The sequence below is a fragment of the Lactuca serriola genome, chromosome 1, assembly GCF_051521515.1.
Source record: "Lactuca serriola cultivar US96UC23 chromosome 1, Lser_US96UC23_V15, whole genome shotgun sequence".
Classification (NCBI taxonomy): Eukaryota; Viridiplantae; Streptophyta; class Magnoliopsida; order Asterales; family Asteraceae; genus Lactuca; species Lactuca serriola.
Genome location: NC_136408.1, coordinates 43,589,375 through 43,661,463, shown reverse-complemented (window position 1 = coordinate 43,661,463; position 72,089 = coordinate 43,589,375). Strand labels below are relative to the sequence as shown.

The following is a 72,089-nucleotide window of genomic DNA, read 5'->3' as shown; positions in this document are numbered from 1 at the left end:
GAAGTTGATTGGACAGCACTACGACTTGTAGAAGTAGTATTCTTTGGTAGATCTGGAAGATATTCAGAAAAACCGGGCTCCTCGCGAGCAGGGCTTCGGCTCGGGAATAACACTCCTCGGGATCCTCGGGACTTCAGACTTGCTTCGGGGGCTCGGGAATGATATCGGGGCTTCGGGATAGAATTGGCACGCAAAATGATGCAAAACTTAGAGAGAAAGGAAGAAAATTAACAAGGGAAGTGGCTGATCTCGGGTTCTATTTATAGGCTGCTGGGTCTGGGATTACGTTGGGCGTAATTTCCAAGTACGCTAGGCGTAATTTGGTTACGCTGGGCGTACTTCGACGTCACTGCATGCGTCATTTGGTGGCACTCGAGTATTGGTCAGACAACTTGCACTCCTCTGAGTACGCTGGGCGTACTCAAATTACGCTCGGCGTAATTTGACTCGCCAAACTTCTAAATTGCGTAACTTTCGCATACGAGCTCCGTTTTCGACGTTCTTTATATCCACACATAGGTCAGACCATACTCTACAACTTTCATTTAGACTCCGTCGGCTAGTTTTGACTTTATTTTTGTTATTTATTTTCAGTAGGCCGGGACATAAAAACTTTGTTAGAAATTCATAACTTCTTCATCCGACGTCCGTTTTCGCCTATCTTTTTATCGTTTCACTACAATTGACGAGATCTTCGATTCCCGTTTAGATTGTTTCGGCTAAAAACCGCTCGATCTCAAATCGAGTATTCGGGCTGCATACTGCTAAACTGAAACTTAGAAAAATTATAACTTCCTTATACGAAGTCAGATTTGGACGTTCTTTTTATGCACGCTCACGGTTTAACGAACTCTACAACTTTCGTTTGGATCACTAAGGCTAAATATCGCTCTAACGTAAATTCACTTTTTACGTCATTCAACGTCGTGCCGGTTCTGTCGCGAAACTTCGACATGTCATAACTTCTTCGTTATAACTCGGATTTCGACGTTCTTTATATGTACGGAATCCTTGTAACATGTACTATAACTTAGTTAAGATTATTCATTCTAAATAATCTTCCATCAGAAACTCATTTTTGACGCTTATCGTCTCTAAATTGACTAGCCCTGATCTATGGGCGTTACATCATCTCTTTGTTTGTAGCTTATCATCCATTCGTCCATCCGTTGCGATTCATAAATGCTGCATCAACTGCTTGTGAATCAAAAATGGGAAGTCATTCATCTTCTTAGGGGGGGGGGGGGCATTCGTTAAAACTGAAGAATTTAAAATTTCAATCTTACTCTCAAGGGGAGCACGAGCTGTAGGATTCATTGAATATTATTTTTGACATCATCAGATAGGGAGAGATTGTAAGGTCACACCTTATGATCTGATGAGTCAAACACTCTACACTCTATCTGTCAGCGTTAGCGTCTACATCACCATCAACATCAGTAAAAAAATATATGTAATCTTTTGTATAATAGGTAATGATACAAATAAGTATTGAATAGATAAAAGATCCGTTTTGTGACAACCTCGTTTTCTTGGTGAAAGACAATTTGGAGAATTCCTTGTGTTCTTTTGTAACAGCCCAAAAATATCGATAAAAAAAATTTCATTTTTAATTAAGAGTTACAGTCATAATTTGTCACCAAAATCCATTACAAATAAACACGTCAAATTATTAGAGTAACAACATCAATAACTGCAGAAAATAGTGGAGAATGAATGTTGCGCCATCAAGCCGGGCCCTACCCTTTAGTACCGGAAGTACCTGAAACCACAATACAAACTATAAGCGAAAGCTTGGTGAGTTTCCCAAATACCACATAACATACAATTGCAAAATACCACACAACATATATATAATTTGTTTGATTAGTGTCTAAGTCCATAACTACTTTTGGTATGTACTTGACCCGGTTATAGCATGGTCCTTTTGGGTTGCCTTCACACTGGTGACTAGACAGGATGACTGTTAAGGAGAGAGGTTGATTAGTGTTACGAATAATAAATTGGGGTATAAATATGATTTGTTAATATACTATATCAATAATATATTAATTGAGACTTTGGGCCATTGGATCACCTTTATTAAGGCTTGGCTGAAAATCCTAGTAGGATCTAGGAGTTTTTGTCCAAGGGCTTAAGGAAAGGAGTCCATGGGTTTTCTTAGGCCCTAAGCTAAAGGATTAGGATTTCCACCTTGAAACCCGAGTTGACTTCAACTACAAATAGGACCCCGAGGCACTCTAAATCGACACCCCTTGGAGAAACCCTAGCAAAGCCAATTTTGTGAGCTTATTACCCTCCCTTCTCTCTCTCTCTCTCTCATATTCATCTTGTCACTTAAGTGTGTTTGTGAGCCATTAGAGTTACTACACTTGTGGTACTTGCTTTCAAAAACTAAGGAGATTCAAGAAACAAGTTGTTATTACTACATAACAACAAAAGGTATGTATTCTATTCTTTTATGTGAATTTCAAAAATTATAGAAGCATGCTAGGTTTCTTTTTGTGTTCATAAAGTTGTATGTCTAATAGTCAAAACATAGATCCAATTAGGGTTGCATGCAGGATTGTTTGTATAAAACCCATTAGTGGTATCAAAGCTTTTGGTTTTGTTTTCAATTGGATTTGATACAAGAGTATGAATATAACAAATTAGGGGTTATGGCAAATAAACCCTAAGGGCTTGATTTTCAAAATTAGGGTTCCTAAACCCTAGTTTTCAAAATTTTGTTAGGGTTTCCCAAACCCTTTCCTTAGGCCCTAAGATTTCGATTTTAGGGTTGTCTAACCCTAGGGTTTTCGAAATTGCCTCCTCCCCAAGATTAGATTCCTAAATTTGAGGGATTTGGATAATGTCATATCTTATAATTATCCCTTTAATTGTTTAAAATGGTAATTAAAGATTTTTTGAATTATCCCATCACAAATTTTTGAATTTTAGGGGATAAAGGGATTAGGTTAAATTAATTGTTTAATTTAATAGATAATCCTCCAATATTTAATAATTCAAATTAATTGTTTAATTTTGGGATAATTATTAAATCAAATTTTTAATATTTAAAAATCTAAAATTAAAGGTTTTAATTTTCGAAAATTTTAAATTTGATTAAAACCCTAGTATTTTGAAATGTTTAAAATACACCCTTATACTATTATAATATTATGAGATTAAAAATTATATATATGTATAAGATCAAGCTAGTCTTACCGTTAGTAGGTCCCATTCACGAAGCCGACCTATAAGGCGGTATAAGGTTATGGCCTATAAAATGGTCGTTTAATGGGTGTCCACTCTTACCCACCGCTTCCTTGATTGGTGGAGGGTCGTTAGCCGAACGGATAGGATAGGAGAACTAATTTCTCATTAAAAGTATAATGATTAATAAAGTAACTAAATGTTTTTATAAAATTCTCAATCTTAGTTACTTTAGGCAAAATGTGAATTTGATGCTATTCCATGAAATTATACTTTGTACCCTTGCCGAGACGTTAGTGGAGCGTGTGTGGTTAACCGGCACACTAATTTGGGTCTTAGCAAAGGTGGCAAAGGCTGACTCAATGTTTGTCATAGATCAATGGAGCGTGTGTGGCAAACCGGCACTTTGATTAGGTGACTGTAATATTGAGGACACCATGTACATTTGCATGGTTATTCACACCCTGTTTGTGATCCTCGATATCCCAGTCACAAACTTTAGCGGCAAATCGAGATTTAAACATGCCAATGAAAAGTTCAATGAATCTCAAGGATCTAGGAGTTTCAATAAATTTAAAACTTAATTGGTTTTGTTTTTTCATGGTGGAAATTAGTGAATCGTCATTCACTTACCTTCAAATTGTTTGTTGTTTAGATTACGACATCCCTCTTCTAAATTGCAAATAATGTTGTTGGATCCTAGCCCTAATTTCTAATTTGAGTGTTTAATTGGGGATTCTTATCTAATCAAACTTTGTCCCTTTTATTTTTCAGTTGTCAAACTGAAACAACAATGCTTCAAGTTCAAACACCACCAGCTCATTCTCACTCATGAATTTGTGTGGGAGGGTGATCTTCGACGGAAACAATATTAACGATTGGATCTGCAAGATTAGGATGGCCACCTGCTACGAGGACAAGGAGTATGTCCTCGACAAGGAGCTGAAAGAGGTGGATGTGAACACTGCTACTCCTGAGGAGATTGTTGCCTTTGAGGCCCATGAACGTGATTCCACGAAAGTCTATTGCATCATGCTAGCAACCATGACAACTGAACTCCAAAAGTCCTATGAGGACTTTTATCCCTACGAAATGCATTGGGACTTGGTTGAAAGGTACCACCAAAGTGCAAGGCAAGAGAGTGTGACATCCCTAATTTTCACAGCCAGAAAAGACCGATTTGTTTATGCTTTGTTTTAAAATTAGAGTTATCGTTTAAAGAAAACTACTGCGGAATTTGTTCCCAAAACAAAATGTGATAAGAATTTATCAAAGCATTTCTTTAAAGAAATGTATTTTCATTAAATAACAAAATCTCGGGATGTCATGTTCCGATACAGACCAAAAGCATAAACAGTATAAAATAGATCTTAAAACAGTTATTTATAACTACTAATCTATAGTCCAAAATCTCTCGTCAGGTCCACCAACTTATACTCTTGTGTCATTACCTGTAATGCAAAGAAAACTAAGTGGGTTAGGCTTAGGATCCTGGTGAGCATATAGGGTTTTCAACCCACAATAATATAATTATTATATTTAATCATCAAACAATCAACCCCATTACCCATACCCATTATCTTCTTTATTTCTTAAGGATTTACCGTAAGAATCAACTATCCTTTATTCATTCGTTCCTAAGGATTGACCTAAGGAATTGGCGCAAAGTCCATTGCTACCAGAGGTTCCTATAACAAACACTAAATCTATAGCTGCCAAGGTTCATCTATACAGTACTAAATCCATAGCTACCAAGGTTCATCTATACAGTACTAAATCCATAGCTACCAAGGTTCATCTACAATGTACTAAATCCATAGCTACCATCGTATTATTATAAGGCACTAAATCTATAGCTGCCAGGGTTTTAAGAGTACACCGGTGAACATCAAGTCAACAACACCTACAAGTTGCGAGTTTGCTAGTGTTCCACAGGACTGTCTAGAATAGTCTGTGGTTGTCATCCCTACTCTGATGAATGACGGGGGCCATCGTTTAGGTAAAGATTTCACTCATTTTTCACCTCTCACCCTCACCTCATGATCTATATCATCTCTCGTCTCATCCTTAAACCCATCTTTCATCACACACCATCTATTTCATCTACCCATGTTCTACCCAACATATTTGTAGATATAAATTACATACACAGTTTAAATCATTTAAAAATTTGTATAAAACATTCATTCAACAACCATATCAAGTAAACAAACAGCGTATAAACACATAGCACATATTTCATAGCAAATACTTCATATCTATGCGGTAGAAGAAAGTAACTACACACTCACATGATTAGACGATGCTCAGACAGCACTACGACTCTTCGAGTAGAAGTTCTTCTATGAAACCGGGATATCTTCACACACCGGGCTTCTCGTGGGCAGAGGTTCGGCTTGCGGGTGAAAGGCGGTGCTAAAGTGCAGACGAATAGCCAGCTCATCATGAAACTTCTTACAGAACCTGGAAGTGAACCGCACATCCCTGTCGGAAATCACTGAGACTGGCACCCCGTGCCGCGCCACTACCTCCCTGATATAGATGCCGACAAACTTTTCGGCTGAAATGTTCTCCTGAATTGGAATAAAATGGGAGCTCTTGGTCAATCGATCAACGATGACCCAAATCAAATCCACTCCTCGCGCGGTCCTGGGAAGCTTCGTGATAAAATCCATAGTGATGTCCTCCCATTTCCACAATGGAATATCCAACTGTTGGGTCTTGCCATGTGGCCTCTGATGCTCGGCCTTGACCTTCTTGCAGGTTAGGCGTCTCTCAACAAACCAAGCTACGACCCTCTTCATGCAGGGCCACCAATAATCAAGACGAAGATCCCTGTACATCTTCGTCACCCTAGGATGAATAGAAAACCTGGATTTGTGCATCTCCTCCATTAATACCTGGCGCACACCCCCATGATATGGGACCCACACTCTACGGTGTAGCGTCAACAATCAACAGCTGTCATAATCAAAGGAGGAAACATGTCCCACAATACGCTCACTCTTACGGTGTTCCTCCTTCATGGCCTCCTGCTGGGCCGCCCGAATCCACTCCAACGGCGGAGTCACAACCGTCATCCTTATACAGATATCCCTGATTGGCGCTGCCTTGTGGCTAAGCGCGTCGGCCACAACATTGGCCTTCCCCGGGTGGTAGAGGATCTCGCAATCATAATCCTTCACCACATCAAGCCACCGACGCTGCCTCATATTCAGATTCGGCTGATCCATAAGGTACCTCAGGCTCTTGTGGTCCATGTAAATGGTACAACGAACCCCATAGAGGTAATTACATCAAATCTTGAGGGCGAAAACAACATCCCCCAGCTCCAAATCATGCGTCGTATTGTTCGCCTCATGAGGCTTCAGCTGCCTCGAAGCGTAAGCGATAACATGCCCTCTTTGCATCAATACCGTGCCCAAACCCAAGATTGACACATCGCAATACACTACAAAATCATCCATGCCCTCTAGCAGGGCTAAGATTGGTGCGTCGCACAATCTCTGTCTCAACGTCTCAAATGCGACCTGCTACTCAGACCCCTAGGGGAAGATCACGGATTTCCTCGTCAGTCGGGTCAAGGGCACGACTATCTTGGAGAAGTCCTGAATGAATCTCCGATAATAGCCTGCCATTCCCAGAAGGCTCTGAATCTCAAATGGAGACCTCGGAACCTCCCACCTCATCACGGCCTCCACCTTGGTCGGGTCAACCGAAATCTTATTCTGGTTGACAAGGTGCCCAAGAAAATGCACCTCGCGCAACCAGAACTTGCACTTAGAGAACTTAGCATACAATCTCTCCCTCCTCAAAGTATCCAGAACCTCCTGCAAGTGCTCCTCATGCTGCTCCTGCGTGTTGGAATAAACCAAGATGTCGTCAACAAAAACGATCACAGACCTATCCAACACCGGCCTACACACGCGGTTCATGAGATCCATGAACGCGACAAGAGCATTGGTGAGCCCAAAAGGCATTACCACAAACTCATAGTGACCATATCGCGTCTGAAAAGTAGTCTTCTGCACATCCTCTTCTGTGACTCTCATTTGATGATAACCCGAATGCAAATCAATCTTGGAGAACCAATATGCTCCCTGAAGCTAGTCAAAGAGATCATCAATCTTCGGGAGTAGGTAACGGTTCTTCACTGTTACCTTATTCAGCTCCCGGTAATCTATACACATCCGATGCGATCCGTCCTTATTTTTCACGAATAAAATCTGGGCACCCCAGGGTGAACTGCTCGGTTTAATGAATCCATTATTTAACAGCTCAGGAGGAGCCAGTCGATACGGTGCCTTGCTATCGGAGCCGCACCAGGGACTAGGTCGAGCCTGAACTCTACCTGCCGCTCTGGAGGTATTCCAGGCAACTCCTCTGGAAATACATCCGCGAACTCTCGTACCACTGGTACATCACTCACCGTCGCCTTACCCGCCTCCTAGGTATCCAAGACATAGGCAACATTGTTGTGTTTTGAGCATTCTAACACTCCTAAGTGTATATGCAACCCTAAATACCTTGGATCTATGTTTTCTCTATTATACATGTAAATATGAATATTCCAAGGTATTACCCTATCTAGCATACAATCTTTTGATAGTTGGGTAATATAACAAGTTAGAATACATACCTCTTGATGTAGCTTGACTCCATTAAGCTCGAGAGCCTAGTGCCCCAAGTGTGACACCTCAAATGGTTCACACAACATCATCAATACTTAGAATAACCATGAAAAGAAGACACTCATGCTCAAATCGGCTAGCCCTCATATATGTATCACTAGTGCCAATTTCTTGAGCTAAAGGGGTCCTTATATAGTGTGCACATTAGGGTTACACCATGTAACCCATGACTTTACCCATTCCTTATGCTCCATGGCTTTTAATCTCCATGGAGTATCCATGGGTCACCACATGGGTTAAACCCAACATAAGGAATCATGGATCATAAGCCCATATATATAAGAATGAATGATTTACACAATCAATCCCCATATATTTTATTAGTCTCTTTTGATCACCAAATTAAGTTCAAATTAAGTCTTGATCAATACTAATTAAATAACATGATTTCATATTAATATATTAGAACTTATAATATATTAATATGTCACAAATGTCTTCTTCTCATAAAAGGTTTATCCAAATGTTCCGATGTCATGCAACCCAAATGGACCATGCCGAGTCGGGTCAAGTACATACCAATTATAGTTATGGACTTAGACACTAATCCAACAGACATACCCTGTGCACCCCTGCTGGAGATAGCGCCTAGGTCTCGCTGCTGAACATAAAGTTGGTCCATGATGTGGCTTCTCGACCTGAATTACCAGCTCTCCCCCACTTGGAGCCCTAATCCGCACCAACTGATGCACGCAATCGATCACCGCCCATTCCCCCGCAATGGTATGGGAACCAAATCTACCAAGTAGCGTTCTTCATACAACCTCAAAACACAATCTCTGAAAACCTCTGACGCCCGCACTGATCGGTCGTTTGCAATCTCAACCTCTAGGGGGCACTCTAACATGCCCGAAGACTTAGGAAGCTTCTTGCTAAGTGCAAGAGAAACAAATGACCGGGTAGCTCCCGAATCAAACAACACCTGGACCGGAATACCGTTCACATGGAACGATCCTAAGCAAAACATATAGCATAACACATCAAGAACACGAGGAAATATAATAAAAGCAAGAGAGAAGAAACCTATCCCTTCACCACATCGACTGCGGCGCGTTCCTCCTCGGTTGTCAGCTGAAAATCTCGACTCTTCACCACTGGAGCCTCTGACTTGACCTTCCGGCCATCCGTAACTCGTGTTGTCGCTGGAGTCGACGCCACCACTGGCGCTGCTGCTGTTGTCAATCTAGGACAGCTGGCCTTTTTATGGTCCCTCTGATTGCAATGGAAGCAAATCAGGTCCGATATCTAAACTGTGGGGGCGAGGGCAGTACAATCCCTGCCAAAATGCCCCGTCTTTCCGCACTTGTAGCAGCCTGACGATCCCTCTCTACAAGCTCCCTCATGCGGCCTGCCGCATTTCCTACAGCGGCTCTGGCCTGGCTGGCCCTTCGACCTAGCGTTGGATCCATTGGGTTTCTTCCCCGAAACCCTAATACTCTGCTTTGTCTCTGCCTTCCTCTTCCTGAGGTGCTCTAAATCAATCTCTCTCTCCCTCGCCTTGACAATCATGGACTCCAGGGTCGGGCAGACTGAATAGCTGACATGCTCCCGAATGTTATCCCTCAACATATCATGATAGCGGGTCTTCCGCATCTCCTCATCCCCTGCATACTGAGGTACCAACAAGGCCCTCTCCCGGAACTTGGCAGTGATCTCCGCCACTGACTCCGTGGTCTGTCTCATATCAAGAAAATCCTTGGCCAGCTGCTGAAGCTCCACAGCTGGCGTAAACTCAGCCTTGAACCTGGTCACAAAGTCTGACCAAGTCATAGCCTTGATGGCTGGGGCTCCCAGTGAGTCACCGACTGACTCCCACCAATCCCTAGCTCTATCCCTCAAACATCCTGCAGCAAAGCAGACCTTCGACCCCTCCGGGCAGAAGCTTGTCAACTTAGCAGACTCAATGTCTGCGATCCATCTCTTGGCAGCAATGGGGTCCTTCACCCCGTGAAAGTCTGGCGCACCACTCCCCTAAAGTCCTTGAAGGACAGTGTGAGCGTACCCGACTGGTTGGATGCTAAGTCACTACTGAATGTCCGGAGGCAATCCTCCATCAGCTCGATAATCCCCTCCTTGATCGACCCAAAAATGACCGGGGTCGCCTCAAGGATACCTCTCGTGATCTCAGACGCAATGAACTCGCGTAGCCCGTCATCAATCTGCTCGGATCCCACACCTAAGCCTAACCATGATCCTGACCCAGATCATGCTCCATGTCGCGTAATCGCCATACTGAATACAAACATAATGATGTCAGGGTCATACATACTCTCGAGAGATCTCACACACTCTCCAAGTTTCCTGGTTCTGTCTCAGCCCTCATTGGTTCGAGTACGGATCCTCTGGTTCCAGTAGTACGGGACCATACTACCTTCCACATATATCCATACTTTCCTCAAGAATTGCATTGACTTCACCAAATCCTTTTCTACTAATACAACTTTCCAGATAATCTCATCCTAGGCTTGTTCTAGGGCACTCTCTGACCTACTCTCCACCATCAGCTGCACAAGGAGTCCCTACCGTCTTTCCTTAACTAGCTTGCAGATACTATTACATATCCGTTCACTAGTTAGTTAAAGCTAGTCGGAACCCTTATAGAACAAAGCAAGTAGCATCCGTGCATTGAGTATCCAACACCAGGCATAACCTAATCAGGTTACCATACTGCTGACTAACCAGCCCTAGCATATTGCTCAATAAACTCATACAACAGGCATATAAGGCATCCTCCATAGATCCTTAGCCCTAATCTAGCATGCAGTTCTCAGAATCATATAACAGGCATACAAGACATCTTCCTAGATCCTTATCCCTAATCTAGTATACAGTTCTCATAATCATATCATATAACATAACGTATCAAGTATGGGTATTTTGGGGAAAACTTACTTGAGCTCGACCGGTCGCATGCATCACACACCTCGTTCTTTCCCAAAATTCTTTAACTTAGATCTTAGAAAACTATTTTCTTGTGAAAATCCTTCAAGCCCTCGATTTGAGTCCAAACACCCCCAAAGGTGTGTGTCTGATTCCCTCAAACCAAGGCTCTGATACCAACTTGTAACATCCCAAATTTCGAGTGCAAAAATTTCTTTTGTAAATAAGTAATTTATAAATTGTTTATTGAAAACATTGCCAATATCATATCAATCCATAAATCATAATGAACATGTCTTAAATCAAAACATCGAACAGTAATATAAATCAGAGTACAATCCCATAAAACTCATTGCGAAAATCATGTGTGTGTGATGCGCTGTTACGCCGCTGGCTCCTTCCCCTTGGATGAAGAGGTACCTGAAACCAAAACTGAAAATGTAAGCACAAAGCTTAGTGAGTTCCCCCATCATACCATATACTATACAATCATACATGTTGTCAGGCAATTCTGGGGTGCCCGACCTGCCCATGTCAAGCCATTCTGGGCTGTTGACTACCCGTGTCAAGCCATTCTGGGGTGCTGACTACCCATGTTAGGCCATTCCGGGGTGCCTGCCTACCCTCCGGTCAATCTCACCCAGTCACGAGGACCATTTAACCCTTACTACTATCACATAATAACATATCATAATTATACTGTCAGACATATATGGGGTGTCCGACCTACCCTTCGGTCCTAACAACCGATCAGGGGACTATTCCCCTCCTAATACCACTATCACATAGAACATAACATACTGGCACATAGAACACATCAAGTAATAGCAAACCAGACAATTATCACAGAGACAATCATCTCAACTGTAATCAACTACTAGAGGGTCGGTCTTGGTGCCTTAGACCCACTTCTACTGGAAGGTAACTCACCTCAATGTCGCGTAGTGTCTGCACTATGCCCGGCGTGAAAATCGACTTTCCTCGACTCCTCAATCCATACACGACAACTCTTTCTAAGTAATAAATTCGTACTCACAACCCTCACAAGGGGTCAACCCAAGTCCTGGTTAAAGTCAACCTACAGTTGACTTGACTCGCCGAGTTGGTCTACCAACTCGTCGAGTCCCTACTCCTTTAAAATGATCCAAACCCCGAATCCACTCGTCGAGTCTAGCAACAACTCGATGGGTCCTCTTGCAACCATAAAATCGGGACCATATTCAACCGACTCGCCAAGTTCCCCTTGAACTCATCGAGTTCATCTCCCTCATAAGAATGTGTTCAGCCTATGACTCGTCGAGTTGTATGGACAACTCGTCGAGTCCATCTTCATGGTCTGGGAGATTGCCTTGGACTCGCCGAGTTTGTTCATACACTCGTTGAGTCCCATGATTTCCAGGTCTATAATCACATCCATCTTTGTTGATTCCCCCTTCTAGACTCAACCGGATTCCTTCGAAACAAAAGGTTGGGGAACCAACGCTAGACTCGTCGAGTCCCAAGAACGAACCGCCGAGTCTCCTAAAGTCCATGTCCATAAACTCGATTTCTGTTGAGCTCATCTCATCCAAAGGGTAGATCTGACCTCATAGGGTCGATATAACACGTAAAGTTACAAACTTTACGTCCATGCATGGGTCTTTAAACTCAAAAGGACCAAAAATGAGACCTACAAGATGCATGGGGCTCTCATGGTCATAGAGTTGGCACCTTTATGCCATGAGAACCTTCCAAAGTCCAAGATCTGAAGCCATATCTCCACATTACACCCCACAACCCGAAAATGGCTTAGAAATGCCCTAAAGATACCAAATCCAATCCCTAAAGTTGATTAAACACATGGAAAGCCAAGATTGAAGCTTTTTACCTTAAATGAGCTGAAAATGGAACATAATATCTAGATCTTCTAGCTTCAACTTTAAACCCCAAGCTCCTTTCTTCTTCTCAAGGTTCACAACTACCAAAAATGCACAAAATGGCTTAAGAGCACTCAAACAAGGCTAGGGTTTCAGTTTAAGGTCTTCTGGAAGTGTGAGGGACGATGGAGGCCGATATGGCAGTAGATAAGTCTTTTAAATAGGGTGCAAACCCTCAAATTTAGGGTTTTACTCGGACAACTCCTACTCGCCGAGTCGGTCTCCCGACTCGTCGAGTAGGTCGCTTAAAATCTGCGCGCAAAGCCGAGTCTACTTGACGAGTTGGACCTTCAACTCGCCGAGTCCCATGGTAAAATACAATAATACTTGGAATTAAATACGTACCAGGAACCGGGTGTTACAAAACCACCATTTAAAATCCAAAAACCCAAAAACCTTCATTTTCACCTTGCTGCTTCATCTACTTTCCCAGAAGATTCACTTGAAACTTTGTGTATTCCAAAGCTTCATTGAGTTTTTGAACATCTATCTAAAAGTTGAATTTGTCAAAAAGGTTGATTCTTGCTTCCCAAATATTAACCTTTGGATTTTATGCAACCAATGAATACAATATTATGCAAAGATAATTGTTGGTTGCAAAGTTTAATGTGTGTGGGAAAATTGTTGAAACCATTTTTTGATTATGCTCCAGATATATCTCTTGAACACACAAGAAACCATCAGTTTTCACTTTTTTGATAAATTCAAAAATATCCTTACCATTTTCAAGATTGTTTAAGCCAACATCTAATGGAGCAAAAGAAACCAATGAGTTGGCAAAGGTTTTCTCGACATCATAACCGAAAAAAAATTATGATTTTGTCAAATACCTCCACATAGAAACTAGTTATGTTGATGAAGTCAACATGGTCAATGATTCCTCCATGGTAATCTCTTTCTGGATAGTACAAGAAACTACCTTCATGGTTTATCTTCATTGAGAAGTATTTTTTGTTTTCAGATCCTGAATGAGTATGAAAAAAAAATTAGATAAGTAGTAATATCATAAGATAGTAAAAACAAGAAACATACCATATAGTTTGTATAGATCAAGATAAGTTGATGAGTTGTGAACTTCCCAATTAAATGTTTCAGAAGCCATCAATGGAAATTATATGTGTCTTTACGTTTATGATGATTGCAGAAGATGTGAAGGAGGAATATATATCGGTAGTAGTTTTAGGTATTAAAGGTGGTAATTAATTGTCTATCATCATTTGCATCGATAAGTATGTTTGCCTAGTTTGGCGGTTATAGGCTATTAGATAATCATATAAACTATACAACCTATATGATAATGTTTATCCTTTATTAATTTGTAATTTTTAAATATTGTTGGTTTAAAAAAACGAATCTGTATTTTATAGGAATTTTTATATTGATATATACAAAAACAATTATTTTTTATTTTGATGATGTAAAGGGATGATAGGAATTTTAAAATGAATATAATTGTGTTAATTAATTGTAATTAATTCTTTGTGACTATTTGCATTATCTCTAACCGTTTTTACATTATATTTGAAATATACATTAATATTTCTTTTTTTTATTTTTTTATTTTTTTATTTTTTTTTTCAAAAAAGAAATATCTAATATTCTTGAAATAGTTTTTTTGTAGGTAGTATAAAATTAATAAATATATATTGCAGATTAAAGAATATATTTTTTTATTTTAAAAATATTTTTTTTTCAAAAAGTAAATATGCAATATTAATGAAAAATGTAATGTTTGAAGTAATAAATTTAATAAATATATATTGCATTCTTTTAAATGGATGAGAGTTAATGTTTTTAAGTAAAGTGATTGTTTTTATTATTATTATTATTATTATTATTATTATTATTATTATTATATATATATATATATATATATATATATATATATATATATATATATATATATTATGAAAATTGTTTCTTATGAATAGTGAACTTTCACAATTTTTGTCTATTTTAGTCCCAAGACTTTATGTTGTTTTTGTGGCAAAATTGGTCCATATACTTTGGCAACTTTGGTCTTCATTTTTTAGCCATTTTGACACTTTTGGTCCTTGTAATCGTTATTTTTACATTTTTTAGGAACCTTTTAATATTTAAAGTTTGGCCACAAAACTTGTATATATATTATGGAAATTGTTTCTTATGAATAGTGAACTTCCACAATTTTTGTCTATTTTAGTCCCTGGACTTTATGTTGTTTTGTGGCAAAATTGGTCCCTGTACTTTGGCAACTTTGGTCCTCATTTTTTAGCCATTTTGACACTTTCGGTCCTTGTAATCGTTATTTTTACATTTTTTAGGAACATTTTAATATTTAAAGTTTGGCCACAAAACTTTAACGGTTTGACAACTTTGATCCCTTTTCTATTTACGAACCGGAAATTGTTTCTTATGAATAGTGAACTTCCACAATTTTTGTCTATTTTAGTCCCTGGATTTTATGTTGTTTTTGTGGCAAAATTGGTCCCTGTACTTTGGCAACTTTGGTCCTCATTTTTTAGCCATTTTGACACTTTTGGTCATTGTAATCGTTATGTTTACATTTTTTAGGAACCTTTTAATATTTAAAGTTTGGCCACAAAACTTTAACGATTTGACAACTTTGATCCCTTTTCTATTTAGGAACCTTTTAATATTTAAAGTTTTGCCACAAAACTTTAACGGTTTGACAACTTTGGTCCTCATTTTTTAGCCATTTTGACACTTTTGGTCCTTGTTGTAACGACCAAAAATTTCAACAAATTTAAACTTTTCGAAAACAACCCGATTCCATAAAAGTTATTACAAAAAAGTTTTCAATATAATTTATTTTAAGTATTCCCAGAATCTCATCACAACATAAACACGAGAAGCGGTACGATCACACCTTCGCCTTGCCACGGTCTCCTGAAGAACCTGAAAAACATAAAACCACAACTGTAAGCCCGAAAGATTAGTGAGATATCCCCAAAATACCAACCACATATACCATACACGCATAACATGCCATAACATATCCGATCACAGAATAGCCATGCACTTCGGGTCTACTGTGTGACTGGTCCGCCGCACCGGCCAACAGTCCACCTGGTCCACCCTCTAAGTCTTGTAATAAACCTCGAGTCTGCACTGTGATTGGTCCGCCCGCACCAGGCCTTCAATCCACCTGGTCCACTCTCCGAATCTATCCACATACATCGAGTCTGCAGTGTGATTGGTCCGCCCGCACCGGGCCTTCAATCCACCTGGTCCACTCTCTGAGTCTACAGTATGACTGGTCCGCCCGCACCGGGCCTTCAGTCGGCCTGGTCCACTCTCCGAGCCTCGACACGTCTGGTCCGCCCTCTTGGGGCCTACAGCCTATCCGGACCGCTCGCTGGGCCTTCGGGACAACCGGTCTGTCCTGGGTATCTTGGCCTACAGCACAAAGCAGGACCCGCCTCAACCCAACTCCAGTCCAAACAACCATGTGCATATAACATACAATCATATAACAATTCACAGTCAACAAACCGATCAAACAGATCACATAACATATCATCATTCTAACCAGGATACCGACCTAACCGGTCACTAGCATAGCATCACCCTACATCTCAGGATACCGATCTCAACCAGGTCTTTAACATATACCATCCTAGCTACCAGGATGCAAACATATCAAAGCAATAACATAACAACAAATACCCGGATCTCAATCCGATAAGGGCCGGCCTTGGTGCCTTAGACCCTGTTGATATAGTGAGGATAACTCACCTCGAAACTGCCGACTGAACAGATAACCCAAGCCGCTCCGATCACTGATACGATCTCCACCACTAGACAACCACCAAGGCACTAAACTCAAAACAATATCCAACAATTACCAAAATGCCCCTAGAAACCACTAGTCAACCCTTGGTCAAAGTCAACCCCTGACTTACTCTACTCGCCGAGTCAACCCGATGACTCGCCGAGTCCCCATGTTCAGAAATTCCCCAATCCGTGACTCAATTCGCCGAGTCACCCCGAGACTCGCCGAGTTCAACAACTCTGAGTCCACTCACACACAACTCACCGAGTCATCCCCTTGACTCACCGATTCACGGCTCAACCAGAAAAGATTGGGACTCTTCGACAAGACTCGCCGAGTCCAAGAACAGACTCGTCGAGTCTAAGGCTATCTTCAACCTACTCGCCGAGTTGTTCTTCCAACTCGTCGAGTTCCAGGCCATCTTCATCCAACTCGCCGAGTTGTTCTTCCAACTCTTCGAGTCCCAACCTATCTTCAAGCAACTCGCCGAGTACCACCGGGTCTGAATCCATACAGAGGCTTTCCAAGCCATGCAGATGATCCAAACCATAGATCTACCCTTCCTAAGGCCATCCATCACGTAAAGTGGCAAACTTTACGTGAATCCAAGGAGATCTAGGCACTTTACACTCTAGGGCTAGGGTTTGGGACAAAACAGCTCCTTCAAACACTCATCAACAGGGACTTTTATGCATTCAAGCCTTTCTCCATTCCAGATCTGAGGTAGTAACCTCAGATCTAACCTCTAACTCCAATACACCAAAAGACATGATCTTTAACACCCCCAAAAATGATGAATCTAGACAATAGCAGCTCAAACAATGAAATAATACCTCAAAAGGAAGCTCCAAGAGAAGATTAATCTGGATCCTTGCAAAGCTCTTTGATCCAAGTCTCTTCTCCTTCAAGATTTCTTCAACAACCACTTCTCCAAGCTCCAATTCACTCAACAATGGGATTTCTTCACGAAATTAGGGTTTCTGGAACTCAAGGAATGATAAGGAGGCTGGGGAGAAGACATAATGTTCTTTATATAGGGCTCAACTTCCGGATTTAGGGTTTTCTCCACTCAGCACCAACTCGCCGAGTCCACCCATGCTACTCGCCGAGTTGGTCACTTAACACGTGACTAGAGTCGCGAACCTACTCGCCGAGTCCACTCATGGACTCGCCGAGTCGCTCTTTCCCATTTTACTCTTTTATCCCTTCAACTTTACTCTTGCTATTCCGGGATGTTACAATTCTCCCCCACTTACATTAGGCTTCGTCCTCGAAGCCTGCGACAATTCAACTCTAGAACCACTCCCGCAATGCACCACTTGGCATTAACCAGGCCAGGCTCCTTAACGCACAACCATCGAAACCAGAACTCACTTTCTCCTTTCTTGCGGTGTCCTAACCACCATCTCAATCCGGCCACCAGCTTTACCCTCTGATAACTCCACTTAACAACTGAGTACTACTCATGATGCAATACTGCTCCAAATCACAACCATCACTCGACCCATAAGAGCTAGAAAATAACCATGCACCACCGGATTCCCGATCCGAGTCCAACTCTAACCATTCTGCTGACAGAAAGACACATTCTTCAGAGCAACTCCCATGAGTTATTTTAGCCATTTTGACACTTTTGGTCCTTGTAATCGTTATTTTTACATTTTTTAGGAACCTTTTAATATTTAAAGTTTGGCCACAAAACTTGTATATATATTATGGAAATTGTTTCTTATGAATAGTGAACTTCCACAATTTTTGTCTATTTTAGTCCCTGGACTTTATGTTGTTTTGTGGCAAAATTGGTCCCTGTACTTTGGCAACTTTGGTCCTCATTTTTTAGCCATTTTGACACTTTCGGTCCTTGTAATCGTTATTTTTACATTTTTTAGGAACATTTTAATATTTAAAGTTTGGCCACAAAACTTTAACGGTTTGACAACTTTGATCCCTTTTCTATTTACGAACCGGAAATTGTTTCTTATGAATAGTGAACTTCCACAATTTTTGTCTATTTTAGTCCCTGGATTTTATGTTGTTTTTGTGGCAAAATTGGTCCCTGTACTTTGGCAACTTTGGTCCTCATTTTTTAGCCATTTTGACACTTTTGGTCATTGTAATCGTTATGTTTACATTTTTTAGGAACCTTTTAATATTTAAAGTTTGGCCACAAAACTTTAACGATTTGACAACTTTGATCCCTTTTCTATTTAGGAACCTTTTAATATTTAAAGTTTTGCCACAAAACTTTAACGGTTTGACAACTTTGGTCCTCATTTTTTAGCCATTTTGACACTTTTGGTCCTTGTTGTAACGACCAAAAATTTCAACAAATTTAAACTTTTCGAAAACAACCCGATTCCATAAAAGTTATTACAAAAAAGTTTTCAATATAATTTATTTTAAGTATTCCCAGAATCTCATCACAACATAAACACGAGAAGCGGTACGATCACACCTTCGCCTTGCCACGGTCTCCTGAAGAACCTGAAAAACATAAAACCACAACTGTAAGCCCGAAAGATTAGTGAGATATCCCCAAAATACCAACCACATATACCATACACGCATAACATGCCATAACATATCCGATCACAGAATAGCCATGCACTTCGGGTCTACTGTGTGACTGGTCCGCCGCACCGGCCAACAGTCCACCTGGTCCACCCTCTAAGTCTTGTAATAAACCTCGAGTCTGCACTGTGATTGGTCCGCCCGCACCAGGCCTTCAATCCACCTGGTCCACTCACACACAACTCACCGAGTCATCCCCTTGACTCACCGATTCACGGCTCAACCAGAAAAGATTGGGACTCTTCGACAAGACTCGCCGAGTCCAAGAACAGACTCGTCAAGTCTAAGGCTATCTTCAACCTACTCGCTGAGTTGTTCTTCCAACTCGTCGAGTTCTAGGCCATCTTCATCCAACTCGCCGAGTTGTTCTTCCAACTCGTCGAGTCCCAGACTATCTTCAAGCAACTCGCCGAGTCCACCCATGTGACACGCCGATTTCCACCAGGTCTGAATCCATACAGAGGCTTTCCAAGCCATGCAGATGATCCAAACCATAGATCTACCCTTCCTAAGGCCATCCATCACGTAAAGTGGCAAACTTTATGTAACGTCTGTGTTTCTGGGCTTGCCATTTTTAGCAATGTAATAGTCTAGGTTAACCTTTGTAACCCGTTTTGAAATAATAAGAGTGTATTATTTGAGTATTATGTGTTTTGTGCTTAATTGCTTAATTATGTGGTTTGATTAATTAAGAATAAAAATAAGCGTCAAAATTAAAGTGTAAAATAAACTTGATATCTTTGGTTAATGTTGTAGTAGTTGAAACGAGGTTTCCGAATATATATATATATATATATATATATATATATATATATATATATATATATATATATATATATATATATATATATAGAGAGAGAGAGAGAGAGAGAGAGAACGCACAAATCTGACTTCGTATGAGGAAGTTATGATTTATCGAAGTTTCGGCTTAGCGGTATGCAGCCCGAAATACTCGATTTGAGATCAAGCGGTTTTTAGCCGAAGCAATCTAAACGAGATTCGAAGATCTCGTTGTTGTATCGAAGCGATAAAAAGTTAGGCAAGAACGGACGTCAAACGAAGAAGTTATGAATTTATAACGAAGTTTTTCTGTCCCGGCCTATTAAAAATAAATAATAAAAATAAATTAAAATTAGCCGACAGAGTCTAAACGAAAGTTGTAGAGCGTAGTCTCACCTTCGCGTGGATATAAAGAACGTCGAAAACGGAGTTCGTATGAAGAAGATATGAATTTCCGAAGTTTATTAAATAATTTGTATTTAAATTTAATTGGAAAATCCGGCATTATCCGAAGAGGATTCATCGGACTCATCTGAAGTACGCCCCGCGTACTCGTGTATGCCCCGCGTACACCGAGGAATGTCGACACTCGCACTCGAGCACTTCGGATACGTAAGCAATGACGTTTCGGAGCAGTACTCCCCGCGTACTCCGAGGCTCCAGCCTCCTATAAATAGGATGCGAGGGCAGCCGAGTTCTTTTGCTCTTTTCTCTCTTCTCTCTCCCGTTTTGCATCGATTTGCGTGCCAGAAATACCCCGAAGCAAGTCCCGAGATCCCGAAGATCCCGAGAAGTGCGATTCCCGAGCCGAAGCTCTGCCCGCGAGAAGTTCGATTTTTGTGAGGATCTTCCAGATCTGCTGAGGATTACTACTTCTGCAAGTCGTAGTGCTGTCCGATCATCTTCTGATCAAGTGAGTGTATACTACCTTTCATAAACACGATAATAATACAAGTATGGTGTGAGTGTATTAAGTATATTGTTGTTTATAGGTGTGAGTGTGTGGTCACTTTCTTCTAACGCATAATTATAAAGTATTTTATACGAAATACGTGTTATGTGTATATTTTGTGTTATATGTGTGAATGTATATTCACTCTCTTCTGTCACAACTGGAAATTTTGTGTCATGTAATCTATACACTCAAGTTAATGTGAATAAAAAACTTAAGAGCATGTGTGATACCTACTATTATGACATCAAAAACTTCAATCAAATACATCATACAAGTGCTACAAATAGTCATCAAACAATTGGAAACCCTAGAAGTTCTTGTTTAGGTCCATTTTTGGACTAGGACTTCCTTATTGGACCCAAATGGACCAATAAGCTTCCAATTTGACTATCATGGGCATAGAACCCTAATTGGGCTCTATTTGGACCCACATTAACTTATTTCAACATTTTGGGCCATTTTAGGCCTAGAATGAAATGAATTAAAAGCTTTGATCCATGAATAACCTAAACTAGTCCAACAAAAATGTGAAAATCCTACCACATTCTTTTAGGTTGAAACACACCCAAACAAACTTTAATATTGGGCTTAGGGGCAAAAAGCCCAAATTTTTCCTTTTCCCTTCAAAACTCTCGGCCCAAGGCCCAAACCCAAGAGGAGGTGAAGAGAGTTGACTTTCAAGTGACACCTCACTATTACCTCATGGTTATCCATGCATTATATCTCATATACCCATGCATACATCACCTCAAATTTCATTCCTTCTTCCCTCTCTCTCACTCTCGGCCATCTCAAACACACACACATCTCACAAACTCTCTCAAGAACACTCAAGAAAACTTCCTCCCTCTCCACTCAAAGATCTCAAAATTTAGGAAGCATTCAAGAGGAAATTTCCACAAATTCTTCATCCAAGCTAAGATTATGTTTGGATCTATGACTTAGATTCTTTTTGTCATCAAAATCTTTTCCTAATCCATGCCAAAATCGTGATCTTACATCCTAGAAGCACATCAAACTCGAGATCTTCAAGAAAAGGGTGCTAAGGCCAAAAATCACCAAGTTTTCTTCCATCTTTTCTTCAAAAACCGAAATCACACACTAAGGTGAGCTTCATACCCCCTATTTTCTGTTTTTATGAGTTTTGTGGGGGGGGGTGGGGGGGGGGGCGGGGGAATACAAGTGAAAGTGTAGATCTATATGTGTTTTGTATGCCTTGTATGATTCTATGCTTATATGTGTGTTTTTGTGTGTTTATAATGTTGGATCTAGCCATAAAACCCCTAAAAATCGAGATATACTTTATGTTAAATGATACTAGCATCAAATATATTTCTACATATAAAGTGTTCCAAGAAAAATAGCTAAATGGCTTAGTAACATTTTCTTTGGGCTAAAAACTCAATTTTTGGACATAAAATGCTAAAAATATAAAGTTAAAGGGCCCAAATTGAAATATTTCGAAATCTGATGGGGGAGATGAGTCAAAACAGTTTCAATAAAATATTTTCTGGAAATATACTCATTTGGAGGATTAAAAACATAAATTTCAAGCTTAATGGGCTAAAAATGACATTTTCGGCCCAATAAGGCCCATTATGCGAAATTTTCTGTTTTGGAGGGCCAAAACTGTGTTTTTCTGTAAAACAGTGGACTACTAGTGTTCCAAGCACTTTCCAAAGGTTTAAAATGCTTTTTAAATTTAAAAAGGACCAAAGTTGCAAAAATTTTCCAATTTGGGCCAAAATTGTCAAAACTGCGAAAAAGAGGGGTTATAACCGAGAAAACTGCATTTTCAGGGACTTAAACTGTTTCAATGAAAAATATGCTGAAAAATATTAATTTCAATAATTTTTGGTGTTAAAATGTCAAGAAAAACGATTTAAGGACCAAACCGAAAAGTTATTTAATTAGAGGGTTGAAAAAGTAAATTTTACAAACAATGAGGGGCTGAAAACAGAAAACTTTCAAGGCTAATTCAATACACGTAACTTGATCAAATATTGGCACCACGGCTACCGACGAAATACAATACACGACAATACCAAAAAAATCGTTGTTAAACGAATTGGTTCGGTCTCGAACCAATAAAAATCCCAAACTACTAACGCGACGATAACTCGATTCATACAAGTAACATTTGGGAATTCAATACACACTTGAGAGTGCATAGACGTCTACGCACTATCTTTGGGCCCCAAAAGTGTAAAATCTTGTTTGTTGGGCCTAGCTAGCCCAATGACCTGATCTTAAGGCCCGAAGACTTCTACCTTACGAGGTGTTGGGTCTTACATGACCTAGCACAGCGTAAAAGGACTTTCAATGGCTTGTATACTATCGATCCCCAAGGGTCCTTTGGTATTGCTAGTAAAGTCGGTATTTCATGCGAGGCGGGTCAGGGACCCCTCGTACCTTTTTTTTATCCCCAACCGGTTAATGGAGTCATCGGGGTCTTCGTGTCCTCTTTCTCTTCGGATGTGGGGAAGTCAGGGCGGTTGGATAACGTGATTAGTACGGACGACGCCTACGGGATCGTTAGTATAGTTATAAACTGGTCGTTTGTGTAACGCGTGTTTATAGCAATTAATCATGCTCAAAAATAATCTAACGTCGCCTGGAATTGATAACTTCGCGCGTTGCAATGGGTTCATTTTAACTTCATGGAATTCAAAGAATTAGGAAAACATCGGGTTTTCCTAGGGTTTTCAATACATTCGGTTTTCAAAACGTACACAATTTTGATGAACATTTTCTTTACAACTATAGAAACAAACAAGCATACGTATGGATCTTCACAAATGTTTTCAAAAGCTCTTTTAAGAAAATATCGGATTTTCTGGTAGTTTTCAGAATGATAAAAAAAAAAAACATTGCTTTTCAAATACCGCTTATGAACTCACCAACATTTCGCATGTTGACGTTTTTCAAAATACTTGTATTCTCAGGGAACCAGTGAATCAAAGGAAAAATGTACTCAGTGATGGCTTGCAGTTTACTTATTAACGAATCGAACAATTTATTTTTGGGAATGTAATGTTTAAACAATGTACTTCATGTAAACTTTATTGGTTGTACTATATTAATGCATGGTGATGAATGTTGTTACGTTTCATATATATTCAACGTTATGGTATTCAATTAAGTCACGACAGCCCTCGGACGTTTCCGCCGTCTGATTCGGGGGTGTGACATCTTCTATCTCATAGATATGATTTATTCTCTATGAAATACGTGTTATGTGTGTGTGTGCCTCATCTGTTATGTGGAATATGTATTGATTAAAGAATGCTATACAGGTTTTCAAAACTATGTATAAAAATGTATATTTTATCTACTAATATGTTGGGTAGAACATGGGTAGATAATTGGTGTGTAATAAACAGATGAGAGACCTCGTTTTGTTTGATTTAGTCATCTAGCGGAGTTTAGATGACGACCACGGACTTTTCTAGATAGTCTTGTGGAAACATTAGCAGGTTCGCCACCTGTAGGTGTTAATGAACTAGGGTGTTCATTCGCTGTACTCCATCCCCCTCATGGTTTCCTTATTTGACTTATATTGCTGAGGAACCCCCGAAGCATGTGTTGTCGCCCCGATGAAATATTCTTAGACTAGGTCCCTTATGTTAGTTGTTTTAGGGACATAAAGTGAGAATAACGGGAATGGGTAATTGGGTTATTGTTGGTTGGTGGAAATTAAATATAATTATTTATTGTGGGTTGAAAACCCTATATGCTCACCAGGCTCCCAAGCCTGACCCACTCAGTTTTATTTGTATTACAGGAAGTGGCGCGAGGGCATAAGATGGACGAACCATCAAGTTGTTTAGTTTACAAGTCTGTATATGTATATATTTGTTGAATGACTTTTAATGTTATCGTTTATGCTTATTGGTCTGTATCGGAACATGACACCCCGAGTTTTGATTATATAATGAAAATACATTTCTTTTATGAAATGCTTTGGTAAACATTGTTTTATCATGTTTTGTTTTGGGGAACAAATTCTGCAACTCTTTCAAATCAAAAGGATTTACTCTGAAATTATTTTAAAAGCATAAATGAAAATCAGTCTTTTCTGGCCGAGATTTTGGGGATGTCACACTTTACGTGAATCCAAGGAGATCTAGGCACTTTACACTCTAGGGCTAGGGTTTGGGACAAAATAGCTCCTTCAAACACTCATCAACAGGGACTTTTATGCATTCAAGCCTTTCTCCATTCCAGATCTGAGGTAGCAACCTCAGATCTAACCTCTAACTCCAATACACCAAAAGATATGATCTCTAACACCCCCAAAAATGATGAATCTAGACAATAGCAGCTCAAACAATGAAATAATACCTCAAAAGGAAGCTCCAAGAGAAGATTAATCTGGATCCTTGCAAAGCCCTTTGATCCAAGTGTCTTCTCCTTCAAGATTTCTTCAACAACCACTTCTCCAAGATCCAATTCACTCAACAATGGGGTTTCTTCACGAAATTAGGGTTTCTGGAACTCAAGGAATGATAAGGAGGCTGGGTAGAAGACATAATGTTCTTTATATAGGGCTCAACCTCCGGATTTAGGGTTTTCTCCACCCAGCACCAACTCGCCGAGTCCACCCATGCTACTCGCCGAGTTGGTCACTTAACACGCGACTAGAGTCGCGACCCTACTCGCCGAGTCCACTCGTGGACTCGCCGAGTCGCTCTTTCCCATTTTACTCTTTTAGCTCTTCAACTTTACTCTTGCTATTCCGGGATGTTACATTTGTAATCGATATTTTTACATTTTTTAGGAACCTTATAATATTTAATGTTTGGCCACAAAACTTTAACGGTTTGACAACTTTGATCCCTTTTCTATTTAGGAACCTTTTAATATTTAAAGTTTGGCCACAAAACTTGAACGGTTTGACAACTTTGGTCCTCATTTTTTAGCAATTTTGACACTTTTGGTCCTTATAATCGATATTTTTATATTTTTTAGGAATCTTTTAATATATAAAGTTTGGCCACAAAATTTTAACGGTTTGACAACTTTGATCCATTTTCTATTTAGGAACCTTTTAATATTTAAAGTTTGGCCACAAAACTTTAACGGTTCGAAAACTTTGATCCATTTTCAAAAAACTTGCTAATTCCTACCACTTTAATTCTTTAGCCATTTTCACATTTATGGTCCTTGCAGTCAAAACTTTTACATTTTTTCATAAAAACATGAACAAAACGGTCTGGGGCAAAGCCCGGGCTTGTCATCCTTGCACTTTCTACGTCTGTCATATTTATCGATTCGGAAACAACATTGAAAGCTTCTGGCTCCCGCGTAGCGGGGGTAACCTTTCTAGTTGTAATTAATACGATTTGACTATTGAAATTATGACTATTCTTATATCTTTTTAATATATGTGTAATTTACATTTGTGCTTTGAAATATACCTGAAAGTATTGATAAAATTTCCAATTTTTTATTTTTTAATTAATATTTGTTTTCAAAATACAAAAATGAAATATATATAAAATAGGTTTTGTAGTAATTATAAAATTAGAATATAATATATATTGAATAATCAAAAATCTTTTACATTATCATTAACAGGATATATATTAGTAATAATTAGTAATAATGATAGTTATTAGATGAGATCATGTGATGTGTATCACATTGCATAGAATTTTTTTTTTCATTTAGGTGGTTACAGGTACAATGTGTTAATCATATAAAGTATATTTATTGTAATCTTTATCCTTTTTTTTAAACATATAATAATTTTTTAATTATTAACTCTAAACGGATTTAAGTACTCTATGAAAGAATTTAGGAGGTAATAAATTATCTTTTTATATATTGTTTAAAATGTTTATATTTAACTGAAAGTAGATTAATTGGTGAAAGATTAGTTGCTGAATTGAAAAAGTCTTAACATATATTTCAGATGTTTTGTGGCTTATATATGTGTAAAATATAATTAATAATATATCTTACAACAGAATGGATAGTTTACATCAAAATAAGACTAAGAACAAATAAAAGAGGTTGTATAATTTCTGTAATAGGTTGGTTCAACATAATTCTAGAAATTGTCCATTTGACAAAACACATCCACATAAGAGTTGCAAAGAAGATTTTGAAGGAAAAAAGATTTCTTAAGTTCTACAAAAGGATTGGTTTTTATGATAAAAGGAATTGTCCTTATGATAAATGAGGTTAATTTTTTCCTTTTGTTATTATTACAATAAGTTTTGAATTGAGTTTGCGTTAATTTTTATTTGAGAGTTTTGCAATAAGGTTTCGATTGTATCTTCAATTGGAACAATGTTTATAGCACTTTTTACATGTGGTGTGTTTAATTTTTTTTTATTGTATGTTGTTATTATCATAGATTCATATATGTTGTACATATGAAATTGAAATAGTAAAGTAATACATTATCCATAATAAATAATAAAATAAACTTTAGAAATGTTACAAAGTTTTAATTCTAATATTATTTATATAGAGAAGCATAAGTACATGCAAATCTAAAATTCAAAATAAAGTTATTGTTGTTTTTTGAAAGGCTTAAGCACTTTTGAATGATTTATTGGACAGTTTCTTTGATCATGGTTGATTAATTGTTTGCATCTGTTGCATATACGTTTTAGTTTAAGAGATTTAGCTATTGCTTTTTCCGCAACACTTTTGATTCGATTCCTCTTTCCACTTCCTTTTGTTTTTATCCCACTAGGCACTTTGATTTTCACATTAGTTAAAATTGGAACTTAAATGATATTTTCAACAACCTCCTTTATTGAATTTGAACTTGATTTAGAAACAACATCCTTTCCACAATTTACACTTAATTCTTGAAGAGAGTTCACCAATTCTTATAGTTTTTCCTTGTCATGCATAATTGAATCAATGCATTTCTCATAAAAATGAAGAAGCATCCTGCAAGAGATTTGAAATTTTTGTACTGCACACTCGCCATTTTTGGTTTATCTTTTGAAAACCAATATCCACTATGTTCTTTCTCCATCTATCCAAAATGTATTTATCATGTATCATGAAAATGTCATAATCTATTAGAACTCTAAAAACATGACTACATAGGATTCCAAAAAATCTGAAATGCAAACATTCAAAGTCAATTGTTTGATCTTTTACATCAAAAGATACCTGAAAGATAATAATAATATGTAATTAGACAAATATTATTAGAAAGTCGAAATAATTGTAAATTAAGATAATTAATAAATAGCATATACGTTAACTTAAAAATCTAGTCTTTTGCCTGACGTAAGTTCTTTGTAAACGATTGTGCATTGTTGATAGCCATCAACCAAAATAGAATTTTTTGAAAACACTAATAGAATGCCTTTTTTATCTGTTTTTGCATTTTAAGGAATGCATCTCGTGTGTATACCAATGATGCATGTTTTTTAATCTTCAAAGTATCAAGTGCAAATAACAGTTGTGGAGAAGTATTTCTTGATGCAATATCCAATCTTTTTGCTCATGACGTTGCTTTGAAAGTGCAGTGTCAAAATTGAACATAAAGTTCACAAGTAAGTTGGTTGGACTGAAGAAAACATTGAAAAATGAATTTGAACTTTCAGACCGAGATGTAGTCTTCATAAGTCCACACATTGGTATATCTCTAAAATATGAAGGAATCCATTTGTCTCTCTTGTTGAACATATCATCTAACCACTTATTATCCTTCAAATGAAATTCATTCAACATCATATCCCACTTATTCTCAAATTTTGATGGTTCAATATTCATATTCCAAACCAGTTGATTTATGCATTTCTTGAAATCTGAATTTGAAAGTACATCAGGTTCAATCTGTCATGTAAAATATTGTTATGTTATTATTTTTACATAAGATATATTTAATTGAATAAATAAACCAATTTATTACCTTTGAAGGCATTTTTGACATTACGTGTCACATACATAATCTGTGAGTACATCCTTGAAACACCTTTGATATGGAAGAAGTTGATATTGGATCCATATCTGCCAAAATCATTGTTGGTTTCTTCTTATGTGATGCAAAAAGCTTCTAATAACCAAGAGTATGATTCAATTATTTTATCTGATATTAGTCTTGCTCTAACATTGATTGTCCTTTCATGGTTGTTAATAGCAGTGAAAGGAGCAAATATCATATTATACCTGAAAATATTTATAAATATATCAATAATGTAATGTAATAAGTATATTTTTACCTATTTGTTCTATATGTTGCATCCATTGAAATAACATCTAAAAACTTAAAGTAGTTTTCTTTTCCTGTTTCATCAACCCAAAACATAGCACTTAGTTCCTCATCATTCAACTTATATTCAAAATGGAAATTTTGATAATTATCTCTACGAATAATCAACTGGTCTACAACACATTAAGCATCATTTGGTCCAACAGTATTGGTATAATCTCTCCAAAAAATTTTGAAATCATTCTTTGTTGCTGGCAAATTATCATATCCTCCTTTTAATGATGCCCGTATCTTATGTGCTTTAATGGCACCAATGTTGATAGTTGAAGCTTTAACAATAAGTTCCTGATCAGAAATACTAAGTCGATGATTAGGAGAACAGATGCTTTCTTCATTAAATTCAGTAAGTGGATGGTTGTGTGCTTCTTCAAATGCATATACAGTGATAGTATTTGTTGCATAATTTATGTCAAAACCAATCATAGTCATACATCCTGTGACTTTAGAATATGATTTTCTTTCTTGTTTTTTTCAGTTTTTTGGATGTAAGAGTATCAATGGATTTTTTCCTTGGTTGTCCATATCTGTTGCATCTTACATGTTTTTTTCTTAGACTGAAGTCACCATATGATGTTGTTCCTAATCTAATTCCAAAACCAACAACTTTTGCATAATTTTTATACATTTCAATTCTTTCATCTACACTTGACACAGTTTGTCCTTTTTTAGGAATTAAATCTGTTGGAACATTTGAAATATACAAATCTTCTTGATTTATGTAAGATGTTCCTGTCAAATATTCAAAAAGTTTAATATTGAAGTAAGTGTATATATAAATATATCTATTTAATATAAAGTATTAAAACCTGCCTTTATGATTTTCCTTTATTGTCGAACTTGAAGTTCCACTTGAAGATTGAATGAAAGATTCAGTTGCTTCATTAAAAGAAATATTAGTAATTTAAAATATAACGTAGTAATCTATTTCAAATGTAAATATTGAATTTTAACATTAGAAAATTAGTAATTATAATCATTGAAAAATTGCATTTATCACCATCGTTTAATGTTGATTCTAAAGATCCAATAGTTAAATCATTGAAAGATTCATTTTCTTCATGATTTAAATCAGAAGAACAAATATGTTCAAATCCTTTAGTAGATGATTTCGTCGATCATTAAGAGAATGAAGAAGTTAATGTTAATTTAATACTACAATTTATGTTTACGATTATTAATATGAAGAAGTGATTCAATTCCGTTTATATGTGAATTACTTTATTCAGTTGATTTAATACTACAGTTTATGTTTACGGTTATTAATAGTGGTGTGTATTCTGTTAGAATGAAAAGGGTTAAGTTGGGGATTCTTTTTCATATCAAAATGCAAACACGTGTTTATTCTATAAGAATATAAATATTACATAACACATGTGTTGCTAGTAATTCTGACAGAATACATTTATACATGTTGTAGAATGTTTATGCATATAAAAGAAAAGACTATGATTTAAGTGCATTATGTAATGTACTCTCTTAGAATTTATTTATATAAATGCATTCTGTTAGAATTTATAGTTTTATTCTCTTAGAATGCATTGAATTTTTAATACATTATGTCAAAATTTATAGTTTTATTCTCTTAGAATGCACTGAATTTTTTAGTTTTTGAAACTTGATTATGTTTTCTTTGTGGATTTAGGTTTTGAAAAGGCTAACATTGATGGTGAGAAGAAAAAAAACATAAAGAACTAAAGTGTATTATACCAGAATGTGTTATGTTACAATGTATAAAGTATTGCTTAAAAATAATATTCTCTCAGAATAGATTAATATTCTCTCAAAAATAATATCACAATCATACAATGTAATTATTTGGTATATTATTAGTTCAAGAAATGATTTTGTGTAGTCTTTTCAGAATGAATTTTACTAGTTTATGGTTAGCATTCTGTCATTCTGACAAAATAAAATCGAAAAATATATTTATTGGTTTATGGTTAACATTCTATCATTCTGACATAATAAAATCGGATTTTTAATTTTGAATTAACTTAAAATATTCAGATTTTAAAAAATAAAGGAATTAATTATCCCTAAAATTTCAAAAATTTATTTTTTAATATAGGTTAATTGACTAAAATGCCCTTATGCTGAAATTTATGTGATTATATGGTACATGTTATCATATTCTACTACCCTCAAATCATGACCTTTGATTATATTCCATCCAATGGTCCCAGATCTGTTCATTCTGACACATAATAGTTACTAAAAACAAAATAACCTAACCTTATATATATATATATATATATATATATATATATATATATATATATGTGTGTGTGTGTGTGTGTGTGTGTGTGTGTGTATAAAGATACTGAAGATCAATCACCAATTTCAAAAGAAAAATGTTCCAAAACAAAACAAGATAAAGGTATGAATAAACATTTCCATTCACATATGATTAGCTTTTGATTAGGGATGACAATGGGTACGGGTATATCGGGTTTCATGTTCCCCATCCCCACCCCCGAATCCCCATACCCGACCCCATCCCCATCGAGGATTAAAAATCTATCCCCATCCCCATCCCCAATGGGTATCGGGGATCCCCAATGGGTAATCGGGGATTTTTCCCCGTTACAAAGTTTTGAACTTTTATGAAAAATAACTCAAAATTATACATTAACCAACAAACAAAAACTAACAAAACTAATATAAAACACTATAATCACTGAATGTCTTCAAACACGAACAATAACATTCAAGGTTACAAATTAAATCATTCTTTGCAAAAAAAGACATAAAAAGTCTTCCCAAAACTATACGTTTGATTGTTAGAAAACCTTATTTATTTTAATAACCATTTTTCTTATGCATTATTAAAAATAAAAACATATATATATATATATATATATATATATATATATATATATATATATATATATATATATATATATATATATATATATATATATCGGGTACCCATCGGGGCTGGTTTCGGGTACGGGTATGGGTACCCGACAGGTAAAACCATCCTCATCCCCATCCCCGTTTTTTATATTCGGGTAATACCCATCCACGTCCCCATCCCCGGTCAACTCGAGTTAGGGTTTCGGGTACCTGTTGGGTACGGGTTTTTTTGTCATCTCTACTTTTGATATGTTTTGTTTAGTAGTGAATACAAACAAAACTAAACCATATATATTTATTCAGATATGAATATAAGAATTCAATAGTTTTTTCAATATCAAACATATCCAGATTGAAGTATTCATATGTTAATAGAACAAAATTATAACAAAGATATACTACAAGTTATTCATAAATGAATATAACAAATATGATAGGAGTTTTATACCTTTGTCATTTTTCTACATGGAACGTGTTTCTCTCATTGTTGGTTGGTCTTTATCAGAAATATCAATCTTCTTACCTTCATTCATTAATGAATAGAAACTAAATGAATTTGATATATATTTTACAAAGAAACTATTTTATATTCATAAATTAATAAATAAATAGAACATATGTATTCATATCTTCTATTCACATATGAATATATATATGTTATCTTCGTATGTAAATAGAACATATATAACTCAGTTTTATTATATTCATATTTGAATAATGTCTATATCCCACCAAATTATGTTCTATTCATATGTGAATAGAACATATATAACTTAATTTTTTTTGTGTTTTCTTTATTATCTTGGGTAATTGGATATGTGATCCTAGACATATTATATTGCATACTAGTGAAACGTATGTTATGTGTTGTTGTTTCTTTATTATTTTGGATGCTTGGGTGTGTGATCACTAGACATATTATATTGCTTGATGAATTTTTCTATTCTTATTTTGGATGCTCGGTGTATTTGCACAAATAATGATTCAGAAGGGTATTGATTTGGAAATTGACTTAAATATGAAATCATAGCCAAAAAATGGTAACTTGCGGGTGATTTTGTAGGATGATTTAATGAAATCACATTATTGGTGTTTGAAGATTTTTTCTTGTTTCAAATCGAGGTTTTTATTTGGTTAGCTAAAAACATGTTGTGTTTGAAAGATTAAAAGATGTTTTAAATGAAAAAATAAAATTGTTTGGTGAAATATCGAATTTAGTATGTGTATTTTGACCTAACCGGATCATATCAGATTCAAAACCGGTTACAAAATTCAAAACCGATCCAATCCGAAACCGGTTTCACTATTCAAAACCAGTTTTGATCAAACCGGATCGGATTCAAAACCGGATTTTCAATCGGATCCTAATCCTACATTTCAAATCGGATTTGATACCGGATCACAAACCGGATCCAAATCTGCTCAAAATCCGCTTAAAACCCACTAAAATTGGTTTAAACCGGATTAGAATCGGATTCGAATTTTGACCGGATTCGGATCAGATTTTGACCGGAACGGATTCTTGGTGACGTAAGCGAAACCGGATCGGATTTGGATTCGGATCTGGATCGGATCGGATTCGGGTTTTGTGCATCTCTAAATTGGTTGATATTGTGAGATGCCTCCAGCCTTATAGAATACAAGGATAATTATAGCTTTAAGCTTAGAGCTTCTGGTTTCAATGAATGATAAAGTGGATAACAAAATCGAGCAATGTGGATGCAATGAAAATCAAAAGCCAATAAATATTCAAATGCAAAAATTTAGGTTACCAAAATATTTGGCAACGTAAATGTAGAAGAAAACGCATCTAAGAAATACTTTCCCCATTGTTTTCTTCACTATGAATCAAAGTGCAAAGATGACGAAGTCTGATTATCATCATCGATGCTAATTCCAATCCCACAAACATCTAAAACCTAAAACGTTCAGATATAAAAGCAATTTAATCAAACCAGGATATAGAAGAATCGTGAATACAACTCGTATAAAAAAACAAAATGGATCCAAGGAAAATCAACTAATCATTACGTAGAGGGAAATAAAATACGTGATAGATATTATATAAATAAAGGATCTCAGGAAGTTTAAACTATCATCAAATCCGATTAAGGAATTTACAGATAGATAACGCAGTTTCTTCATAAGCATCATCGATCCAGCACTTGAATAATTAATCAACATAACATTTAAAAAATTTGTAACAAAATAAAAGGCAAGTAAAGAAAACAGGACAGATTGAGATCAACATTAGTAGCATACGATCGACTTAAGAACGGATCCTGATGATTTTCTTATGATAGATTTAAAACGCAAGTTGTATACTTATAACGGCAGCAACATCACCATCATACAGGGACTAAGAACCCTAATGGAAAAACAACGCATTTACAGGGCCATAATGGGCAAGAATGGGCCACGCGTCTTCTTCTAAATTCTAAACTCTAAAGTCATCCAAAAACAGATCAGTTTTTATAAACAAGTAAATAAATTGATATATATTTGGCAACGTAAATGTAGAAGAAGAAAAAGCATCTCTGAAATACTTTCCCCGTTGTTTTCTTCATTATGAATCAAAGTGCAAGGATGACGAAGTCTGATTATCATCATTGATGCTAATTCCAATCCCACATAAACATCTAAAAACTAAATTTGTCAGATATAAAAGCAATTTAATCAAACCAGGATATAGAAGAATCGTGAATACAACTCGTATAAAAACACAAAATGGGTCAGAGGAAAATCAACTAATCATTACATAGAGGGAAATAAAATACGTGATACGTATTATAAAAATGAAGGATCTCAGGAAATTTAAACTATCATCAGATCCGATTAAGGAATTTACAGATAGATAACGCAGTTTCTTATTAAGCATCATCGATCCAGCGCTTGGAAAATTTTATCAACATAACATTTAAAAAATTTGTAACAAAACAAAAAACAAGTAAAGAAAACAGGATAGATTGAGATCAACATCAAGTAGCATACGATCGACTTAAGAACGGATCCTGATGATTTTTTTATGATAGATTTAAAACGCAAGTTGTATACTTATTTGAGCACCAACATCACCATTACACGGGGACTATGAACCTTAATGGAAAAGACCAAAACCATGAACCCTAATGGAAAAGACGAGAATGGGCCGCCCTTCTTAACTCTAAAGTCATCCAAAAACAGATCGGTTTTAATAATAATAATAATAATAATAATAACTAGAAAAAATCCGTCGCGCCGTTGGCGCAGGGTCGAAAAAATAGTCTAAATGGCAATGTACTTTTCTTGATTTTTTTGCATTCACCTTCAAAATAGATCAGACAATTTAAATTTTTTTTGAACTTTCTGGATTGGTTCCAAACTAAATCAGAATCAGAATATTCTAATAAAACAAACTTAATTTACAATTTCAGTACAATGTAGACGAAAAATCATTTTTTTTAATGTCAAAAGAATCCGCTAGAAACCAAACCTGTTTCATATAATAATTCCACAACCTTCTTCGCCTCAGTCACTTCTTTCTGCTGCGGTTTTACATGCAGCCTGCAAGCAACATTAACACACACATATGGAGACGAGAGGGATACCCGCGGCGAGCAGGGAAGGGATGGCGAGACAACAGAAGCAGCAGCGATGGAAGAGAACGCAAGCAACTGAACTGAGGCGTTGTGTGTAGATGGAGGCGATATTTAACGTTAGGGCAAGGGGTATATTGGTCAATTTCTTTAAAGGGAGGGATTGATTTTTCCACGGCAGTTTTTGCTTCATCCACTTAAATTATATAAATTAAATTTATATAAATTAAAGAAAAGATATGTTTCTTACTTTTTTTTTTTAGTCACAGCCGGCGCCCCTCATTTAAACATGTAGACTTGTAGAGTACTATTTTATTTTTTTTATACCACAACTATATAATAATTAATAATTATTATGTTTCTTAATACTTAACCAGTGAAGACACTCATGTTTTACATGGGTAAGAATGTATTTTCTACATTTGGTGTTTTTTTTGCTGTTTACTCTAATGAAATAGAACATTTAAAAGCATTTTCAGCTTAATTTACTCGGATACTTGATGGCGTTCATGACAAAGTTTCTCTTTTGCTAAACATTTTTGGAAAGCATCATAAATGAGAGGTGCGACTTCTTCCCTTTTTTCCCTTTCAAAGCGATCCATCGTCTTATTTAGTTTTTGCATCGTCTTTTCCATTTCCTGTCTCTCTCTAACTTGCTCCTGCATTTCTAGCTTCATCAAGGACTGTTTTCTCACATTCTCTTGTCAACTGGAAAAGGCAATGGTCCATATGAAAAAAAAAACATAGGAATGGAGGATAGAGATTTTCAAACTTACCCTTTCAACGATGGGCTTCTTTTCTTTCTTTTTGATACATTTTCCAACATCATCTAGTAAAGTTTCTTGCTCCTGCATTTCTAACTTCATCAAGGACTGCTTTCTCACCTTCTCCTGTCAACAGAAAAGGCAATGGTCCATATGAAAAAAAAACATAGGAATGGAGGATAGAGATTTTCAAACTTACCCTTTCAATGATGGGCTTCTTTTCTTTCTTTTTGATACATTTTCCAACATCATCTAGTAAAGTTTCTTGCTCCTGCATTTCTAGCTTCATCAAGGACTGCTTTCTCACCTTCTCCTGTCAACAGAAAAGGCAATGGTCCATATGAAAAAAAAAAAACATAGGAATGGAGGATAGAGATTTTCAAACTTACCCTTTCAGTGATGGGCTTCTTTTCTTTCTTTTTGATACATTTTCCAACATCATCTAGTAAAGTTTGTGCTACTACATGCTCATGTTCCTCAATCTCCCTAATGAGGGCTGATAACGGAGTTCTCTAGCAGTCTTGATATATGATGCCAAACCTACATGGTAGCTTAAGATTGATTATAATTCACCATGCATTAAAAAGAACTCTAATTAATAAAACAAAATTGTACTTATTTCCATCCACTTATGATAGATATAAGTGAAAGCAAAATGGTATAATACAAAATACTAACAATAATAATAAAACTAAAAAAAATCAAGGTGTTAATTCTGCCAAATTTCCCTGAAATTAACATAGAAAGTGCACCTATAATAAGAAGAAACAAAAGTATGTTGGTAAAATAGAAAAATGACTGAAAGATTGTTGTTATTAATTGCATTTGTTATTTTTTCATGAAAAGGAGAAATGCAAAAACAATAACCTGTTTTTTATATTTTAGCATCCAAATCAATGGTAATACATTTGTATTTCTTGCCTCAAATACAAAAATAGAGTAGCCAAAAGTATAACTTTTACAATATTGAAACTACATGTACAAAGAAGAGGATACAACTTTAACTTCGAGTAATTTTTATTAAATTGAGCACAAAAGAAAAAAACAAAAAGTGGTACCTTTATCATTTAAAAAAAACAATTTAGCATAAATTTTCCTCGGGTTGATAGTCATCTCTGCCCAAAAAATTGAAATAGACACTAACAGGTTAGTAATTGTTTTTTTTTTAAAGCGAAGTTTCTGTAATTGGAAAATACACTCAATCAGAATATTCAATTTTTTACATGTTCGTTTGAAGGGACACATCTCTGATTGAGAGTTACAAAAACCTCTTAAAGAAGCTAACCTGATAAAGAACAACAATGGTAAGTTTTGCACAATCAGAGAGAAATTTGATATCCAAAACTTGAAGTTCTTCAAACCTGATGTTGAAAGCTTCTTTGACCTGTCCTTTGTTGTCGAATGGAATGACCTGAATAAAAGAATAGTAGTGGTATTGTAAGTGAACTTGAAAAGGTAAATAACATGAAGCTATCAGTTATTCCTAGAGCAATCTTTTATATCTTCATACCACTTACATAAAGAATAAAGAGGTTAAGAAGTTGTAAAACATCCATTTGGTTTGGAATCAAAGAGAAACTTATGCAATCAGCACTCATTTAATAATATCTCCAGAATAAATTACCTTAAATTGTGATCCGCCTCACAAAATTCACTGAAATAAATAAATTAACAACTTAGTTCCAAAATCAAAATAAAGTATGATCTTAAGAAAAATGAAGCAAAAAATACAATTGAATTTACAACTCCAATCAAAACAAATAAGCAATTATAACAATAAAATACATGATACTCATTCACCTCAAATGAAATCTAACCTGCGTGACTGCCATCAAAAATATAGTCATCGAGAAACAATCACTCTCATATAAATGCAGCTGCCGAAGCAGGGTGATAGTTTCTTTTTAACCTTTTATTAAACACCTTGTCTACATGAGCTTCATTGATCTGAGCAGTTCCTGATTTTCAATCTAAGCTCCCACCACAGTGGCAAAAAACTGACCAATTTCTGCCCTTTCTTTCTCGAGTTTTTAGCCATTATTTTGAATTTTGGTGGGTTAGGATATTCGTATGAGTTCCTGGTAAAATTTGTCCAATTTAGCAAAAAGAACATGTAAAAATATGGAACCTCAGCGTTGTTCGCTTGTGCTGAACTTATAGAAACATCGAAACCTATGTAAGTCCGGTTTATGTAGAATGAAATAGGAGCAGGTAAAAAATGGAACAGATGGGAAACTATTAGAACTGGAGTTTTCTTACCTATCACACATCAACCAAATGGGTTTCGTAGTGCTTTCTCTTTCTCTATCTGAAACTTCATAGTAAGTAACCGAACCTAAAGGATAAGTTGTTTTGCGATGGATGGGGGAGACGAAGTGTGGTGGCGCCTGAAGGAGTGTCAATCAATGGCAGACTTGTCCTACTAGTTTACAATTGAGCACTGGAAATTGGAAGAAAATCGTATGCCTTCCTCATTCAATATAAACTGAAGGAAGCGTCGATGTAGAAGAAGATATATTGGGAAGTTGAAAGAGGGTTTGGATTGGATATCAGAATGAAAACTGAAGAAGAACCCAAGATAGAAATTTATTTCATTAGAGGGGTAGGGCACCAATCGATAACTTTATCAATAATCACAAAGAATCGTTCATTGCTTATCTCCTGCTTAATCAAAGACCTTTGGATACACAATAAATCAGGGAGGGTTGTTACAGGTTGTCGATGAGAGTCGAGAAGCCACAACCACAAGACGACGACCTTGGTGATTTCTTCGTTTTCCTCTCCAATTTGTTTTTGCTCCATCGATTATGATTGGAATGGTCAGAAGCGGCGTATGCCTTCCGATCTCTATATGTCGGATTATTCCCAGTCAATCAAGATACACACAATCGCTTGGTGGTTGAGACGGTGGAAGAACCGCATAACCATAGGAAAATAAGAAACTGATGAAATGGAGGCGGTGGACCAGGAGATAACAGGGGTGTCTAGAAGCATACGAACCGATTAAACTAACCCGGTGGTAAACAGGACAGCAAAAGTTTAAAAACCAACACGTAAAAGCGCATAAACGGTGGAACCAATAAGGTGGGGACAAATGAGGAGGAAAAGAGGGAAACGAATCCAGAAAGAAGCAGGTGGAAAAATAAAAGCGGTGCATACAAAAATACCCCTACTATTAACGGCTCTTGTAAAATAATAAAAAGGAAATTAATCAGGGGAAAGAAAATTTGGTCCAATGAAGAGTAAGTACTGTTCAATTGGGAATCTTTTTTTATATAATTATATAACTTTTTTAATGAACTAAAGGATCTATCTTTATTATAATACTTAATTTTCTTTTGTTTCTTTGATCATTTTTTTATACCCATCATCTTTATTTTTAGAGGTTATAAAGAGTGGTGAATCAAGAACCAAATACCACGTAGAGTGTTATGTAAATGAAATATATATATATATATATATATATATATATATATATATATATATATATATATATATATAAGTAAAAATTACTAATGGTATCGGGTCGGGTTATATGCTTTAAATAGTTAAATATAACTTCAATGTTTATAATAGTTTTACATTTGAACTCTACTAGGTCTTATATCTTGAAATATATTCATAATTATATCATTATTGATACTTTCTAAAACATTTTTTTGTCAATATACAACATTAAACTATCATTCAACATTTGAAATATAAAAAATATGGGCAGGAAGAGGTGGCGCCTGGTGGAGAGACAACGGTTGTCGGTGGCTTGGCCGGATGACGGACTGTGGGTACGTTATGAGGCGTAAGGCAGACAAGAACATTTTGAGGGTCAAGCGTTAGGAGATGTCGATAAATAATCACGTTTCGTGAAAGTTTTTTTTAATGGATTGGGCTATTAACTAATAAATAAATTTTAAATGGATTGAGGTAATGGACTATTTTAAATTAATTCGCCAATTTTATATATATATATATATATATATATATATATATATATATATATATATATTACTAATATTAAGCAAAATAGGTAGGTCTGATTGTGGTACTGAACTATTTTAAGTGGATTATAATATATAAAATTTAGGTTGAAGTATTTATTTTATATTTTTTCAAAAAATTACAAGATAGGTCCTATAACATTGATAAAATAGTTCACCAAAATTTTCATATATATATCTTATGTTACTGTTACTAATATTAAGCAAAAATAATGAATGAATAAACAATATCGAGTACCGAACCAAACTAACATTACCATTTTTTGATACTAACATCAGTATCGATTCTTGAATTTTGTGATTTTGGAATACTACCGTTTCATATGTTTATATTCAATACCGATTACGATAGAATATCAGTACGAAATCGAGATTTGGTACTAAATGCTCATATCTCATTTAAGTCACCTAAACTAAATTTCTTTTATGTTTTTCTATATTATTATTTGTTACATCATTCTCATTTTATATTTAACCTTTTTAGTACTTAAATTCCTTTCATGAAATGAAAGATTCACCCAAATTTTAATAATTAAGTTTTTATGCTTTAATATTTTTTATAAAAATATTAATTAGATGGAATTATTACATATTCAATCACTTAACAAAATAAATACAACTTCAAATTTTATAATTTAATATGCATTAATTTGAAACTGTATTATTTGATTATTTAATAGTTTTATCTATGTTTATTAAAAATGATTAAAGAAGAAAAATATTAATTGTTAAAATGATGGTGGACAAATAAGAAGAAATTTTTTTTTAGCTTACCTAATTTAAATGGGAGGCATAAGTCTAGGAAGAATAATGTAGTCCACTTTACAACAATTTAGCTTACAACAATTTAGCCATGTTAATATTATAGATTCAAATAAGGGCAAAAATGGCAATACACTAAAATTTATGTGGATGGATTAAAAGTTGTGGAAAAATCACTTCCCTTTGATAAATAAAGGGGGAAGTGACTTATGGAAAATAACATATTTCAGGTGCCAAGAAGTTATAAGGTGATTTTAAAAAAACCTTTTATCCAAACACCTTTTTTGACTTATATCGCCGAGGAACCGGTAATAAGTCAAAAAACTAAAATTTTAAGTTTTGCCAAACACCCTCTTAGATAATCGAAATGTTAAAACGTTTTCAAAACTTAGGTATCAAATTTTTTATTTAAACCATTTAATTTTTGCATGTTTTCAATTCCACTATTTTTGTCGCATATCCCAATGTTAAACCGTTTTCATACCTTAGGTATCAATTTTTTTGATAGGTTGACACATTATGTGGCATTATATATGTTTTGACACGTAATTTATCGTTTTCCTGTAGTTAGAGAGAGTTAAGTAAGATTATATGTACCTTTCTAGTGCCATCGGAGGCTCTAATGATATCTTTCACTTGTAATGTTTTCAATTTAGCATGTTTGCTTATCATGTTGGGTTTGTTTAAACCTAGAAAAAAGTTGATGATAAGATGATTGATGTTACTAAAGGAAGAACACTTTTAGTGATGAAGTTGAGATTTGAAGATGAACCTTCTAATTCCTCAAATGAATGTGCCCAAATACTCTTCGAATTGTTGTCGTAAAGCAACTTCCATAGCATCAATGCCTGAGCAGGTCTATATCCTTGAGAAGTCACCCAATTATGTTTAAATTTTCATGTATTTAGAAACAATCACTTTCAAGAAGCACATACAAAAAGTTCCTAAATCATGGGATATGAACTCAAAAGCCCTAGATTACCAGCTTTTTGAAGAAAAAACAATTAAGGAAAAGATAGATGCATACATACTTTGAATTCCATGTATTGAAAGAGAGCAAAGTCAAAAATATCAGTACTGGTGGAGAAAAAAGGAGAAGACGACAGGTGAAGGTTTACCTAATAGCAGAATCTGAAGAACACATTTTCTTCAGTTTTCGCTGCCCTTCATCTCCGATCGGAAGCACAAAAAGGGGGTTTAAGGCCTGAAATCGAGAGCAACGGTGATGTTTAGGGCTAGAAGTCGTTGCGTACAGAGGCACATAGTGCTTAAAGAATAGTAACCTTGAAACGTTGTGAAATCATGGTCCATGGTTGCATCGGTGGTGATAACAGCGTGGAGGGTATCTAGATGGCTGACTTCAACCTTGGAATAGTGGCGAGTGGCGTGACCATCTTCCCTAAATCAACATATAGAGGTAAACGGAGGAAAAGTACGATGGTGGTGGTGATTCTCACAGATCTTTTCTCCAATGTTTTGTCTGAGTGATTGGGGAGGAACGGACCGACCTATGGCTTTTATGTGGAAGGAAGAAAGAGATGGAACGGTGGTAGGAAGAATGTGGAAGGTGGTCAGAATTAAAGCGGTGGTTGGAGGACAGGTATGTATGACACCAATCAGTTTTAGAGTAAATACACGTGGTTTCCTCTACGAAGCAGTGGAAAATACATTAATCTCATTTTTATGGGATAGTAGACAGACAGATTAAAAAAAACAAAAAAAAAACAAAACAAAAAAACAAAAACAAAATTAGAGATGGTCCAATAGAACAAAGAATTGTTAACTAAGGGGGTTCAAAATTAAATTATATATAAATATCTTAATTACAATCCTTACTTCAAAAAAATCATTTTATAAAACATATAGTTTTACTATTACATCAATACCCAACAAACTTTGTTATTAGTTAAATTATCAAGCTCGTACTAACAATTTTACCTCCACGTATTATTTTATCAGTATATCAACAACGTTTAACGAACTGAATTCATTAGATTTCACGTTTACTGTAACGCCCCGTTCTAAAAGTGATTAATTATGGATCCCCGAGATCATGAGTAAGGCCATTTCGGTCTTTTTTTGGGCAATGGGCTCTATTCGAGAATGTTTCGGGTTCGGGTGTGTTGCTAGAAGCGTAGGGCTTCTCGCCACCTTTTCGTGGATATAAAGTTCGTCGGAAAGGGACGTAGAATAAAGGAGTTATGACACTCTGAAGATAGTGTCAATAATGGTCCCTAAAGGAAATATTTGGCAAAGGGTCCTAGGCATGCATGGAGTGCATGTGTGTGATTGGCTGGGTATGCCCAGCGTAATCTAGGTTACGCCCAACGTAGATTGGCTAAATGAACGCGGGTGTTGGGGACGTACGCCCAACGTACGTCCAGTGTCCAAAAACCCTAATTATAGGGCCAGCCACTATATATGGAACATAATGGTTCCAACCCTAGCCTCCATATCTACCCTCTTACCCTCAGAAACCCTAAATAGCCGTTGTTCTTCCATTGTTGTGGATATTTGACCTTGGGGAGCTTGGTTTGGCAAAGGAGAGCCTAGAAGAAGAAAGAAGAAGTTGTCAAGGGAGGAGTTGAGTGGCTGGAGCTCGTAGATATGGGAAGGCATCATCTTCTGGAGCCCTTTTGAGGTATAAAGTCTCTTGCTTGACAATTATTTTGTGTAGATCTAAGTGTTATGAAGTTTTGACACCATTTCTTTTCCCAAAAACCCCAAAGTGATGCATGATGCAAGTTGGTTGAGATTAGCTGTCCTTTCATACCTTAGGAGAGGTCTTGATTGAGAAAAATGAGGTCCCATTGGCTTTGGTTGTCTCATGTGTGATGTAGGTAGGTCTTAATGGATTAAGACCTTGAGTTAAGAGCTTTCTGGACGTCCCAAGTAATAAAATTTGAGACTTTATGAATCCTAGGCATGTTTGGTCGATGGATCTAAAGTTTGGGCTTAAGTGCTTAAGTCATTAAGAACTTACGAGGAATTTTAGTTCAGCAAGATTACGCCCCGCTTAAATTGATGTACACCCAGCATAGTGGGTCAGCGTCCCGTTTCCAGTCCGCGAGAATCGCGTCCGGTTTCCAGTCTGTGAGAATCGCAGTCCGCTTAGAATTCTGAACATAAAATTTTCTAAACCAAGGTCGGCAACAGACCTTAAGCTTTCTCAAATAATAGCAATTATAGATAAGCACCTTAAGGCATGCTATATTCATTTATCATCTTGCACATATTAGAATATAAGGCATATCTCCTCTTAATATTCTAGTGCTTGACTCCATTAGGTATTCAACCTAAAATATACCAGATACATATCGTATCATCTTCACTTAACAATTCTTGTTTAAGCTTAAAAATTCTCAAAACTCCTAGTTCACTCAAACTAATTTTTCTTAAAATTCTGAAGTAACTTAATATCTTAGAATATTAGGGTTTATCACTACCCAATCCCCCACTTAAATATTTCCTATGATTTGTATCCATATACTTATTATGAATCAGCTCATATATTGAGCTTCCAACAGTTTAAGTCTAAATACCAATCCGTGATATTTAGTTCACTTAAACCATTGCTTTGATACCATGATTGAAAGACCCCAACTTTCGTATTTATGAAAGACCCAAACCTTCATACTATTCCAACATTATTCTTAAGTTACTTCCTCAAAACATGCTACATGCATATTTATAAAATAGTATTTTATATTGATGAAGTGATTACAAAAGATTGGATACAAACTGACTAAGTTTTATTACATTTCATATCTACCCAGGAATCTACTATTCATATACATACATGAACATTAAAATACAGAGAAATAGTATTAACTATTCTAAATCTTTCAGCAATATAAAACTATATTGGATACTCATCACCTGCAATTGTTAAATGTTGAGAGGGATAAGCGATAACGCGTAGTGAATTCAATAAATAGATATAATATAATCTTATGCCTTATATATACCGATATGACAGAAGCAAAAGGGAACAAGAACAACAATAGCATATGCGTAGCATATGTCAGGCTTTCAATATCAACTCAAGATTTGATTCAAAGATTTACGATCAATGAGACATAATGATTTCAATACTTGATATGCATCAATAAAGCTTTGGCCCAAATGGCACAGAAGACATATAATTTATGATTAACATTTTGGTAGATTTCAGGCTTATAGCGCTGTCTAACCATTTCCCAATACCATAGAATAGAGTTCATTCTCTTACGGAGTCATGCTCTACATGGTCAGAGGCTACATATCATTCCTATCTAACCTTCTGCCAATGCCATAGAATAGAAGTCATTCTCTTATGAGACATGTTCTACATGACCAAAGGCTACATACCAGTACCACCGTGAATCTAAGTCCTTTCACTGATCACATGGTCAAAGGTATAACTTTGCTATTAAAAGTAGCGAATAAAAATAACACGGGAAAATAACTCAGAATAATAACACTGAAAAGCACATATCACATATTGTTGGGTTTTGAGCATTCTAACACTCCTAAGTGTACATGCAACCCTAAATACCTTGGATCTATGTTTTCTCTATTATACATGCAAATATGAACATCCAAGGTATTATCCTAATCTAGCATACAAAACAATGGATATAACAAGATAGAATACATACCTTTTACATGTAGAAAGTCTTCATGAAGCTTGAGTGCCTAGTGCCCCAAGCATGACACCTCAAATGGTTCACACAACACCAACTACACTTGGAATAACTTGAGAGAATTCTACACTTCATGAAAATCGGCTAGCCCTCTCTAGATGATACTAGTCGCCGATTTTGTCAAGAATAAGATCTTTATATAGTGTTACAATTAGGGTAAACCCTAATTGTCATGACTTTCCATTTCCTTGGATCCATGGGTTCAAATACACCATGGAGCATCCGTGGACCATCCTATGGGTTTTAGCCCAACTTGATTATCCATGGAGCATTAGTCCACTATACAAGTATGGATGATTTACACAATCAACCCATATATTTAATTAGTCTTCTTTTGATCACTTAATTAATCCTAGATTAATTCTTGATCAATACTAATTAAATAATCTTATTATTCTTATTATTAATATACTAGAACTTATAATATATTAATAGCCATAAGTGTCTTATTTCTCTCATTATAGTCTATCCAAGTGCATGATTCCATGCAACCCAAATGGACCATGCCGGGTCGGGTCAAGTCTTACCAATTATAGTTATGGACTTAGACATTAATCCAACAGTCTCCCACTTGGATAAGTCTAAAACTAATATTGCGTATGCCTTCAGGAACCGACTAGCAATCGTAGCTCTCAAAAGCTTCTGTCGAACTCTGACCTTGTCGATGAACTCTGACCTTTGTCAATGACTTGTCCATTAGATAAGGGATCATATATTCCTCCATTCTAGATATCATATGGATTGAGACATGGATTATAATCATTCTCTCTGTCCATTTGTTGTTTCCCGATTTCCGATTTATGATGACTGACTAATTGAACAAATCAAATCAGTCCTGGCCCGGCCGAGCACTTCCATTTGTCATCATCAAATCATCGAGTGGCCCACAGATATCGCTTTTATCCCGAAGGTAAAAGGAATGGATAAACTTCGACTCATATGGCTTGTTCTACTACTTGTTGAATCATACACAAAGGCACGTTTTATAGCACCGAGTTACCAAATGCGTTTTCATGCAATCAATGTACAACCAACTCATAGTAACAACTCATATATCTAGGTTTGAAGAATATAAGATATTATCGTCTCATGATCACTCGTGATAAAATCCATGAAGTGATTCCAATGAGCGCGGGTTGAATCCAATACTCAGAACTTATGAGCACTCATGAGTGTTGTAGCCCTTTGTCCAACACCTTAGACCTCTACAAGCCAACCCATGACAGTCTTAATTCATATCTACTTCCAACATATGACCGACTGTGGATGGTTTGAATAACTTAGTCATTCCGGAAGAATAACCTAGTTTATTCTGGAAGTCAAAACATGCAAAATGAAACACAATAATAATTGAATCCAATATGGTATCAAAACCTATGAACATAAATAAAACACCTTTTATTTATCACCATATGATTACACATTATTCATTGTATACTGTTTCAGCTATCAACTTTATTCTTGAATTTAAAACAATAGTTGTCCCATGCTCCAAGCATGTACACTATGTTTTCTAAACACTAGTCATGCCACACACCAAGTATGCACACTATGTTTGTCTATGATCTTTACTTTGTGAAATAAATCAATTGAACATAACTCCAATGATTCTCTTTTCACACTCCCAAATCCTTACTGTAAATGCAAGAATTCCAAATTCATGCCATTTACTGAAATCTGTTAGATTCTAAACTTATATGCATTGATCTTCTTGTAATGATTATGCACAAAGTCAGAAAGACTTGACAACAATCATTACAAAGCATTCCAAAGGAGATCAACTCCTTGGAAACATCCTTCTTGCATTAAGTTTCCTAATCTTACACAGATTGAATAATTTCTAACTTTGAAACATTTCTAGATTCCATTTTGACTATCACTTATGAACAAGAGTTGCCTCCTTACAAATTATGTCAATATGGTCCTTCCAGAATTATCACTATACTTCCAACTGTCCTTGAGCAACCAATCTTTGGTAAACCTCAGATTGTCCTCGACAATTGCTTAATCCTTTTAGTCATATCCAGTTCTAGACCTTTTCCCTTCTTAATGCCCTAGGCATTTGGAAAATTTAGAAAGGATGAATATAGCACATATAATCGATCCTATATCCGAAGCATATGGGAAACGATTCATGATGTCTCACATAAAGACTAAACAAGTCTTTTGCTTTACTATTACCATTTCAATTTGCCAAGTTCTCATAATTCGGATTATGAAAAGGGATGTCGTAATCATAATCGAATTTTAGAACGCAAATACTGGACCCATATACAAAATTTCCTTATGTTGAGCCATTCCAACAAGAAATTCATATATATGTATATATCCTTGACTAAATGATTAAAACCTCACGATCTAAGCTTATAGATTTGAGATGAAATATAATTTCCTCTCCCTTAATTATAGCAAAACAACTCTTTCCCAATTGAAACCTTTTGTTTTCTATAATTAACATTGCTAACTTGAAATACTTATCATAATTATCATGCTCCCACTAACATGATGATTATTAGCATAACACTTATGCTCCCACTAGCTTTGACATGTACTCAAAAATCAGCTGACTTTCTTACCAAAGTTCAGATTTCTGATACTAGATAGTTTTGATAAAACTTTATCAAAATCATACACCTTCCCTTAGATAGCACACTTGTGTATCTAAACAATTATGAAGAGGGATGTCGTAATCATAATGGTTAGACCTTTTTTTGCCACTTCTCACAAGTCCAGGTTAGTGTGCCGGTAAACCACACACGCTCCACTAACGACTTTGAGAATGCAAATATCACAATTGCTATCTAACTAAAATCTACTTAGTGAAAGTGTTTCCTCACCATCATTTTTCATGAATCGGAGAGAAACTTTATGACACTTAGATTTAATGGTGTATGTGTTCTTATCCATGTGAATTGTCAAAACCTTAGTCACAGGACAAGGGTAATGACAAATCCAATCTCATATGGACTGAACTCAATCTTAACTTCTTGCCACCTGGCAACTTAAGGGCCTGCCATTGCTTCCAAGTTGTTGTGCAACAAATTGAGAACTCTAAGAACTCATATGAAAAGCCAACTTTAACTGGAATGGGCACAGAATATGTCAACACGATACGTTATAAACCTCAAGTCGTGTGCTAGTGAAGAACTTCAGGTTTTATTCTTGATTAGTTCTTGAGACTTTCAAGACCTTTAACACTCCCACTGTCCTCTTGACATATAAGACTTCCTTGTCAAATATTCAAGGGATAGTGTGGATTCTAATCAAGACAAATACTTCACACAATTGGCCTTAGTTGGTCTTTGTTTTATCCAAAACATCACAACTTACCAATTTCAAATATACAAGAGTAGAAAACTTTTACTCTTACATTTGACAAGTGTTTTAAACCTTCTTTAAGACATGTCACTCAAGTTACAATCTTGGAGTATGACACTAAGACTTGTATGGGAACGTAGTATGACTCATCTTCTTGATTTAACCATTTCAACAATTCAAGTTCCTCTTCTTAGTCATAAGAATACACTAAGATTTCCTTAGAGAACTAACTTTGATATGGTTTCGTAATCATTAAGATGATCACAAAAACTGATACTAAAGTACTATCCCATCTTTTCAGATTTGAGAAACTTTTATCCTTCTGCCTAAGTTGATTCTTCTTATTCGCTCTACCTTACATTGAAACTTTTCCAATGTCTCAGAATTATACTTTAGCCTGTAAGTATAACCATATTTACTAAGATTTAGTAAATTATGACGAATAATCTTATCGATCTTTTGTGGTGGACTTAATCAGTGCACAAGAATGTGTACTCGATCCCTTAGTCCGTTACTTGACTCACACATCCATGTGAACAAGTAGTTAGTCTTAATTTTCCAATACTTGAAAGTTCTCATACATCATGCTATACAACTTGCATGATTCCAAGTTTCGGTCCAATTGAAACTTGGGTGATGAGAATCTTTCCTTATTTGGTAAATTTAGACATTACCACAAATGAAAGAATCAATTTCATATTTCCACTCTTGCTATTATTGGAATCATATAAGCAACAATTTTTCCTCAAATGCCATTGTAAGGATATTTTAAAATAATTAAAATCAAAAATTTTCTTTTATTTTAAAGCTTTGCGGAAAAACTTATCCTTACAATCCATATGAAAACTTGTTGTTATCTATTCCTAAGCAATATCTCATAACTCCTAAGAAGTAGCTCAAGAATCTGATCTTCAAACTATGCGATAGAAATCCATCTATGCGATCAGATTCAGCATATTCTTTCTTTAAGTTCCTTTACTTTTCTTTGATTCTTAAAACATCACCATGTGACCCAGTCACATCATGTATCAAGAATCTCATAATAGAAACTTAACAGAGTTAGATAGTGGACTTTACCTGAAGTAGAGTCAAACTTATTGACTTTAACATCCTTAGGTAAATTTGCAGATTCGCAACCAATGCCCCTTCCTTTGGAAATATAAACATATGGACCCTTTGATGATGGTACACGGGACTATCACAGACTTAGTTTTTCTCTTTACCATTTGGTCAACCGAGTTGACTATGGCCGATCCCTTTCCATTGAGAAGAGAATGCTTTTTTGGATTACCTGTGTCAATATTGTCAATGTCCATCAAGTTTTAAGGAAGTTGATCTTAACAAATAGATAAGATCATTAAGGGTCTTGTCATAGTCTGTTTCATAGGTGTCCCAAAGGAACTCACTATGTGACTTAGAAAGTGATTGAGCCACCAACTTTCTCAAGACTTTGACACCCAACTCTCCCGGCTTGTCAATATGTGACTACATCTCCAAGATGTGATCACACCTAGACCTTGTCTTGCCAATAGGGCTTGAGTGACCTTAAACTTTTCAAGAACTTGTAGGTTGGGGAGAATAATTGGAGAAGGTGAATGAAGTATGATTTCCAAGGGACAGCATCTTCATTTAGGAAAGCTTGTTTCAAGAGATTTGGGAAGATCATAAATGTCTAAACCAGACATCTTTTGGGAGATATTCAAGATAGTTGATCTAAAGTCCTTAATATAACACCCAATATGAAATATTAAGGCTAGGACCCAACAAACTATTTTATAACTTAGAAGAGGTATGCCGTAATCCAAGCTATAAAATATTTGAAGGTAGGTGAATGACGATTCACCAATTTCCACCAAGATAAACGAAATGTATTATTAGATTTTAATTGGTTTTTAAACTCCTAGATCTTTTGAGATTCATTGAACTGTTCAATGACATGTTTCAATCTCGAGTGTGCCCTTCAGGTTTTGTGACTGGGATGCCGAGGATCACAAAACAAGGTGTGAAGTAACCATGCAAATTACTTGGTACCCTTAAGTGTTTACCCCTCAATCGATGTGCCGGTTAACCACACACACTCCATCGATACTATGATAAACATTAAGTTACCCTTTACCTACCTTGTTAAATACGAGTTAGTGTGTCGTTTAACCACACACGCTCCACTAACCGACTTAAACAAAGTGCAAAGTGTAATTTCATGGATTAGCACCTTATTCACATTTTCCTAAGTAACTAAGATTGGGTATTATTAAGAGTTTAGTTACTTAGTATTTATCATTAATACTTTTAATGAAGGGAGAATTCTAGTCCTGTCAAACCCGTTCGGCTAACGACCCTCCACCGGTCAAGCAAGCGGTGGGTGAGAGTGGACACCCATTAAGTTGCCATTTTATAGGCAACAACCTTATACCCACCTTATAGACCGGCTTCGTGAATGAGGCGTACTAGCGGTAAGACTGACTTTACTCTTTTATATATATATATATATATATATATATATATATATATATATATATATATATATATATTATTAACTTATACTATTATAAAGTATAAGGGTTGAATTTTAACTTTTAAAATTCTAAGGGCTAACTTGGAATTAAAGTATTCATAAGAGAAAACTTTACAAATTCCAAAACTTGAGGGCAAGTTTTGAAACTATTCAAAACTAATTAATTCCATAACTTATGTGTTTAAAGTAGTTTTAATCCAAAAACTCTTCAAGTTCCATAACTTGAGGACAAGTTATGGAAGACTTTAAACTAATAAAAGAATTAACTTTTCTTTATTTTATAACTTATGGAATTAATTAAGGTTACACTTTTTTTTAATTTATTATTTAATGAAGAGACTCTTGGTCCTCCATAACTTGAGGACAAATTATGGAGTCATAACACCATTTAATTAGAACTAGACTCTTCATTTTGTAACCTTTGCCAACTTTTATGAGTTTTATGAAACTTAAATGTGACTTTTCATATAACTTGAGGACAAGTTACAAAAACACATTTTAGAATCAACTCTTAGATTAATTTGGATTGAAAACAACTATTTCACTCAACTTTTCTATTAATCTAAGCAACTCATAAGAACAAGATAATTCAAATCAAACTTTTTCATTTAATTAGTCTAAACCTTAAACTAATACAAAACATGAATCTATTGACAATTATCTTTGAAATTGGATTAGCATGAACATTACCACATCAAAAACAAGTTTATAAGTTCAAAAACATCTTAGGGTAATGTTCCTAGTCCAATTCCAGCCAAAAAAGTCGAATTTATGCTGTCTGGGGGTCCAACTCGTCGAGTGCACGAACCAACTCGGCGAGTTGGATGCTTTTTGCCTTGGACTCGGCGAGTCTGCTGGGCAGACAACATCAAAACTCGGTTTTCCAGCTTCTTTTGCAAGTATAACAAGAAAACTAGCCTAGGCTCTGATACCACTGTTGGGTTTTGAGCATTCTAACACTCCTAAGTGTACATGCAATCCTAAATACCTTGGATCTATTTTTTCTCTATTATACATGCAAATATGAACATCCAAGGTATTATCCTAATCTAGCATACAAAACAATGGATATAACAAGATAGAATACATACCTTTTACATCTAGAAAGTCTTCATGAAGCTTGAGTGCCTAGTGCCCCAAGCGTGACACCTCAAATGGTTCACACAACACCAACTACACTTGGAATAACTTGAGAGAATTCTACACTTCATGAAAATCGGCTAGCCCTCTCTAGATGATACTAGTCGCCGATTTTGTCAAGAATAAGATCTTTATATAGTGTTACAATTAGGGTAAACCCTAATTGTCATGACTTTCCATTTCCTTGGATCCATGGGTTCAAATACACCATGGAGCATCCATGGACCATCCTATGGGCTTTAGCCCAACTTGATTATCCATGGAGCATTAGCCCACTATACAAGTATGGATGATTTACACAATCAACTCATATATTTAATTAGTCTTATTTTGATCACTTAATTAATCCTAGATTAATTCTTGATCAATACTAATTAAATAATCTTATTATTCTTATTATTAATATACTAGAACTTATAATATATTACTAGCCATAAATGTCTTATTTCTCTCATTATAGTCTATCCAAGTGCATGATGCCATGCAACCCAAATGGACCATGCCGGGTCGGGTCAAGTCTTACCAATTATAGTTATGGACTTAGACATTAATCCAACACATATAACACATAACATACAGTTGTTCCTATATATTGAACTCACCTTAAAAATATCTGGGGTTAAAATAGTAATTTGAGTAGCACATCGGCTCTATAAATAACTTTCGTCGTTGGAAACCAGGAAATATATTGAAAAATAAGCCTTGCGAGAGTAAAGCTTTAAACCGAAAAGAATAATTTCTCGGGCTCTCCGGGCACTTCGGGGCGTATTTCGGGTTATAAAAATAATATCGGGGCTTCGGGGGATGGCAAAATAGTAAAAATATGGAAAAAAAAGTGGTTAAAATTGCCAAATTTGGGATTCTAGTCGTAAGATCTCGCAGCCTCCCTATTTATAGGCGAGGTCTGAAGGTCGGCTGAGAAGGATGAGTCAGCAACGAGGACACGAGGCAGCAGGAGGAATGAAGCACGTGGCTCGCATGCGAGCCTCCAGGTGGCTCGCTTCGCAGGTCAACACTGGAAGGGCAGGTGGCGGTCTCGGATTGGCCGAGCCTTCGGTGCGGGGGGGTTGCGACACGCATTGCCAGCTACTCGGATGATTAAGCTACTTCGGACACAAGGCGGACACGGGGCGAGATCCGGGCGAGGGTGACGTGGCCGAACACCAACCATGCGAAATTCTCGGAAATTGAACCCAAAACTTCTAAAATCCATAACTTTCGCATACGAGCTTCATTTTTGACGTTATTTATATGCATGCGTAGCTAAAATTATGCTCTACAACTTTCGTTTAGACTTCTTCGGCTAATTTTGACTTTAATTTTAATATTATTATTTTTAACAGACCGGGACAGGAAAATCCGTTAAAAATTCATAACTTCTTCATCCGACATCCGTTTTCGTCAGACTTTTTACCGTTGTACTACTAATGACGAGACCTTAAATTCTCGTTTAGGTTGTGTCGGCTAAAAACCAATCGATCTAAAATTCGAGTTTTTAGCTGTCTACTGCTAATCCGAAATTTAGAAAAATCATAACTTCCTCATACGAAGTAAGATTTTGGCATTCTTTTTATCGAATTTCTCGGTTTGAAGAATACTACGACTTTCATTTAGATCACTAAGGCTAAAAGTAGTTTATCAAAAACTCAATTTTTACGTCACTCGGTGCCGTGTCGGTTTTGTCGCGGATCTTCGGTTGGTCATAACTTCTTCGTTATAACTCGGATTTCGACGAGGTTTTCACCTAAACACTTCTAACGAGATTCTATACAACATCAAATAATAAAATTTTACTTATTTAAAATTTTATATTTTCGCTAAATTTTCATTATTTGGCTATTAATTGGAATCTCATAAGACTTCCAATATTTTATGAGTGATTCTAAACATAGTTTTACTTCATTTCTAGTAAAAACTATTTGTTAGAACTCAACACTCAATTTTATTCACTTTTAATAATAACAATACACAATTTCAGAATGTGTATGTTACACGGCCCTTTAAATTTATTGTTAGAGCTTGTTATGTTATGTGATGATATGCTTGCTAGTATCCTGGTAGATAGGATAGCGATATGGGGATGTGCCTTGTTATCTTAGTATCCTAGAAGAATGGATAGTTAAGAGATGGCTAGTTCTGTTGGATCAGCACCTTGGTAGTTGGGTAGCAGTTATGGGTATAGACTTGTAGTTGGTCTTGCCTTATGTACGCCGGTAGGAGGTTGCATGCAGGTTATGTATGCTGAGCAGTAGTAGAGGGTATTCCATCCTGGTAGGATGATAGGGGCCTAGTATGTTGTTTTGTAGAGTATTCTGTGGTTGCCTATTATGTGTGCATGTTTGCTAGTGTGGGGCATTCCAACCCGATGGTTGTGGGCCAGGAGTACACCATCCCGGTAGGATGATTGGACTCATAGTAGGTTTGCATTCCATCTCGATGGTTGTGGGCCTGGGATATTCCATCTTGCAGGATGAGTGGACCCATAGTAATAGTAGTAGTTACTGTATGTATAGGGAGTGAGGCATTCCAACCCGATGGTTGTGGGCCAGGAGTATTCCATCCCGGTAGGATGATTGGACTCATAGTAGGTTGGCATTCCAACCCGATGGTTGAGGGGCCTGGGGTATTCCATCTTATGAGATGACTGGACCCATAATGTGGGGCATTCCAACCCAATGGTTGTGGGCCGAGAGTATTCCATCCCAGTAGGATGATTGGGCTCGTGTATTGTAGGCATTCCAACCCGATGGTTGAGGGCCAGGGGTATTCTAACCGGAAGGTTGATTGGACCCGTAATATGTTCTTCTTTGTTGTATGCGTACGTTTATGTGTGTATGGGTACTTTGGGGGAAACCCACTAAGCTTTGGGGCTTACAGTTGTGGTTTATTCTTTCAGGTGCTTCAGGAGATCGTGGCAAGGCGAAGGCGTGATCGTACCGCTCCTCATGTTTTATGATTTATGTGATATGGTTCTGGTGGATACTCTGATGTTTAAATTATTTTGAAAACAAGATGTATGAACGTAATGGTTTTTTAATGAAATAAAATGTTTTGATTTGGTTGAAATTTTTGGTCGTTACATTTACCACTATATTCAACATATATTTAAACATTTTAAATCATAATATATTTCACAACAAAAGTCATTCATAATATATTTCAAAGCAAAATTCATAATATGAAAATGCCTTCTAACATGTCAGAATTTGTTCTCAGATCTAGCCATCCTTTAAGCTCCATCAATGAGGTTAAGGCATGGGGCATGTCTAAATTTATGTTGATGATGGTCAATGCCAAAGAAGCATGATATGAAGAGATGAAATGTGATTTTAAGCAATTTAGTGTAGCTATAAGATAACCACTCGGCCTATTATTTGCATAATAAAATATGTAACTAATTGTTAACGACATATATATATATATATATATATATATATATATATATATATATATAACATATATATCCATATGATATAGTAAAAAAATGTCAATAATCACTCATGTCGAACATCAAGGGTCGCCAAGCAACCATGCCATGTAAACGTCTAGGACCATGCAAAGGCTACAAGGATTACATTTAGTGTTTAAGTACCAAATGATTGGGTAAACAGAAACGTCTACAAAATCCAAATCCGTTGAATTAACATATCATGGTATTAACAAATAAAACTACTCTAAAAAATAACTTTAAAATAATTATAATACCTTGAAAGTGTATATAAGCATTTATAGGGTGTACGTCACATTTTGAGGTCGTTTTCCTTTCATTTGGATGTGATGAATATGTAAATATCTCAAAAACTAACTTTATAACATATCCTAAACCACCTTCCCCCATGGTTACCTTTGCCATCAATAAATCCATTAATTACTATAACACCCGGAATCTAGAAGATCAATTATGGAATAAATTCCCTTTTTAGGGGCCAAGTCGTCGAGTTTATGGCATAAAATCGCCGTGTTGGAAGCCTTTAGGGTGCGTGTTTTAAGGACCAACTCGTCGAGTTGGTGAAGGGAACTCGACGAGTTGGACACTATTTGAGCCCTAATTTTTAGGTTTTGCACCATATTTAAACACCTTAAGTTCCAGGTGGTGGCCTCATTCCCAACCTCCATAGCCCCTAACCCTAATCTCGAAACCCTAGAGCCTCTTGAGTGTTGTGAGCTCATTGTGGGTGTGTTTTGGTGTGTTGGAAGCTCATTGAAGGGAAGAAAAGTTTGGTGCAAGGTGGTGGTTCAAGTAGGAGCTTTTAGATATCGATTCTATGTTTCATTTCTAGCACATCTTGGGTATAAAGTTCTAACCTTGCTTAATATTTGATTAGATCTCTTATTTGGTTAAATTGCATGCTTTTAGCCATGGATGGGTGATTTTTTGGGAAGTAGAAGTCCCAAGTGCTTACTTTATGGTCTTAAGGGCTTCATACATCTATTAAACCCTTCTTTTAGTCTCTTAAGAGCTTTTGAGCCTCTCCTAGCCATGCATGAGTGTAAAGTTGGGAACTTTATGTGGCCATGCAACCTTAAAGGATCAGATATGTATTTTGGGGCTTTGTCTTGGTGGTTAAGTGACTATTGAGTAAGCCCTTAACCTTTTAAGCCTAGGATTTGGGTTTTGAGCCCACTTGGTTGGTCCGTAGGGGTAAAGTCGGAAACTTTACCCTTCTAGACGCTATTTCAGTTAAGATTTGAGTAGGGAAGCTTTTAGTTTTGATTATGTCGGCTTAACGAGTTAAGATGTTTGGTTCCTAATGAACTCGGCGAGTTTTTAGGTGAACTCGGCGAGCTGGATTGGTTCTTCTCGATTTTTTGCAGCCTTATGAAGGAAACTCGACGAGTTGAAGGGCAACTCAGCGAGTTGGGTCAGATGGGGCCGTTAATTTTGACTTATGACTTATGTCTTTGACCTAGTTTGTCCCAAGGGGTGTTTGTGGTATTCTGAAATGTATTTAAAGGAAATATGGGCTTAGGATAAGGCCCATATGGGGTTGGGCCCAATTTGGAAAATTGGGCCATTAGTGGGCTTTAATGGATCTGGAAGTTTCTAGCATGTTGAGCTTGAGTTATTAGTGGGCCATCGGGATGTAAAGTGTTTGGACTAGAAAAATAATGGTTGGGCCTTAAGGCAAGGCCATGTATGGGGTTTGGGCCCAATTTGGAAAATTGGGCCATTGGTTGATTAGTAGGCCTTTGGGTCTTTCAGATTGTAGTTTGGGTCATAATTTGGACAAGGTTAGGTTAGGGGTAAAATAGTCTTTTTACCCCATATATGAAGTTGTGGTTATGGATTTGGAACCTAATTGTTAATTAGGTGTTGTTTTTGAGTTGGCAGTCAGAGGTGTCGTCGGGACAGCAACTAGGGATTTCTTTCAGTGTGCTTTTTCATTCGAGTTGAGTTTCCTTACCGGGTTTAGCAGGTCGAAGACACCAAGGTCGGACCATGTTTATATTATAGTATGCTAGTTGTCTTTGTGACTCTTGCATGTGTTTGTGTTTATATGTCTTCCGGGCTAAGGCCCGATGTCGGGCGGGGCCTGAGGGATATCTGTATGCTATGTATCTTTGTGATTATTGCATGTGTATGTGTTTATTTGATATATGTTATTGTACGTTGGACGGGGACCGTTTTACCGAACTCAGCTCGATGTCGGGCGAGGCCCGATGCCGGACGGGGTCCAAAGCCGGGCGGGGCCCATTATATGTTTGTCGTATGTTTCTAGTATGGTATGTGGTATTTGGGCAACTCACTAAGCTTTGTGCTCACGGTTTTTTGTTTATGTTTCAGGTACTCCAATTTTCAAATGAAAGAGCTCGGGACGATCGCAACGCATACTCCTGTGTTTTCCGAAATATGTGATCTTTGGGATTGGACTTTGATAATTGTTTTATTTGAAATGTTTTAATGTTTTGAACAAAATTACAATATTGTTTTGATTATAATAAAAATAATTTTTTTACCTTGGATTTTTGGGTTGCTACGATTACATTAAAAAATGGCAATTAAAAACTAAGCGAAAATGTTAAACTACATGATACTTGATGAACTCTCGAATATTGAATACAAAGGAAAAAAAACTCATTTATTGGCGGACGAGGAAACCGACCTTTAAACTCTTTTTCCAACATATACATCAGAGACACTCGGACGACATCCTCGTCTAATATCGGATCAAATGATTTTTCAACTTTCAAGTACCTCCTATACATGTTGAAACTTCAATGAGTCTCCCATTTTGACCAAAGAAAACTCATGTAACCGGAACTCCTTACCAAACGAAGCAGTGGCGAAATAATCATTAAAATGGAACTCGGTAATAAGACAAAATTTCGTCTTGTCAAATAAGACCTCGTGCTTGTCAACCTGGAAGAATATTTCCTCCCGCTTTGTTTCGTGGATATTTATTTTCGAACAACATGACTTACTAATGATGCTTTTATAGCCCTAAATATAACTACACATTATAGAAAAATTATGTATCTTTTCAGTAGTTCCACAATTTCTTCGTACTTTCTAATTCTTTTCTTTAATTCTTAATATTTAACAAATCCAATCTTTAGATATGATACATGTTCGTGGGTCTATTTAACTTTTTATGATTTTCATCTCATAATAACGAGTCGGTGTTAATTTTCTCGGTAAGGGATGGTAATAACATTATACTTAATGTTATATTCACGTTTTAAACAAAATCTTCTTGATTTACTTAATTTTAGTATTCAAGATAAGGAGATTAATGTTATTGTATCTGTTGTGTTATGTATACATTATTTGAGGATCTAAAGAGTGTAGTAATAAGTTCTTTCTAATAAATTAAGGTTTGTTTTGTCATTTGTTACGTTCTCATTCAATTTTTCAAATGTAATTTTGTGATTATTTTGAATTAATGTTTTTTCATATGTCATTTTATGAGTTTTTCTATTTTATTAACTTTCACATAATATTAAATGAATATCAACTTCATTAATAAATTTATCTTTTAATTTCAAAATTCTTAAAATTAAAGCTCATTAGTTTTTTTTCTTTATTTAAATTATTTGTTTAAATTTAAAAGATAAAAAAACATTTTCATTATAATAATTTATTATTTTTATTATTTTTTTATAAATTTAAAGCTTTCAAATATTTTAATCTTTATATTTAACTTTTTTTAAATTAACCCATTTAATATATGGGTCTCGCAACTAGTAAAATAATATTACAACGTTTATTAATTTATTTAGTTATGTGAAAAGATAATAATTTTAAATCACAAGCCCAAACAAGTTCTAAATTCCATTTTCTATGATTTGATTCAAGTTTCACAATCCAATTAAGCGAAGATGAAGCATAACAACCATTAGTGAACAAGTCAAAAGAGTTTCATTACAACATTCTTGAGATTAAAACCTTCAAACACGAAACAACAACACACAAAACCACAAGAAATCTCTACACAAAAACTAAAAACCACTTGTGAGTTGTGAATCAGTAGCTCAATTTCCCCTCCAAACCATGCCCATGCCCATTAACTTGCACCTTCCCAAACGCCTTCTTCTTCCCTGACACCTGCAATTCACCATTTTTCATCTCCCACAACATTTTAGACCTCTTCGGACCCTGCCAAATCAAAACACACAAAACTGATTAAAAACTGGCTCAAAAACTAATTAAGTAAATTGACAAACCTACCTGATCATGATTAGCCTTGTTGGCTGATGACCCTTTTGGGAAGTAAGCTTCATAGTTGATTAACGGGTTTTGAATCTTTTGATCCTTATCATAGCTCGAGTAAACACCTTCTTTAGGTTTATAATTTGGAAAAACTTGCATACGTCCATACGCATTTGATTGCCAGTATGATGGATCATAGACAACTGGTGTTCGAACAAACGATGGCATGTGATATGATGGGATGTATTGAGATCCAAAACGAGCCTGTAATTTTTGAGCACATTCTTCTTTACTCAGAGCAATTCCAACATTCAAGTATTTTCCATGGTAAAATTTTCCTGAATATATATATTTAAGTAAGAGTGACATTAACTATGAGAAATTAAGAATAATGAAAGATAAGATGAATGATTAAATTGGTCACCATTAAGTGAATCACGAGCTTTGGTTGCTTCTTCTTGATTTGAGAAACACACGAAACCAAATCCTTTGCTGATTCCGTTTTTATAGCGAACCACTTTGGCTAAAACCACGTTCCCAAAAGCGCCAAAAGTTTCTTCAAGAGTTTTTTCATCTACAGATGCAGCAAGATTTTTCACATAAAGATTCGACGTGTTCTTCTTGGTGTCTTTTTTATGAGCCAGTTTCAGGAACCCTTCTCTTTCGGATTTCTTCATGGCCTTTCCAACGAACAATTCCTTTGATCCTGTTTTTAATTCGAGCATCAAATTGAATCATGAAATCACCTAAAATTAGCAAGATACGGTGTAAAATTAAGATGTTTATTGTACCGATTATGACACCGTTTAGAGCCTCAATGGCCTTTTTTGCACTATTGTGTGACTCAAAGTTGACGAATCCAAAACCTCTTGATTTCCCATCGGCATCGCTCATGATTACAGCACTTGTGACGTTTCCGTATTCAGAAAACTTTTCTCTCAGAAGACTTTCCGTGAAATCCGATTCAAGGTTTTTCACATACACGTTTGTAAATTCGGGCTCCTTCCTCTCGCTTTTCTTGAGAAACTTGGCGACAGATCTTGAGAATAAATCATCGTTTAGAATGTGATTAGAACATCAAATAGAATGTTATAAAAAGAATTAAGTGGTAATATGAGATGAATTAAATCGGAAAAAACTAGTTAAAACCCATGAACATATATCGAGATCTGAAGATGGGGTTTAATGAACAGCAAGAATTGAAGTAAAGAATTAGCATGACAAACTGAGAAGAAACAGAGGAATAGTTTAGAAACATACATGATCTTTCCTTCAAATGTGGTTCCGTCTAGGGCAGTAAGAGCATCATTAGCGGATTCCTCTGAATCAAATTGAACAAAACCGAAACCCTTACTGTTACCGTTGTCGTCCTTGGCGATCTTACTAGAATGAATCCTCCCAAATTTTCCGAAAATCTTCTCCAATTTAGCATCTGTGACGAACGGATCAAGATTCTTCACGAACAAATTCGCTACTCCTGTTTTTCTCGTAAGCGGATCTCGTTGACACCACATTAGCCTTATGGGTTGTCCTCTCAACTCAAAGTGGTTCAATCGAGATAACGCCACAGCCGCTGTTAAATGGTTCAATCAAATAAAGAATTCCAGAAACCAAAATAATTATAAACCAACAAACAAAGAAACAAAGAGATTCAGTTGTTTAATTTGTGAATAGTGATTACCGTGAGAATGGAGGTAGAAATTGATGTAAGCGTAGCCAAGGGATTTACGGGAGAAACGATCTCTGCAGATGCGAACAGAATACACTGGGCCGATCATGGAGAAAAGGTGATAGAGTTCGTTATCAGTGATGTCTGGGTGAAGGTCTCCGGCGTAGAGTGAAGACCGGTGTTCAGGTGGTAGAAGCAGCGGAGGTGGTGGCGGTGGGGTTGGAAGAAGAATCTGCATTGCCATAACCAAGGAATAAGAGAGATTGAATGGAAGAAACCTAGCGTATCAATGGCGTCTGAACTCTGAAGATGTGAAGTGTGTGTGTGAGTGTGACTGCGTGTGTGTGCGCGCATGTATATAGGTGGAGACGTTAAGAGAGAGGGATTCTGTTAGTCCGTTGCAAACCGTTTTTTTTTCTTTTTTTCTTTTTTGGCACCATTTTGGGTAGAGGCGGTAAAAATTTAAATGAATTTTTTGGAGTTTAATTGAAACGACTAAAAAAGCTAATTGGGTTGTAGGAGATATTTATTTTATTTGTCTGCATTAAAAGAAAAGTATGATTATTAGACACAATTATATTTTCGTCAGGATCCCTTCAAATACTTTACTGTAAATTTTTTTAAACAAATTATAGACCTAAACTTTAAATTCACATCATCCATGTCAAAGTTTCCTCTTGATTCATTCTTTTGTTCATATATTATTTTTATATAAATGTAAGTTACATTATAATCGTAACAATATATAGATAAAAAAATTTCTTTTTGTTGGATTATGCAACTATCATGAAAAATTAGTGACCATCCGATCTAACCCTTCCATTAAGAGCAAATGGTCTTGATTTGTTGAATTTTTTTCAAACAAATTTTCTAATTCAAGATATATTAAAAACTTGATCTTTGATTTGGTCCATATCCGCCAAACAAACCAAGGTATATCGACAATAAATATAAAAAATAGATAATCATAAAAATAAGAAAATAACTATAAAAATGATTATATAATAATTTAGTTGACAATAAAAATATTTGGTGTTTAAAGCCTTATTTGGGATCTTGTGCTTCAAACAAAATTTTGTTACTTAATATGACTTTTAAATAATTTCATTTTTTTCATGAGTTTTTCTGTTTTTCAAAGCTTTCATGGTTACATTGGTATACGACACCATCTTGACGAGCTCTGTTAAACCCGTTTCATAGTCCATATGTACTAAAAATGAGTAATGGTGAATTGCAAGGTTGTTTGTATATGAGTTGTCATCCAACCAAAAACAAGATTATTAAGAAAACGTCTCATTACCCAAAACATGTGGTCCTAAAAAACGTTATACAAGTCGGTGTTTGTATGCATTACCAAGTAAATAGGGATTATGTTGTCATAAATAATGCCTCGTTAGCTAGTGTACCTTTGGTTAGCGATGAAAGATTTTAACAAGTTGGTCGATCCATGAACAAATAATAAAATGTGCCTGGCTTATGCTTATGATTACACGCTATCGGAGTTGCCATCTAATGATCCTTATTAGACAATGAAGATTAAGTAATGGTGAGTTGCATGATGGTCATCCTAATCAACCATTAAGTTATATTCGGATGATTAAGGAGTATTGTTGGTTCGAATTACTTTTTGGATAGATGAGCAAGAAACAAGAGAGTAATAGTGATCGGAGATCCCCAAGATCGAAGATTCTATAGACCCATGATTCCAAATATCTAGGAATGATATCTTTCCTTCTACAATAGCAGCTCAAGTGGAAGTGTTAAAGACTAATGTTTCACACGAATCACTACCACCAGGGATAGCTAGGTATACATTTTTTTAACCTTTGGATAAAATTGTAGATTTAGACGGTGTTTTAAAAATCGGTTTGAACCGGCCGGTCGAACCGGTTGGATCGGGAACCGGATGAGTGAGATGTTCAACTATCACTGGTTTTATATTGATTTCTGAACCGGATTGAACCGGCCGGTTTTTAGAAAAAACCCGTTGAATCGGTTAAACCGAATAAAAACAATGAAAAAGAATCATTTACATAATAAACTTTCATGATTTTTTTCAAATCTATTTAGTTTTCTCTAAATAAAAACATATGACAAATATTATAAAGTTTTTTTTATATGTTTATATTCATCTAAAAATATATTTTGTTTCGGTATTATATTTTATTTTTCTTTTTAACGTATATGGATTAATGTAAAACACTAAAACTTATGATTATGTGTTATTTTAGTGTATTTGGATTCATCTACAATTTATTTTTATGTGTATTTTTAATGTTTGAACTTGTAACATTATTTTTAAAACATTAAAAATACACATAAAAATAAATTGTAGATGAATCCAAATACACTAAAATAACACATAATCATAAGTTTTAGTGTTTTACATTAATCTATATACGTTAAAAAGAAAAATAAAATATAATACCAAAACAAAATATATTTTTAGATGAATATACACATATAAAAAAAAACTTTATAATATTTGTCATATATTTTTATTTAGAGAAAACTAAATAGATTTGAAAAAAATCATGAAAGTTTATTATGTAAATGATTCTTTTTCATTGTTTTTATTCGGTTTAACCGATTCAACCGGTTTATTTTGACCGGTTCAACGGGTTTTTCTAAAAACCGGTCGGTTCAATCCGGTTCAGAAATCAATATAAAACCGGTGATAGTTGAACCCCTCACTCCTCCGGTTCCCGGTCCAACCGGTTTGACCGGCCGGTTCAAACTGATTTTTAAAACACTGCTGATAAGCGATTGAAATATTTGGAAATTTACAAAACTAGTTGTCAACTTTTATTGAGAAGGTATTTGAAAATTTAAAAGTACTTCATAACTAATAATAGTTGTTTTGAAATTTGTTTCGAAATTCATAAAGGAATTCAAAACTAACAAAATTTGTGTTCTAACATTTACAATTAGTATGATTTGTATATATTAAAAAGACCCAGATGCCATATTGCAAATTTCTTTTAAAAGAGTACCAATTAGGTTGAGGGAGTGGTCTCAGACATATCGGGTTCACCTGATAACAGGATGGGTTTTGACCCTGATCCGCTCCAAACTCATGCAAATTTAATGAGTTTGGATCATATTTTATAATTCATTTACCCTTTAACGACCCGTGCCCATTAACCATTTTATTAAAAGGATCGGGTACGGATCACTATTGATCTGATCCGTTTATGACTACCCCCCCCCCCCCTCCTCCATCTAAAATTTTAAAATATAATTTTATTATTAATAAGTTGTACATTTATCACCAAAAAAATGTTATGTACAGGACTCGAGGAGTTCAATCATTCCATTTCCACTACCCATTTCCTAATGGTCGAATTCCAGTCAACTCCCAATACAAATAAATATATTAAATTAGTATTACAGTCAAAGACGACAACCAAGAACAAGAAGAAAAGGGTTCAATTTATCTCGTTTCGTAAAAGGGTTTTCTGCAATCGACATTCCACAGTCAGGTTTGTTTTCTAAAATTCTAATAAAATTGATTAATATCATCTTCTCTACTTCAATTGTGTGTTATTGGTATTGTTTGTTGTTGTCTTACTGGTTATTGAAATCTTAAGTTATTGTGCCAAAATCATGACTTAAAATCCAGGGACTTATTAAAATCGTGCCTGACTGAAATCATGTGTTATTGAAATCTACTCCAATTGTGTGTCATTTTCACTTGCATGTCTGTAATTGTGTGACATTTTCTCAAATTGTCTGGTTTTAGCGATTCAAGTTATATGTGTTGTAAGGCATAATTATAGCATAATCTTGATATTGTAAATGGGTTGGGTAAAATGGTTGAAATTCTTTGATCTAGTGGATAAGGATATGAGTTTAATTATTCAAAAACATGTGGGTTATAGGTCGGGTTTTGGATCAGCATTTGAAAATTGCTTAATGGGTTTGGATCAAGACCGATCCAATCCAAACTCGCTCCATTGTTGTAACACCCAGTTTCAAGAGTGGATCAGTGTGGGGAATTAAGGAGTCAGAGGCATGATTTTTGGGAAACAACCATGAGTCACGACATGACCATAAGGAGGTCACGACTGTTGGGTTTTATTTATAAAACTAGTTTCAAAAACTACAAATAATGGCAAACGGAAGACTTGAGTTTTACAAAATAACATAAATATTTTATCACCCACCAAAGATCATCTTGCAAGTAAAGGAAAGAATTAAAACACAATCATATAAGGAAGAAGTGGTAACAACCTTTGAAGAACTTGGAGTCCTCTAGGGGAGGCTTGGAAGTTGATGGAGTGAGGATGAACCCTATGTGCCAACTTGATGTAGTGCTAGTAACAACTCATAAGCTTCTAAGCCAAAACAAGATTATGACTTAAAGAGAGAATGCAAGCAACTAAATCTTCAAAGCTCAAGACTTTTGAGAGAAGATAGAGAGGGAAGAATGTACTCTCGGCCAAGGAGAGAAGTGTGTAGAAAAATGAGAACACTCACCTCTTATTTATAACAGAATTATGGTCCAAGAGTCATTAACCATTAAGTACTTTTAGACAACATTGTCCCCCTTATATCATGAACATATCACCCTTGATTTGATTCTTTTGCATTATACCAATGCAAAGGTCTTTTCTCTTTATCTCATATTTCCAAGAAGGAAAAGACAAATCAAGAGTTTGTATTTTATAAACTCAAAGTTTATAAGATATAAACTTTGTCTTTTGCTAAAATACAAAAGGCTTATTAGGTCCAAAAGGATGTACATGACATATTATATTCATACCATATGAAATAAAGTGTTACTTGTATTGTAAAATAATTATTTCCTTGAAATAAATATTTTCCCTGTTATTATAAGAGTTTATAAATATTTATCAAAATCAATATCTAATAAATGATCATTTGTATCAAGTTGTTGTTAGTGTGACACTTAGGATCATATATTATTTAGCAATATCATTTTAATATGACTATTGAGCATACTAGTCTTTCAACGACGTGATGAATGAAGAATAAGAACACACATCTGGAGTAGTGGTCATGATGTGACATATAGTTGGTCACGGCGTGTGACATCCCCATTTTCACGGCCAGAAAATACCGATTTCGTTTATGCTTTGTTTGAAAATCAGAGTAACATTTTAAATAAAAGTGTTGCGGAATTTGTCCCAAAACAAAATATGATAAAGATTTATCAAAAGCATTTCCATAGAAATGTATTTCATTAAAAGACTTGGGATGTCATGTTCGTACAGATCAAAAGCATAAACAGTACAATATAAGCCTTACTACATTATTTCATATCTACAGGCATATATCCGTAATCCCTCGTCCAAACATCATATCTATGCTCAAGCGCCACTACCTGTAATACATAAAACTGAGTGGGTCAGGCTTGGGAGCCTGTGAGCGCATAGGGTTTTCAACCCACAATAAATAAGTTTATTAATTTCATCAATCAAAAATAACCCGATTACCCGTTCCCGTTATCCTCACTTTACGTCCCTAAACACCTATCATAAGGGACCTAGTCTAAGGATCATCATCGGGATGGACACTACTGCTAAGGGGATTCCTTAACAATAAATGTCCTAAAGGCAACCATGTGGGGGATGGAGTACACCGGTGAACACATCGTTCACAAACACCTACAGGTTGCGAGCCTGCTAGTGTTCCACTGGACTGTCTAGAAGAGTCTGTGGTCGTCATCCATACTCCGCTAGATGACAGAATCAACAACATCAACATCGAGGCCTCTCACCATTTTATCACACATCACTTATTACATCTAACCATGTTTTACCCCAACATTTTCGTAGATATAAAATACATATACAGTTTAAATCATTGAAAACATGTATAACAATGTTCATCCAGCATAGATAGCAAGTGTTCAGATAATATGCACACATAGCACGTAATTTATATAAAATACTTCATATCTATGTGTAAGCTGAAAGTAACTATGCACTCACCTGGTAAGGTGGTGACTCGGCACTCGAACAGCTCTTCGTTACTTCTTAAAACAAATTTTCCTTGACCAAAACCTAGTATTAATACCACTGGAGTTTAGTTTTAACGTTAATCGCGACTAATTAATAGTCTAGCTATTATTACTATTATATAAGCGTTAAATAACACTCAATATAACTCATAATAATAGCCCAAATAATTATTTTAAGGTCCTAATAATGTTAACATAATTAAATAAAAGCTATATTAAATATAGTATAGGCGTAACTCACTTACAGCGGGTTTTTATTAAAAACCGGGCTTCGCTGGAGCAGCGTTTCCAAGCCAAAAGCTTTTCTTCTCGGAGCCGTCGGGCGCTCCGGGGCTTTCTTCTCGTGATAGGGAGGTTCCCTAGACTTGGGAGGGGTTTAGGGAGGTTAGAGAGAAGTTAGAGAGAGAAAGAAAGGTTTGAAGGTGTGAGGAAATAATGAAGAGTTCATCTCTTATTTATAGGAAGTGTATAGTAAAGTAGTCTCCAAGCTTCGTCCGTAACTTTTGCATACGAGCTCAGTTTTTGTCTGTCTTTTTACCGTTGAGTTCCTATTAATGAGATCTTCAACTTTCATTTAGACCTCATTAGCTAATTCTCATTCTATCTCGGATTTACAAAACTGTATCGAATTCGTCGCGCTCGAAAAGTAGAGACTAAGCTTCGTCCATAACTTTCGCATACGAGCTTCATTTTTGTCTGTCTTTTTACCGTTGAGTTCCTATTAATGAGATATTCAACTCTCATTTAGACCTCGTTGGCTAATTCTCATTCTATCTCGGATTTACAAAATTGTATCGAATTCGCCGCGCTCGAAAAGTAGGGACTAAGCTTCGTCCATATCTTTCGCATACGAGCTCTATTATCGACGTTCTTTATAGCCCAGCGTTGGTATTTACGAGTACTACAACTTTCATTTAGATCCCGTCGGCTAAAAATCGACCGATCTAAAATTCAGATTTGGGCGTTCTTTTTATCGATTTTCTTAGTTTAACATATTCTACGACTTTCGTTTAGAGCGCTAAGGCTAAATTTCACTCTATTATAAATTCACTATTTACGCTTCCCGGTATCGTGTCGGTTCTGTCGCGAAACTTTGACGGGTCATAACTTCTTCGTTATAACTCGGATTTCGGCGTTTCTTATATCCCCGGAATCCTTGTTTTGACAACTACAACTTTATGTAGAGATATCGGGTTTATCTCACACTTTAATTTTAACGCTTATTTTTATTCTTTATTAGTTATACATTTATAATTAAATAATAAGCACAATAACACACATAATTCACATAATACTCAAATATTTCATCTTTATTACTTCAAAAAGAGTTACAATAGTTGACCTAGACTATTACATTGACAAATATGCTTAGCCCTGAAACTCGGGCGTTACACGGCGTGAAGAGGACTACAACCCAACTCATGATCTTTTAGGGTTTCCTTCGTATTTAAGCACCCTAAACTTGGATGTTAGGGTTCATTTCTCAACATCTATCTCCCTCAAACCTCAAAAAAAAAAACTAACCCTAGTTCATCTTGGTGGTTTTGGCTCATTTTTAGTGGTTTTGGTGCTCTTTTAAATGAAGTATAAGGAGGAGTGGTGCAAGGATCAAGCAAGAAACACTTTGTCATCTTTGATATCATCTACTAGACCATTTTCAAGGATTCAAGCGTCTACCTTTATTGGTTATTCTCTTAGATCTAAGTTGTTTTGGTCCCTTTTTGGTTCATGGTTTTGATTTGAGTGAATGGATGGAATAAAGTTGGCAATTTTATGATCCTCCAGAGTCCCTTGAGCATCATAGCTTATGGATCTAAGGATTGGTTGTGGATTTTGAATCTTGCATGAAGTTTGGGTCATTTTCTTGCCTTTTGACCTAGGATGGGTAGAGGACATGCATGGAGCATGCATGTCCATAAAGTTGTCATTTTTATGGACCTTTGGAGTCCCTTAAAACCTTCTGGAAAGTTAGAGTTAAAGACTTAATGGATTAAGGACTCAAACAATAAGGATTTTGCTTAAGATTATGGTCACGTCGTGACCTGAAGAGTATCTCGATGTGACGATGGAGGATCTTGGGACTATCTTTGTTATGTTCACGACGTGACCAAGGTCTGGTCACGATGTAAGGGTCATCTGTTAGTATTGTTGGCCATTGGCTTTGACTTTGACAATTGACTTTTGGCATGAAGTGACTTTTGGTCAAACTAAGCGTTTTGGAGTGTAGACTGAGAGTGTACTCTTTATTGTTGCTAGGTTCCATGTAGGATCATTCTTTGTTCGATGAGAGTTGTGGTGTTTAATTGCTACTTCCAAGGTGAGTCTTCTCACTATACCTTTCTATGTGCTAGTATATGTTGGTTGACCAACTAGCTCTTATTTTGGTGATTGTTGTTATATGTGAACCGAGTTGATGATAAGTCCTAGACTAATATGAGTCAATGGGACTGATGATAGTCCCTAGGGTTGCTGATAACCCATGAGGTTTATTGTTAATCCACATGGCATGCTATTAGCTCACTGGGACCGTTTATAGTCCCCAGGGTTGCTGGTAACTCGTAGTTGATTGTATGATGTGTTGTATGCGATATTGTAACATCCCAAAAATCAATGGTAAAAATTTCATTTTTATTATATTCAAAACACTCGAGTAATTCTTTTGAAACATAGCCACACATTTCAATACAAAGCATTTATCAGAGTTCATTCCCAAAGATCACATATTACGGAAAAACACAGGTGTATGCGCTGCGATCGTCCCGAGCTCTTCCATTTGAAAATTTGAATACCTGAAACATAAACTGAAAATCGTAAGTACAAATCTTAGTGAATTCCCCAATATACCTCATACCAAACACAATTAAGCACATAACGGGCCCCACCCACTGAGATACGAGCCTCGCCCATACTCGACTAGGATACGGGACCCGCCCACATTCGCATAACGAGCCCCACCCACTGAGATACGGGCCCCGCCCACACTCGACTGAGATACTGGCCCCGCCCACACTCCGTTGAGATACAGGCCCCGCCCACACTCGCATAACCATGTAATCATATAAACATTCAACATATGCGAAAATTGCAAAGATAATAGCATACTGTATAATCATTGGGGCCCGCCTACATACGAATCATATATGCATAACCTGATACTAGCATTCAGAATAACCATCGTGCCCCTCCCAGCATACATACCAATACATTCACATGAAAGAGTCACGCAGACAACTAACATCCTAACATAATAAACTATAGGCCGTCATTGGTGCCTTCGACCCGCTAAACACAGTGAGGAGACTCACCTCGCACTGTTGAAGCTCACTGCAAGAAATCATTAGTTGTTGCCCTGACAACTTCCCGCGCTAACAACACCAAAATATCACTCAATTAGTAATTGGGTTCCAAACCATGATCCATAATCCATACTCGGGGTAAAATGAACATTTTGCCCCTAGCTCAACAAGACTCACAACTAAGGCCCAAGCCCAAAATGTAACATCCCGTATATTAAATAAATAAATGGATAAAGGTTAATATGAATAGTGACCTAAAATCAATAATATTTAGCGGGGTGTGGGTTTCAGGGATTCAAATAATATAATTTGGACCTTCGAGGGCTAAAGTGTAATTTCATGATTTATCTCGTAAAGATTTTTAGAAGTTAGGTTGTGTTTGGTAATTATTATGACTTATAATGAAGGGAATTGTGAGAAGGAAGGATTGAATGTGTCAATATTGAGATCATGGGGGTTAAAAGGTAATTTTAGGATTTTTCTTGCAAATAATTCTTAAAGTGGAGGGTTGTATTATAACTATTGGATTTAAGTTAAAAAAGAAATGATGGGGAGGGATCCGAAGTGAATATTAGAGCATAGTTGAAATGGACACGGTATTAAACCAGTGCCTTCCCCTCGTCGCAACAGGAAACCCTAAACCTAGCGATGGACTTCAGCCACCATGTGAGACGTCTCAGCCCCCACCTTTTTTTGTTCCGTTCATCTTTCCGATTAAACCAACCTGTTGTCGTCGCTAACCGCCATCCGGACGCCTTCATGACTATTGGACGTCGTGAACTAGTTGAACGTCGCATGGTCGCCGGAGCTGTGAGGCACGATTGTGGCCGTCGTTCGTCGGAAGGACTCACCCTCGTTTCCCTGCT

The 72,089-nt window shown here is 36.0% G+C and overlaps 1 protein-coding gene, 2 long non-coding RNA genes and 4 other non-coding genes across 15 annotated transcripts; all 7 read right to left on the bottom strand.

The window, feature by feature from the left end:
- Positions 1-33,592: 33,592 nt before the first annotated feature.
- On the bottom strand, positions 33,593-35,640 carry LOC145086229 (uncharacterized). Its single transcript, XR_013700350.1, has 2 exons — positions 35,340-35,640; positions 33,593-33,786 (listed from the first exon to the last, which is right to left on the bottom strand). It is a non-coding gene; the product is annotated as an uncharacterized LOC145086229 (long non-coding RNA).
- Positions 33,672-33,761, bottom strand: LOC145080855 (small nucleolar RNA snoR26). Its single transcript, XR_013695434.1, has one exon. It is a non-coding gene; the product is annotated as a small nucleolar RNA snoR26 (small nucleolar RNA).
- On the bottom strand, positions 33,938-34,030 carry LOC145080856 (small nucleolar RNA snoR27). The gene has a single exon (XR_013695435.1). It is a non-coding gene; the product is annotated as a small nucleolar RNA snoR27 (small nucleolar RNA).
- LOC145080854 (small nucleolar RNA snoR26) lies at positions 34,397-34,486 on the bottom strand. The gene has a single exon (XR_013695433.1). It is a non-coding gene; the product is annotated as a small nucleolar RNA snoR26 (small nucleolar RNA).
- Positions 34,665-34,757, bottom strand: LOC145080857 (small nucleolar RNA snoR27). The gene has a single exon (XR_013695436.1). It is a non-coding gene; the product is annotated as a small nucleolar RNA snoR27 (small nucleolar RNA).
- Positions 35,641-35,819: 179 nt separating the features above from the next.
- LOC145086172 (uncharacterized) lies at positions 35,820-42,547 on the bottom strand. Of its 9 annotated transcripts, none has more exons than XR_013700326.1 (13): positions 42,247-42,547; positions 42,082-42,167; positions 41,736-41,828; positions 41,561-41,652; positions 38,024-38,284; positions 37,831-37,860; positions 37,568-37,617; positions 37,430-37,491; positions 37,265-37,321; positions 36,596-36,746; positions 36,406-36,519; positions 36,219-36,332; positions 35,820-36,150 (listed from the first exon to the last, which is right to left on the bottom strand). It is a non-coding gene; the product is annotated as an uncharacterized LOC145086172 (long non-coding RNA). The 9 variants fall into 9 exon arrangements; XR_013700339.1 differs by having other exon boundaries at positions 41,736-41,811; XR_013700328.1 differs by having other exon boundaries at positions 37,831-38,284.
- Positions 42,548-59,958: 17,411 nt separating this feature from the next.
- On the bottom strand, positions 59,959-62,234 carry LOC145068231 (uncharacterized). Its single transcript, XM_079015196.1, has 6 exons — positions 61,954-62,234; positions 61,533-61,845; positions 61,064-61,311; positions 60,697-60,978; positions 60,291-60,610; positions 59,959-60,218 (listed from the first exon to the last, which is right to left on the bottom strand). The coding sequence occupies exons 1-6, from the start codon at positions 62,183-62,185 to the stop codon at positions 60,087-60,089; spliced, it is 1,527 nt and encodes a 508-aa protein (XP_078871322.1). The 5' UTR covers positions 62,186-62,234; the 3' UTR covers positions 59,959-60,086.
- Between the last annotated feature and the right edge of the window lie 9,855 nt (positions 62,235-72,089).

Coding starts and splice junctions, on each gene's coding strand:
- LOC145068231 (XM_079015196.1), bottom strand. CDS start 62,185: ATGGCAATGCAGATTCTTCTTCCAACCCCACCGCCACCACCTCCGCTG. Junction 61,846..61,953: donor TTTCTACCTCCATTCTCACG/GTAATCACTATT, acceptor ACCATTTAACAG/CGGCTGTGGCGTTATCTCGA. Junction 60,219..60,290: donor ACAAGGCTAATCATGATCAG/GTAGGTTTGTCA, acceptor TTGATTTGGCAG/GGTCCGAAGAGGTCTAAAAT.